The sequence below is a fragment of the Mesocricetus auratus genome, unplaced genomic scaffold (assembly GCF_017639785.1).
Source record: "Mesocricetus auratus isolate SY011 unplaced genomic scaffold, BCM_Maur_2.0 Super-Scaffold_100020, whole genome shotgun sequence".
Taxonomy (NCBI): Eukaryota; Metazoa; Chordata; class Mammalia; order Rodentia; family Cricetidae; genus Mesocricetus; species Mesocricetus auratus.
In genome coordinates this window covers 6,353,232-6,425,320 of record NW_024429201.1, presented here as the reverse complement: position 1 = coordinate 6,425,320, position 72,089 = coordinate 6,353,232, and the positions used below count along the sequence as shown (strand labels likewise).

Genomic DNA, 72,089 nt, shown 5'->3' with positions numbered 1-72,089 from the left:
TGCACATGCGTCTACAGGCACTTTTGTGCATGTGAACACTTGCGCGTGACACACCTATGCCCACAAACATACAAAGGTGGAAGTAAAAGGTATGTAACTGTATTCTAATAAGGTATAAAGGTATAAATTAAAATACATATTAAAATTTAAAATGACAAAATGAAAACTACCATTACTTTTATTATTGTTGTTATTATTTGTCACCCATATGTGCATGGGTGGGGAGCAATCCACTGGAGCATAGACGATTTACCAGTGACCACATCCCCAAAGGATGACTCTCCCTTGGTTAGGAGTGGTGCCTGGAGAGATGGCTTAGTCTTATGCAGGCAACCCCAGCTGCTGTGAATGCCTGAGAGCACTAGCCACGGAATGTCCACAGGACAGCATTTCACAACAACCCCCATCCTCCTGCTTTTAAATTCTCTCTACCCCCTCTCTTCTCTAGTGTTTTTCTAAGTGGGGGGGAAAATGAAGCTTCCTAAAATGAAACAGCTGCCCACGGAAAGGGAAGCAATAGCACTGTGGTCAAAGTCACATTCCTTTAGGTCGATTGTGCTTGGTAGATTTGATCTGAAACTTAAGCGACAAAGTCACAATAATTTTACATGTGAGTGTTTTGCATGCATCTATGTGTGTGTGCACCACGCGCATGAATGCTGCTCAAGGAGGCCTGAAGAGGGCATTGGATGTCCCGGAAATGGAGATACAGAGGGCTGTGAACCACCCTGTGTGTTCTGGAAACTGAGCTTGGATCCTCTGCAAGAGCAAGAAGTGTTCTAACTACTAAGCAATCTCTCCAGCCCCTAACTAAAAGTTCTTATGGGAATATATTTTAAAGAAAAACTTTCTACAAAACATAAACAAGCAGACCTCCTCACACGAGAAATAACCACTCCAAAGTGTTTAGTAAACACAGTTTGGGAGGTAGCATCGATATTATCATTATGAAATCATTCTGGATATACAGTATTAGAAAGCAAATGAGCACTTGTGCATCTTGTCATGCATATGAATGTAAAGGTAAAATTAAATAAATACCAAGCAGGCCTGGTTTCAAATGACAAGAACCAGCATGAACTTGCTGTGTGCTTTTTTTCAAAAACAAACAGTCTACTTGGCATATAACAATGAACACAACCCCAACTCTCACCGATTATCCACAGTAAAAGAATAGAAAAAAAGTGCAATTCAACAAGAAGGAACATCTTAAAGCAAGAGGGGTCTAGGCAAGGTCAGTAACTGTTGTCCTGTCTCAAAAATCAGGAGGTAGTCACCAGTGTCCTGATCGACAGACAATCACACTGACCGAAGCGTCCACTCCAGACGCTAAGCCCACTGTCACTCCATGGAAGGTAGAACCCAGAGAGCAGTACTCTTAATGACACTCTGGATTTGCAGTAGTAAATGTCACTTTGGATAACTATGTCAGTTAGTCAATGATTAAATCTCAAGGGAAAACAGGACAATATCTGTAGTATATAGTCAAAGGCATATATAAATCAGCTTCAAATATGGGGAACATTTGGATTTTCAACTGAGTAAATTTCTTGTTAAGAAAACAAGACAATTGGGAGAAATTGAATGTAGAATATTGTTTGATGTTAAAAAGCTGGCATTGGAGAACAGTATGGGCTGTGCCTATAATCCTAGTACTGGGGAGAAAAGGGGGGCAGGAATAGGATCATGAGTTTGAGGCTAGCCTGGGTTACAAATGAGACTCCCCCATCTGAAAACGAAAAAAAAAAACCATTAGAAAAAAAACTCCAAGACCGAACAAAACAACTGCTCATTTTTTAAAAAAAGATTCTATAAGGACAGTTTCTAAAACCTGTAATGATGGTCTTGTGGTTATACTTTCAAATGGAGTGCTCATCTGTTAGATCTATATACTGAGGTACTTACAGCTGACATAATATGAGGCTGGAATTTGCCTCTAAATTATCCAGAGCTGGGGCATTAGAAGGCATGGAGATGAGACAAGATAAATTCTGTGAGGACTCATTAGAGTGATGTCTCTGCTTTAGCGTACGGCCAGCAATGTTCATCCCAAAAGGTGAATTACAAACAGGGGCAGCCTGTTGAACACGAGGGCGGCTCTCTGATTTCACTTAGGCTTGCTCTATGTTTACAACCTGTCGTCTGTGTCCTGTCTCCGTAGATACCAATAAATATTATTACAAAAAGAAAAGTGACTTTTCTGAGATACTTTTTCCAAACGCTCCCCTAATACAAGAAACGCTGGGGCTGCCAAACCTGTGAAACTGAGATGAGGCAAGGAACCTCGTGTGGTTGCTGACTCGCTCTTTAGGGGCCCGCTTCTGCCTTTTGGTCTCTGATACTCATCTGACAGCAGACTTCTGTGGCTGTGGCTTGGAAATGATTCGGCATCTGAGAAGGAGGCAACTGCAGCATCCAGGCTGTGCCTGCTGCTCAAAATAATCTAGAGAGTATTTCGACTTTAGGATCAGAGTATTTTCTGATCCTGAACCTTATGTCTTATCTACTCCAACTCACAGATACGAAAGATGGAGAAGTGGGAGCCTGGGAAAAATGAAATGGCTTGGTCAGAAATAATTATTATCCATGCCACATGTGAAGGGGACATTGTTAGGACACCGTTTCTCAACAGAGCTCACTATTTGAATTGCCTTTGAGAACCAGACTCTAGACAAGGTCAGAAAGCTCAGGTTTGGGTGGTGAGTAATCGGACATCTCAGTGCCACCCCTTGGAGGAATTGCAAGCTGTGTCTGCATTCAGACTCATTGACAGCATTAGAAAAGCCACACCAGAGCCATTAAGTTCCTTTGGATACTTTAGGCAGAACTGGAAAACGCCAGCATTTCCAAATCCTTTAAACACGAAATGAACTAAAGAGAAAAAGAATCGTAGGAAAATTCGTAAGATGATTGACAACTTTGGGTTTTGATAGTGATGTTATGGCCATAACAAGTAACCGTGAAGGTAATCTCTTTCTGATCTGGGACACTAATCATTTTCATAATTTTTTCTCATTAGAAGGTGAATGGCGATACTGGGATGCTTAATGCTGACTGTTGACGTGTCAGGTCCTAGATTCACCTAGGAGACAAGGCTGGGCGTGTCTGTGGGGGAGTTTCTAGATTTAGTTGAGGTTCCGTTACATGGACTTGGGTTCCACACTGAATCAAATGGAAGATGTACCCAGCTCTGCTTTCTGATAGCACACGATGTGACTAGTGGCCTTCTGGTCCCCTGTCAGTCCTTCCCTGTCATGATGGACTGTGTCCCCAGGAACTGTGAGACCAGTTACTTCTCTCAGGCATTTTGTTGCAGCCACAAGACAAGTAACAATCACACTTTCCAATCTAATATGTAGAGTGGCCCATTGAAACTTTCGGTGTCCCACACATCACAGAGCTCTGAGCATTATTCAATAAGCACGGAACTTTCTAGACCACTACTTGCCTTCATCTCAACCCCTTGCCTTTATGAAGAAGTTTTCACCTTCATGAAGGTGATTTTAAACTAGGAATGATGGTGGAAGACTTTAATCCCAGTTGCTAAGGAGGTTGAGAAAGGAGGATGATAAATTTGAGGTTAGTCTGGGTGACTTAAGGACCCCCTGTCTCAAAAATTAGGAAAAAGGCTAGAGATGTAGCTCAGTAGTAGAACACTTGCCTAACATGTATAAGTTCATAGATTAAAGCATCATGGAGAAAGATGACTTTAGGCTATATTATTATAGTTGGATAGAGGCTTATTATTTTATCATTTGTTGTCATTCCATAACTTATGTATGTTCTCCTGTTCATCAATTCATCTGCTTCTCTATCCATTAAAGATATTTGTTATGTAGTCACAGTGTAATTCTGGCTAGACAGTACCAAACAGGACAGTTAGAGGCCCCACCTCTCGTGGAATCAATAGACTAGTGAGTCCTATGACATGGATTTTAGTGACATCGCAAAGTTGTACTATTTCTGTCTAAAACGTTTTTAGAAATCTGCTTTGCCTAGTTAACTCAGACAGTTAACTTCAGGTGTATTGCCTTTTAACCTTACAGATTTGAAGACAAGGTCCTTGGGATGAGAACAGAGACCTTGTGTCTAACAGCTGCCTGCATGTGAGAAACCTAAGCTCAGTATCTGTGCAGATTGCTGGGGTTTGATCTTTCTGGGGGGGGTAGAGACTTGGAAGTCCTTGTCCCCTTTGACAAGGCAGGGTGGAGACCCATCAATCGAACCCACCAGCCTCTTCTACATTAATGTTATTTAAATACTTTTAAAATGAAGATTGGGGGAGCAGAAGTTGTAGGTAAAATAAAGCTTGGGATGGGTATATTCAAGAGCCCTGATGTCTAGTTGTGGGGTTCACAAATTCTTTTGATCCCTGAGTATTCCAAGTTTCATAACAGATAGCAGTCATATGATTTGTGGGGATAAACTGAGTCATGACTCCCTGAGGGAAATGAAACATCCTCTCTGGACACTTCTGTGGTTCCCATCGTTTAGCTGTCACTCTGATGAGCCCACTGGGATGAGAGCTGAGTTCTCAAAAGGGGTGGCCTGCTCACCTTCGTGGATATGATTTGACGGCAGCAATCATGTAGTTCTCGTCTACTTTAATGTGCCTGGAAGTAGGGAGCACAAATCTAGCAATCTAGCTCTTTCTCCTTTTACCCCCTTTGGACATTGTTAAGTCAAGTTTTATCTGAATATGCTCATTAATGTGGGATTTATGCATGAATGAAGTTCCTGGCAATGTTCACATCTCCATAATAATCATTTTGTGTATGTCTCCATTGTAACAAAATGTTTCTTTCCTTTCTGTTACTGTAGCAAAATACCCTGGATAATCAGCTTAAAAGGGAAGAAAAGTTGACAGTTCTAGAAGTTTCAGTCCATGGTAAATTTAAGCAATTGTTTTGGGTTGCAGTAAGGCAGAACCTCATTGTAGGAACACATGATAGAGGGAGCTGCTCACATCCTGCAGCCAGGAACTAAGAGAGAGAGTGGAAGGGGCTGGGGTGTAGTCAGGGTTAGAACCTCTTGCTGAGGAGCACAAGACATGATAAGAAGAGAAGGGAAAGAGAAGAGAGGAGAGGAAAAGAGAGGGGAAGGAGAGGGGAGAGGAGGGAAGGAGAGGGGAGGAGAGAGGAGGGAAGGAGAGGAGAGGGGAGGGGAGGGGGAGGAGAGGGGAGGGGAGGGGAGGGAAGGGCAGGATGGGGAGGGAAGGAGAGGGGAGGGCAGGATAGGGGAGGGAAGGAGAGGGGAGAATAGGGCAGGGCAGGGAAGAGAAGAGAAGGGAAGGGAAGGGACAAGAAAGGAGGGGAGAGGAAGGAAGGGGAAGGGGAGGGGTAAGGAGGGGAGGGAAGTAAAGAGAGAGGAGAGGAGAGGAGGGGAGGGGAGAGGACAGGATGGGAGAGCTGAGAAGAGAGAAGGGGGAAGGAAGGGGAAAGGAGGGAGAGAGGAGGACTGGAGGAGAGAGGAAGGGAGAGGAGGGGAGGGGACAGGAAAGGAGATTCCCATAGTTCTTTTAGAAAACATGCCCTGGTGCCCACCACTTGAACACTTCCCCCATCTTCCAAGAGTGCACAGCCTTTGAAATGTGGGCCCTCGGGGCCATTCAAAGCTGAAAGCATAGCATCAGCATTTGTTTGTTTTCAAGCCTGTGTCTATTTTTATGCAAACACGCCTGCAAGTAGAGCAGGGATTTTCTTTTCTTCTTGACTCCTCCAGTGACCTGCACAGAAGGTGGTTTTCTGACCAGAAACAGACGTTTGTTTAATGCACGACTAAGCCAGTGAATGAACAATGGCTTCCTAAATGCTGCATAGTGAAGATCCTGGAACTGGCGTGAACTGGTCATTAAGACCCTTTGTGCTGTCTTCCTACCCCAGGAGGGACAGCTTTGACTTCTATGATGCTGCTAGTATCCAGGACGTTGCTGCATCCAAATGTCTTCCTGTGGAACTGCTATTATATTTTGAATGGAAAAACTGCTATATCATTTCAAATGATGGTGAAATAATAGAGCAGATAATAACCTCAAGTGCCAGACAGCATTATTCACAGGAACTTTACAAAAAGCAGCTCTACAAGATCCATTTGTAAAATACAGAAGAAGGGAGAAAAATACTCCCAAGTGTTATTTTTAAAAAGGATTCATTTAATCTTGTTTTAGTGTATAGGTTGTGTTGCTTACACATAGCCATTCACTGTGTGTATCCAGTGCCTGACGAGGCAGAAGAGGGCTTGGGATCACCTGAAACTGGAGTTATAGGTGGTTCTGGGTGTTGGGAATTAAACTCAGGTCCTCTGGAGGAACAGCCAGTGCTCGTAACTATTAAGCCATCTCTCTAGACCCACATATGTATTATTTTTATAAAAACAAAAATACTTGCCACACAGCAGGGCATGGCAAAGATCCAGTCAGGAGAGAACAGTTATATAAAATTAAATATCGTTTTTTTGAGTCAATTCTTATTTAACTAAGGTAAGGTAGAAATATGAAGGCTATTTGGGATTTGGGAGGGTCTGGACTTTAGGCTACACATCTATATACTTGTAGAACTTGTAGGCTTCTGAGTTTGCTTTTGGGATTGTGTGGGGTGTATACTATAGTCTCTCCCCCCCCTTATGGGGGATGGGAAGAATTCTAAAGGGACCCAGCATATGTCTGAAACTGTGGACCACACTGAACCCTATAACTTAATGCCTTCCATCTTTAAGTACTTACCATGCACTGTGGCCGTACATTTATCAGTTTGATATAGTTTGTCACTTTATACATTTATCAGTTTGTACATCAGCAAAACAGAATGAATCCTTTACCTTCTTTACAATTGCCCGGTTTGAAGATAGACTCAGTATACAGCCTTATCCCTCTTTAAGTTGAGAAGTTCACCCTTTTTTGCTTAAAGGAAACATTCTATGGCTTATCTTCGGCATATCCAAATTGTCATCACTCATGCACATTGGATCATTTTATTAGAAAAAATAAAGGTCACCAAAACACAAACACTTCAAGGCTGTGATGGTCTGATAATGGAAACGGCTGCCTCATGACTAGCAATCAGGTTAAATCCAGAGTGGAGATATACAACGGAGGGTGGATTCATGACTTGCACATGGAGTGGGTCTGTGGAAGATCTCTCCTTCCTCAGAATGTTCCGGTATCTAATTTGCAATTTATGAATTGTGTGTTTCTAGAATTTTCTGTTTTAACAGTTGCAGATCATGGCTGACAATGGTGACATGAAACTGTGGAAACAAAACCAGAACAAGGAATTACTATGGTACAGCTACAAAACAGCAGTGGGTTAAGAATTTTATTTGAAAGAACTCCTTAGGGTGGGGGTGGGGGATGGGGGTGGGGAAGGGTGGGGTGGAGTAGGGGTGGGGGTGGGGGATGTCACTGGTCACCAGGCTCCTCTCTGCTTTGATGTCACTAGCGTTTGGCTTTAAGTTTTCCTCGTGGTTCATCTTTATTGCTGGAGGTCTGACCATCAATCATCCCTGTAATTCAAAGACTTATGAAGGAGAAAGAAGAGAAGGTCTTTGCTTCCTACTGAGTCATCTCTGTCTAGAGCACCTTCCTATATGCCATTTACTTCATGGTGACTGCTACAAGCAGGGAGAGAGGCTAGACAGGCCATCTTTTGGCCATGCATATTTGTGGCTTCAAATGTAATTAGATTTTGTTGTTGTTATCAGGACAGAAGAGATTCCTGTTGAATAATAAACCTGTAATATGTTCTGCTGAGTGAGTCAGACAGACCACAGCTAAAGATCAAAGCAAAGCAAAACACCACAAGGCTTCCTGAACCGGTGTATGAACCAAGGCACTGGGCTTATTGCTCCTATCCTAGGCCAAAGATGCATGTGGGAGTACCTGCTAGAGGGCAGGCAGGCTGCTGGTCTATTGAGAGACCTCATGGGGATGCTCATCTTAGTGAACTGACCAAAGTTCAAGTCCTGACCTTTATCACAGCAGGATATGAGACTTGGTTTTCACAGCTAGCAAATCAAAAATCAATTTGTCTCTCACAATGAAACTCAAGGGCTAGTGGGATGGCTTGCTTGCTGACAAGTCTGATGACCTGAGCTTAATTCTTAAGCACCCACATGGTGGGGCCCTACTCCCCCAAACTGTCTTCTGTCTCCACATAAGCACTGCAGTGTGCTTGCCCTTCTCTGCAAACAAACGTTTAAAAAGGAAACACAAGTGACCCCCAACACAGGAATAGAGTCGCGAAGGTAGAAGAGCAAAATGTTCATTAGTTTGCAATGAGACACAACTGGCAAAGGGATAAAATGTTCACCAAAATTCACTCAGAAACGCCAGCTACATCAGATGAAACCAAAGGTACCAGTGAGTATGTAACGGAACCAGGCAAAACCAAAGAGGGATCGGGAGAGGTCCTCTCTCCTCACTCCCTTCCTGGGAGAGAGCTCTGGCCCTCAGCCTGCACTAGTTCCTCCTCCTCCTCCTCCTCCTCTTCCTCTTCCTCCTCCTCCTCCTTTTACTCCTCTTATTCTTCTTCCTCGTCCTCCTCCTCCTTCTTCTTCTTTGGGCTTCTCCATCTAAATGAGAATCAATGACCTTTGAGCACATTATAGAAGGTTCCAGAATTCCACGCCTCTTCAGAATGTCTTTGCTATCTCTAATCCAGGCTGAAGGGAGTGTAAGATTTAACTTTCAGAGAGCAATTTTATTCTCACACTTCAAGTTCTAAGGAGAAGTCACAGTGTAAACACCATACACTGACTCCGACATGCTGTTAAAACCAGAAAATGAGTGTGGTCCTTCCTCCCCAAGAGACCTTATGAATGACAAGCAGCGTCTGCACATACAGAGTTAAACGATTGTTACCAGGCAAACTGGGTCTCAGACTGTGTTCCATTTCAGACAAGAAAGGCGTCTGGCATTCCACAGCTGTTATCAAACCATAGGCAGGATGGAACCAGGTATTTGTAAAAGACCAATGTGGACCTGCTAGTCACGCCTTCCCTATAGAGGACATCATCAGTACCTCTACTCAATACCCAAAGGCCCCCTTTCCTCTTAAAAAGGACCACATCCATTAGTATTAATATCAGTAGTTGTGAGCCGTTTCTCCCAATTCTCTGGGGGCAGGAGGAATGGCAGACAACCTGAGTTCTGTTTCCCAGATCCCGTGTTGGGCATCTTATAACCATCTGTAACTCTGGCTCCAGGGAAACCTGACACTTGGCACTCCCATGTACATGCCCCGCACCTATAATTTAAATTTTTTTTAAAAATTAAAGAAAAAGCTTCAGTTTGCTCTGTACCAGACTCTATAGGGTTCTAAGGGAGAGGGGGGAAAAAAAGAATACAGCTTCGGCCAGAAATTGGCAACAAATGACTCAGCAGATAAGAAATGACTCAGCAGAAAGCCCCCAAAGAAAGCAGCAGACAAATGGGTTTTGTCAACAGGAAATCGAGGTGTTAAAGCTTAAACCCCGATGCCCTGGGTGCTCTTCACACTCTGGAAAATTTTGAACCTTGGGAGACATCCAGATGCTCTGTCCTGAGCCAGGTGGATCACAGTGCCCTTGCTCCCTCCTTGCAAGCTCTGGGCAGCTTGTACCCTTTAAAGACCTACTTCAGGTAGGATAACTATGAATGAAAGTTCCTGAAAAGAAGCTGTGTCTGGGTATGAACAAAAATCTCCCGGAAGCAGTCTGTGTCCACAGAGACTGATGGACTGGTTGACATTTCATTGCTGTGGAGAGACTGGAATTTTGTAGATCCAGAGGCTAGTTACCTTATCTTGGTTCTAGCCTTCTGAAACAGCCATGCCTTTCCCCACTCTGTATCTAAGGTAACACCTCATGATAACAAATAAAAAAGAAAAACCCTTTAGCATCTATTAACTTAGCCGAACACTAGCTTCTTCCAATCTGAGAGCTAAGAACATCTTGAGATGGAATCCTAGGCATATAAAACAGCTCCCTATCTCATCATACCCTCCCCTCTGGTGTACCCACAAATGCATTTTAAATTTGCCCTGATTTATGACTTTCTTTGTTCTGTAAAACTATAAATACTTCATGAACTGCATCCATATTGAAACATGGAATTTAGGGTAACTTACATCTATGTTCCCAGGCCATGGTCACACATAACGGCTCCAGAATGATCTCTTGTTCCCTTTCAGATGAGAGCTGTGGTTTTTATGTAGATATATCTTAAATGGTGAAATTTACTTTTCAGGTTCTGGAGTCTGGGAAATCCAGGATTAATTTGTTTTCTGGGGAAGGCCTTCTTCCTGGCTTCTATACAGCCACCTTGTCACCGTGTCTCCATATTGAGAGGGAAAATGAACTTTCTGGTGTCCTTCTAACAAGAGCTTTTGTCTCTCGTTAGGCTGCTAGCCTATGATCTTCTTTAGCCCCAGTTACCTCCTTAGAGACTCTATCTCCAAACACAGTGACAGTCAGGGCATCAGTCCATGAATGTGACTTTGGAGTGGGGAGTAATTCAGTTCATGGCAGCATTGTTTCCCAAAGTCAGAGCTGGATCAGAGGGACAGCTTTGAGGAGCAGAGGAGGTCCTGAGTGAGTGGATATAGTGAACAAAGTCCAGAGTTAATGAGCATTGTTGACATGGGCACAGTCATGTCAAGTAACAGTGTCTCAGGCCAATGGGGATTTGGCAAGGCCTTCCCTCAGGGTGAGGCTCAGAGGGATGGCAAAACCTTCCATTGGTCCAGGGACCTCTTACTGATTCCAGCCAAGCCCTCCTCCTGTTGTTGTACATTATAAACATCTGAGGGTCTCAGTTGTTGCATAGTTGGTGTGATCCTATCACAGTGTGTGCAGCCTACCCCAACCCAGCTTTCTGTGTATGTGTCTATCCTTCATTCCTTCACCTCCACAGTCAGGTTTTTAGGACCATGCTGTGAAAATCTCAGTAGAGAGCTGTAGGCAGAGATTCTTTCTTGCCAGCCTGGTACCGCAGTCACCTCAACCCCAAATAAGTACACAGAGACTTAATTATAAAACTGTTAGCCAGTGGCTTGGGCTTCTTATTGGCTAGCTCTGTCTTAATTTTAACTCATTTCTATTAATCTGTGTATTTCCATGTGGTCTTGGCTTACTGGAAAAAGCCTGTAGAGTCCTCTATTCCTAGGCTCTACATGACAACTCTGTCAGCCTACATTTCCCAGAATTCTCCTCATCTCCTAGCCCTGCCTATACTTCCTGCCTGGCCAATCAGTTAATCAGTGTTTTAATCATCAACCAACAAGAGAAACATATATACAAACATATATACAGAAGGACATCTCCCATCACAGAGCTGTTCAGATTGACCAAGAATGATCTTCCTTTTATTAGATAGTTCTTAAAGCAGTAAAGTTCTAAGCCCTGTTCTCCAAGTCATTTCAGAATGAGCTGAGATTGTGAACACAGAGTAGGAAGGATTTGGCAAGGCCTTCCCTCAGGGTGAGGCTCAGAGGGATGGCAAAACCTTCCATTGGTCTCTGCTCCCTGATCCTAGGCTGGATTCAGGGCTTATCTAAATCAGTATTGGTTTATTTCGAGAATTGAGTTTACACCGACTCAGTGTTAGTGTTGTCCACATTACTGAGGTGGGTGGACAAAAATAAGGCCATTTTTTACATCTGTGGTGAAGTCACATGCCCCAAAAAGGAGAGAGAGTGCAAGGACTCCAAATGACTATGGCAAACCACTCTCCCCTGAAGTCCTTGAGCACTTCTAAAATCGGAGTATTTGCCTCTAATTAGCTCTCAGCATCCTTTTGGGATCATAGAAAGGAATGTGTAAATGTTCAAAAACATCCCCACCAAATTAAAACACTACATATTATTTTAGACTATGTTGGGGAAAACTTTGGTGTGTTTAGCAAAATACTCCTTTCCATAAGAGATGAAGGATGCCTTTGACAGTGAGCAACCAGTGGGCACCATTGTCAGCCGCTTATCACAATACACTGTTGGTCCTTTTCAGGGTTGTCAGCTCTGCCATAGCTGGTGAAAGAAGCCTGTCTTTTCCAGTCTTGTCTTGTTTAACACCTTGTTAGCAGTTGCTAACGGCATGGAGCCTGAAATAAAACACAACTGGCAGTTGTTAGGGCTAGCATCCCAGAATTCGCATCATGTGGCTAAGGGAAAATCAGTCTTCTTGAGTATAGATTTATGATGATATGGTTTCAAGTTTTAGAGGAAATAGATACAGACTGTTATTATTTTAATGGTGATACCAGAGAATCAACAGTGTTTCCTTTTATTATACAACATAGTTTGGTGTGTAGCAATCATTTTTTTCATACTCAATGCTTTTGGTAAATATAGATGATATAAACTGGAATATCTAAAGACATTTGCTTTTGTGTTTCATTAATAAAGCAGTTCCAGAACTTTTGTTAGTTCTCTTTTTATTCTCTTGGATCTTGTGTGTGTGTGTGTGTGTGTGTGTGTGTGTGTGTGGTATGCTTGTGTACAGATATGGGCATATACACAGGAGCACAGAGGTCAGGGAAGGACTTTACTGTCTTTTATCACTCTACTTTCCCCCCCTGAGATAGGATTTCTCATTAAATCTGGAAGTCACTGTTTTTTGTTTGCTTGTTCTGGGCTAGGCTGCTGGCCAGTAATCCCCAGGAATCCTCTTGTCTCTACTCCACTGGTGCTGGGATTCCAGCCCACAAGGCTATGGCCAGCTTTTTATGTATGTACCAAGGAACTCAGGTCCTCACAAAAGCTCAGTGAGTGCTGCATACACTGAGCAATCTTCCAGCCCCTGTAATCCTCCATAGTACAGGGTGGTACTAGTAATGATTTCCAAGAACTATGACAAAAAAAAAACCACACACAGAAACAAACAAAAACATCCATTTCTAAACGTACATGAGAGAGCTTGATGGTGCTGCCTCCTAGAAGCAAACATCCCTAAAAGAGGTTAAAAGTGGCCCTTATTCTTGCAAGAAAACCAGAGTCCTTCCCACCAGAGTCCTCCATTAAAATTAGAAATGTCACAAGTCTCATCAGTGACTGTTGACAACCCAACACAGCTAAGGTCCTCCAGGGCTTGGTTGTAAATCACTAGTTTAAAATGCAAAGTTCATATTTTTTTTAATCCACAACACTTACTGTCATCATATTGTAAGATTTATGAAGGTTACATATTAACAGTTTCTTCTTGAATTTCCAGTTTATTAGAATCAGCTGATGTTTTTGCTTTTTATTTTTTAGATGCGGTCTTTCGTTGAGGTCCAGGCTGGCCTCAAACTTCTGCTCCTTTTGCTTCTGCCCTGTGCTGAGATTGTAGACATGTGTCACCATTCCTGGCTAACTGACTTGCTTTGAAATACTTCCGACTTTCAGACCCACTTTTAAGTCTATTCAACCAGAATGTGGGGCAAAAAGTCAATACGATCTATTTTAAAAAATCATAATTTAAGACACCGATATAGTTAGTAGAGGTATGGCAGAGTACACTCTTAAATTTTTTATTATCTCATTTCATATTCATTTTACTAGCATCTAAAATCACACCAGTTTATGGGTCTCATGTGACACCTCAGTAATGTATAGATTGTCACAGTGTTCTTAAAAAGATCATGGAAGAAAGTTCTCTCTAGCCTAAGTTTTGCACAAGTAACTTAATTTTGTTTCCTTGACATCATAATTTATGCCACATATTACTTGTTATTTCTGCACAGACCAAAGCACAAGGCTAGATGTAAATCTTCCTAGCAAATGTTCAGGCAGAAACTCACTGTAGAAGAGTGCTATGCAGCCCTCCCCTCCCCTCCTCTCTTTCTTCCCCTCCTCTCTCCCTCCCCTCTCCTCATCCTCTTCCTTGCTGTCATTTCCTACTTTCTCCCCTAATCTTCCCCTACCAATTTTTAATTCTGTGTTTTGTCCTATTGCAGAAATTTTACGCATTTAATTGAACTCTTTCTGAAACAGAAAGACATAAATCAATGGTTGCTACCCAAATGTTTGTGTGTGTACGACGATAGTTTTTGCACCGAGTTTGTATTTCTGTTTATTATTTTCACAATAGTACTAAAGTTCATAAAGGCTTAGAGCAGAACGGTAGCTAGTAGGGGATGAGGAGTGAGGAAAATAGGAGATAATTTTTATTGAGTATAAAATTTCAATTTCCAGGATGAATAAATTCTCGAGATCTATAGATCTATTGTATTTGAGTATCTAATATAGTACTACATCATATAATTAAACATTTGTTTAAAATAGCATCTAAAACATTAAAAACACCTTTAAAAGTCTTATAATAAATAAAAACACCTTAATAGTGTGGGATGAATTGGCAGAAACCCCAATACAAACGTAGTTGGAGTATGTACCATAATTGCCTCATGTAGATGCCTTATGAAGAGGGTGGATGGATATTATTTGATATTCACAAAGACAAAGACAAGTTTCCACATTTTATTTAGAATGAAATCAGCATGGTAAAAATAAATCATTAATACACATGAAAAAGAATGTAGTTCCTTAACCAAATGAGTTTTTAAAAATTTTTCTATCAAATTCAGCCATTTATTTATTGGCTGATGTCTACACAACACAAACAAATGAGTTTTTAAGGCACAGAAATATGTCCCAGCTGTACCACAGTCTTTTTGACAGCCAGTCACATCTACAGATGAAGTCCATCTTCGAGCACATCCCAGAAAATAAAGCAAGTGACCGGCAGATCCAAGAAAACCATTTACAAACTCAGTTTGCACTTGCTGGAGCAAGGTTGCTTTTGATCCAACTCTGGTATTTCTTAGTCAATAGGGTGTAGATTCCAGGCTTGTTGGCAATACCACATTTATGGCCTCTAGAGACTATGGCATGGAAGACACCTTTGCAGACCAAGGGGCCACCTGAATCTCCCTGGAAAAGGAAAATTGGCAGATACTTAGTGAGAAGCTGGTGAGGGCTCTGAACTTCACTGTTGTTTTCTAGCGTTCTTAACAGCCTTTGGTTTCCTCATGGCCCAGGGTACCCAACACAGCCTCTTACTCAGAATAGGCTTTCTTGTCTGTCTGTCTGTCCGTCTGTCTATCCCTGCTTCTCTCTCTGTTTGCATCTCTGTCAATAACCCTGAATTTGTCTCTCTGCCCATTTTATGTCTTGTTTTCTCTGCCCTATGTCGATGTGCACACCTCCCTTTGGTCACCAGTGGCTTCTGTGCTTTTCTAGTTAAAGAGAAGGCAGACAGAGAGTTTGAAATTATCCACTGAAATGAAATGAGCCTCAACATTGTGAATGTTGACACCAGTGGGCTTGGAACCAAACTGTTGTTGAGACTAGCAGAAAAGAAAAACAGCACGGTAAACGGCATGATGGAAGGAACTATGCCTCCCCTTATTTTTTCCAGTTTTTTTTCTGTTGTTGTTGTTTGTTTTTTATTTGTCACTTGTGCACATTTGAAGATGTCACTGTGTATGTAATCACCTGCTGACTGGGTGATTACATAGGATCTACTCTAACACAGGCAACTGAATTCTGTCATATGCAAAGCAGTCATAGAGGAGATGGTGTGGCCTTTTGGTCAAAGAATTGGCTTTCAAATATGAGGACCAGTGTCCATCTCTGCGGCTGGTCACATGGCCAAGTACGAGACCTTGTCAGGGCTGGTTAGAGATGTTGACCTGGTGAGGAGGGTGGCGGCCTCAGGAAGTCCTAGGGGTGTCATGAACCAATCCAGCAAGGCTTACTTGGGTAGGGTGTGAGTATTAAACTCTTATTTTTAAAAATTAGTAATTGACAAATGGTGACATACTCGGTTCACCTAGTCACCTGCCTCAGTGGACTTCAGTATGGTTCAGTTAGGATCACTGACGGGTGTCAGTCCCTAAGCTGGGGGTGGAACCACAGCCTTTGTCATACACGGTTCAGAGAGGTGGGTGTAGAGCCAATTGCTGAGATTGCTCAGTAGGTAAAAGTGCTTGCCACTAAGCCAATGACCTGAGTCCAGTGCCTGGGACCCACGTGGTAGAAGGAAGGAACCATCTGCTGCAAGTTATCCTTGTTATAGAATTTGTGACTCCTGGGAAAAGAACATAGACTCAATCCAATTATAATTAAAAGATTTATTGATTAAAAAATTAGTAATCTGGGACCAGCCAGATACAGCTCAGTGGGTAAGGGTGTTTGTCACCAAGTCTGATGACCTGAGTTCCACACCCAGTCCCCACATGGTGGAAGGAGGAACTTCCCGCAAATTGTCCTCTGGCCTTCACGTGTGTGCTATAGCATACATTTATGTGCCCATACACATAATAAGTAAATAATCAATATGTAAGAATGACTTAAAATTATTAAGCTATCTAGGCTACCTATTAGTCATCTAAAATGTGTACCTAGTGTTTTCTCACCATCTCTGTACACAAAAGATTCTGAAAGAGAATAACAGTTCCTTTTTGTTAACCAGTCTGTGGTCTGAGTATTTGTGCTCCCTAAACTGTGTGGAGCAATCCAGTCTCCACGGGTTAGTAGTTGAGGTAGGTATTTCCGAAGGTCATACAGCAGGGTTTCTTCTCAATGGGGTTAAAGCCCTGATTTAAAAAAAATGCCCTAGAGACTCCCCCCACCTCGGCCAGGAGGTTAGGGTAAAATCAGACAATCTATGGAGTAGAACGAGACACCAAATTTGCTACCATCTCGATGTGGACTTTCCAACTCCCAGAAGAGTGAAAAATAAATTCCTGTGGGCTTTATGCTATGCAGCTTGCAGCATTTTGTCTTAGAAGTCCGTGTTACTTAAGAAACATGCTGTACTTTTGAGTGTCTGGCATATGTGTCTTTTCAGTCCTCCAGTGATCTCTTTAAAAGATGGTTCTTTTGGGGGGTAAGTTGCCTTCCACTTGTGACCTCAGAGCTGGTAGCCTTCCTGAGGATGGTAATGGCCGCCAATGGACACCCGTAAAGATACAGTCTGGTGTCTGACAAACAAGCATGTAATGAGAGCAGCTTAAATGCTGGAGAAGTTCACAGTGGCGGATAAATAAGAGCAGAAGACACTGCAGGGGTGGACAGTGAATTTTCAGAACTATGGCCTCCTATTCTCCCTGCCTCCCCTCAGGACCAGATAATTCAGATGTGACTGCAGTTCAGTGGTCATCAAAGTCAGAGACACCACTTTGAACGAGGATGCTTGTAGTTGGTTGGTTTTTTTTTTTAACTCTTTGAGGGGCCTGTCACTCACTCAGTTCCCAAATAAATACACACGGGGTCTTATTCTTACTTACAAATGTCTGGTCTTAGCTTGGCTTATTTCTATCCAGCTTTCTTATCTTAAATTATCCCATCTATCTTTTGCCTCTGGGCTTTCATCTTTCTCTATTTCTGTACACCTCATTTCTGTGGCCTGCTGTGTAGTTGGGTGGCTGGTCCCTGGAGTCTTCCTCTCCCTCTCTTTCTTGCTCCTCAATCTCTCTTCCCAGATTTTGCCTCCTTTTCATTCTCCCTGCCTGGTAACCCTGCCTATCCTTTCTTCTGCCTAACTGCTGTCATTCTGTTCTTTATGAGACCAATCAGGTGTTTTAGACAGGCAAAGTAGCACAGCTTCACAGAGTTAAACAAATGCAACATAAATGAATGCAACAAATGTTCCACAGCAGGAACAAATGTAACATACCTCAAAATAACATTACACAACAGATGCTTACCTGGCAGGAATCCTTTTGGCCTTTGGCATCCCCTGCACATATCATGTCCCTGGTTATAACAGGGTTTCGGTTGTAATAGCTTTGGCTGTTGCAGCGTTTTCTGCTTATGATGCGAACAGTGGCTTCTTGCAGGGTGTCAGAGGGTTTTAACAGATCTGGGTTGGTGGCTCCCCAGCCAGTAACCTGACATTTGGTTCCATCTCTAATATAGTTTTTAGATCTCAGTTGAAGCAGTTGGACATGATTGTTGAGCTCTGCAGCAGTGTGAAGCTGAAAGATAGAAAAATGAGTAAATTATTTGTCCCTAGTGGTTTTCTGCAATTAGACCCCATTTGACTGTGCATTGGATGTGTGGTCCCTCTGTCTCAGGAAGGCATCTCTTTCTCTCGAATGTTCTTTGGTGATGGTCTGCAGCTGCATTTTGGCTGTTGTTTTTTTCTGAATGTGCTTTCCATTCTCCATGGAGCTCATTGATGTTTGGGGATGGGAGCATATACAGAGTAGGAGCTCCACCCAGCCTTGAGCAAACTGGCCTTTGCCCTGCACTGGATGGTTTTCTGTGGAATGACATGTATAGGTCATGACTTTGTGGGCTGGGCTGCTTCCTGCTGGACAGGACCCTTGAGTGTGGTCTAGACTACATTTGGACTGGACAAAGTATGGTCTAGAAATAAGTTTTAACTTATTTCTGACTCCCTGAAGTCACTTGGTTGGCTCCATTACATAAACAACTATTGCAGTTTTTGGTTGCTAATGTGAAAAGCATTTGGGGGAAAAGCATTTCCTGTGGATCCTTGGGGCTGCTGACACGTTGTTCTTCTACACGGTGAGCAGTGCTGTTGGTTTCCCATGCATAAACATATCTCTAATGCATTTGTGACTTTTGCTTTTCTTTCAGGGGAGTATATGGAGTAACACAGTTACCTCAAACCTGGGAAGGGTGCTGCCAAGTGCTTTCATGTAGTTAATTAACTGAGTGATCCTGTATGAGAATACTGAAGAGATGGAGGGAGGCAACTCTACCTACCTTTATTAGCATGATATCATGTGATGTGAAACCTGACGGAGACCTTGAGAATGGGATGAGTCTTTTAATCTTAATCGTCTGTTTCGTGGGTTCATTCTTTGAAAGAGAATGTGCTCCTAAAACCACCATGGGAGCGTGGCTTCTGGGAAACCTAAAAGAGCAAAGAAAATGGAGGTAGCACAAGGATGTCCAAACCCAGTCAGATCGGGAGGTGCTGGGAGTCACACGCACTGCACGAAAGACCAAGGACAGACTCCGAGGGGACCTGCTGAGGGCCAGGTGAAGAGTTGGAGGCCCAAGAGGATCTCATCACACACCACTGGCTTCTCCGTCAGTGTGCTTTGTTTCTAGAGCTGCCACATCTTCCCAACAATGACAGGTGTTTAAATGAATAAGGCGGGGACTCGGTTGTCCACTGGCTCATCTGTCTGGGGAGATTCAGCTTGGGGAAGCATGAGCCTATTACAGAGCAACCAAATGCAGGTGAGTGATTACATTCATAGCCAGCGGTGACAACAGAAATGGTTTTGTTATGGGGAGTTTTGGGCATGTTGGAGCCATTTGTGTATTACAGATGTTCCCTATTGTAGTATATTTATGAAAGTCATTTCAAATAATTTCTTAGAACAAGGATGTGCTAAAAAAATGACCCAGAGATGTAGCTCTGTGGTAGAGTGCTTGCTCATCTTCCACAACCTTCCAAACAAACAAAAAACCAAGAAAAAAGAACAAAGAAAAGAAAGAAAATATATGTCAGTGTAATTCCCGTCATGGGAGGCAGAGGCAGAATTATTACACATTGCTGTGAAACCCAACCGGGTTACATAGAAAAGTCTTGTCTTAAAAACCAAACAGAAAATTGTATTTATCAGTGCTGAAACTCCATCTTTTCTACTAGAAAAAGGGATCAAGGGATCAAGGCAGGATACAGCAGAAACGCATACACTGATACATACAGATTTGTGTTCTTAAAAATCAGAAGGGGCACAGGAATGTAAAGCAAACGAAAGGAATGGCTGTGTCAGGTTCAGAGAATGCACAGGTGACGTGACTGCAGTGGAGAGGGCATGCACACATGACTGCAGTGGGGAGAGAATGCACACATGACTGCAGTGGGGAGGGCATGCACACGTGACTACAGTGAGGAGAGAATGCACACGTGACTGCAGTGGAGAGGGCGTGCACACGTGACTGCAGTGGGGAGGGCGTGCACACGTGACTGCAGTGAGGAGAGAATGCACACATGATTGCAGTGGAGAGGGCGTGCACACGTGACTGCAGTGGGGAGGGCGTGCACACGTGACTGCAGTGAGGAGAGAATGCACATGTGACTGCAGTGGGGAGGGCGTGCACACGTGACTGCAGTGGAGAGGGTGTGCACACGTGACAGCAGTGGGGAGGGCATGCACACGTGACTGCAGTGAGGAGAGAATGCACATGTGACTGCAGTGGAGAGGGCGTGCACACGTGACTGCAGTGGAGAGGGTGTGCACACGTGACAGCAGTGGGGAGGGCATGCACACGTGACTGCAGTGAGGAGAGAATGCACATGTGACTGCAGTGGAGAGGGCGTGCACACGTGACTGCAGTGGGGAGAGAATGCATAAGTGACTGCAGTGGGGAGGGCATGCACATGTGACTTCAGTGGGGGGGTCTGCATGCGGCAGACCTATGGCTGCCTGGAATTGCCACTTCTAAGTGTCTATCAAAAGAACTTATTTTGGGAATTCCAGCTCTATTTGTTGAAAAGTTTGCCTATTGCGAAATCAGAATGGAGATGGAATTTCTGAGGACATGGATTAGATTTCCCAGGACTGATTCAAATTCAAATCAACATGCCCACTAAACCCAAAGCTCTGGAGAGCTAGGATACAGAAGTCCCCAGGATCAACACTGGACAGGAAAGTGGGTGTGTCTGCCAACAGCCTTGCAATGACAGCTGTGAGGTACAAACACCGCTGGGGAAGGTAGGTGCTGACCAAGGGAGAAGGCTGAGATTCCTAACGCTCTCCTCTGCTACCCAGTCTCTTGACTAGCTATTGACTTTGAAATGCCTGGGTTATTTTTGTCTCCACTGGGACAGGCTAATAAACCCGTACAGATCAATATGCTCAACTGCAATCTATCCCATCATGGTCAAGTTTTCTGTCCATGGAGTAAAGGAAATCACCTGGATTCTACCTCTTTAAAATCTTTTTTCTTAAACACACACACACACATACACACACACACACACACACACACACACGTGTGTACTATGGAGTGTGCATGGAGGTCAGAGGACAGCTTCCAGGAGTCAGTCTCTCCCTCCACCATGCGGGTCCCAGGGACAGAGTTCTGGTGGTCAGGCTTGGTAAGTGCCTTTACTTATTAAGTCATCTTACTGGACTGTATCTCTTCATCTGAATCCCACAGAAGAGAAGTAATAATGCCAGGCCCATGCATTTGCACATCACAGGGGTTTTCTAACAGTGGCCATAAGCTTCTGGAGGTGTTTGTATGTAGTTTCCTGAGTCCCACCCTGACTGCCCTGTCATGGAACTCCATGCAGAGTAGAGCCATGGTATTGCTTGTAATACATTTCTTCTCTTTCACAGTCTGCTGAAGATGGCTGCTAATACCGCCTTAACGGAGCCTAACCTCCTCAGTCCTCACAGTCCTCAAGGTCCACATTCCTCATCAGTCCTCTGACTGGTTCAAGGTGACCCATCTCACACATAGAGGACACGGGACCCAAGCTCAGGGGTCGTGTCCCAAGTCTAGTACTGACTCTTCTTTTGTCTTGTGTCAAGTTCCCCTAGCATCTTGCTTCTCTGGCCAGCCTGTCTTGATGCTAAGCAGAGCCCCTGCTAGACCCACTCCTGAGGTCTGGCATCAAAGGCAGGGAGGGTTCCTATTTCTTGGAGTCTTTCTTGGCTCAGACAGAGAAAAGTTGCTGGCTGTCAGAAAGCAAAATATTCCCAGTCCCATCCCATCCACACAAGTGGGCCATCATGTTTACCATGGAAGGCTGCGATGACAATATAACAGTACTTGGTAACATGCTAAAGTCTTGTGCTACGCACCATGATTTTCATTTATTTCCTTCACTGAAGCAGAAGCCCAATGAGGTGGGCATGAAGATGGTTTGGGCTGGGGATGTAGCTCAGTGGTAGAAGAGCACTTGCCTAACAGGCACAAGGCCTGAGGTTCAATCCTCAGCACCACAAAAACGAAACAAAAACCAGTTCCATTGGTTCGCCTCTGGAGCTTGGTGGAGTAGGCTGTGTGAAAGAGCTGTAGAGGGTTCCATTGAATAGCTTGCTCAGGCAGGAGAGAGGGAGAAGGGTGCAGAGAGGGAGGGGAGTAAATAAAAGGACCAAGAGTTTTGCTCTTGAGAATTTAAAACATTGAAAAGTAGACAACGCAAGAGTATATTTTTTTAAATGTATTTTCTTCACCTTTCTATCTTTCTTTCTTTCTTTGTACACAGGCTCTTCCTAGATATTCTTGGTGAACCTCAAACTAGCAATCCTCCCGCCCTGGCCTTCAGAGTGTCATCATACCCGGCATCCATGTTCTTTTATATTTTATGGGATAACTGCCAAGGCACTAAGGGAGAATAGACTAGATGGGTGGTGTGTGTGTGTGTGTGTGTGTGTGTGTGTGTGTGTGTGTGTGTGTGTGTGTGTGTGAGAGAGAGAGAGAGAGAGAGAGAGAGAGAGAGAGAGAGAGAGAGAGAGAGAGTCTTCCCCCCACATTTGGCTCTCTCTGTCACTGTGCTTAAAGGGATGGCTGGCTTAGTAAATTGTTCCCTCAGGATCCTTGTGAGCACAGTTGTGGGAAGCCACCATTGAACTGTTTCATAAATATTTTGAATTTCATAAGGCTTAATATTTTTCCAAGCACTGATCTGCCTACATTTTTACACCCAAATGTCCCCTGGAGGAAATTTGATCCACATATTTCAGAGTCGTTTATATGCCAGCCATTTAAAATGATATTTAGCAAGAATTTTTTTTAAAGCTCCAAGACATTTAGAAAAACTCCAAGACCTCTCTTCAGTTGTCTCTCCTCCTCTCTCATTCCCTCACCGCATCTCTCCTTTCCCTTCCTATTGCTATTGTTATTATTATTAACAATCTCCTCCCCCAATTTGGTATACACTTTTTTGAGTTAAATCCATTAGATGAATTTAAAAATTTAAATTAATATTATCTACCTTCCTGCTGGGACTTCATGCACCATGCACCATGTTTCAAGGTTGGCTCCTAATCCAAATCTTCTATTTTGTTTACTCTTCTCAACAGCATTTGCTGAACATTTTTACATTTAGCTCCTTGTCTGGTGAGGTGTGAGCACCATAAACATATTTGCAGAGACACAAACTTTGTCTTGAATTAAATTTGCTAGTGATGTGGGAAGCAGACAAAAGTGAGGGGGTGTATGGTGAGTAAGGATATGAAATTGGAATCCAGCAACCTGCTCGTTAGAAACCGAAGCAGTATCTTCCAGAGGGGTTCCATTGAAATGTGCCAGCCAGACAATATCCCCAAAATCAGTTCTGTTGTTCTGTTTAGATGGTGTTGATGTCAAGAAGCTTTGGAAGCTAAGATACACTCTTTTTTTTTTTTTTGAGACAGTGTCTATTTTTCCCTGGTTGGTGTGGACTAGGCTGGCCTTTAACTCACAAAGATATTACTGCCTGCTTTTGCCTCCTGAGTGTTGGGATTAAAGGTGTGCACCACTATGGCCAGCTAGCTTTCTAAACATTAGATTTACTCATTTAATTTTATGTGTGAGTGATTTGCTTATATATATGTCTGTGTACCACATACATGCTTGCTGCCTGCAGAGATCAGAAGAGGGCGTTGGCCTCCTGGAGCTAGAGGTAAGTGAGCTACCATGTGCGTGCTGGGAATCAAACCCTGGGTTTCTGCAAGAGCAGCAAGTGCTCTTAGCACCGAGCCATTTGTCCAGTCCCTAGGACATGTTCTTAAGTGAAGGGCTGCACTGTTGAAAGAAAAAGAGAAGGCGACCAGGGAGCCAGGCAAGAAGCTTAAAGAACCAAACATGCAAACAGAAGAAACAAAAGCAGAAACCTCAAGCAAACATCGTCGGCTCTCCCCTGACTATCTTCTCATTGTTGTCCATGGTCAGAAAAGCTTCCCTTTAAATATCCCCACCCCCAATAACCTGCTCTGTGTCCCTTTTTATAGAGCCTCTATAATTGTTTTCCTCCAAGAGAAGTCTTGTCTCTACCTGTTGTGACTGCCAAAGTGTGTGTCTAGGGTCAAGCATAAGTCTGACAACTGAAAAATCTGTAAACCCACTGCAATACATTTACTAACAGTGTCGTCTGCAATGTAACTGCACGTACTAGCTGTGTCAAATATTCTGTATACCTAAATAAAAACACCAATTCTCAAAACCCCCTCTTGTACACAGGCTTCCTTTCAGCAATTTCAGTTGCTTGTGGTCAACTGCTGTTGAACACTACATGGAACATTCCAGAGATAAACAATACACACATTCTAGATAACTTACTAGAGCAGGTTGTTTTAATAGTTCTCTGTTATCACTGTTGTTAATCTTACTGCACTCAATTCACTGGTTAAACTTTATCCTATGTGTGTTTCTCTTCCTAGTCATGGAGAATGACGTACATGGAAACACATGGGGGACTCACCAAGAGTAGCAGTGAGCTGCTGTTAACACCCACTGCGGATGGATCAGGACTCCTCCGCAGATGTGATTGCCATGGTACTGGATGGAAGCCATAAACGGCCTGGAATGTGGCTGTACTTCTCTCCCTCCAATAATCTCAGTACGGAAACCTGTAAAAGTGAGCGGAAAGATGTCACGTGATCCAGCAGTGGCATCTAACACTCCCGATAGCAGGCACCGTTATTACTATACTCTTCCAAGACCGATAAGACAGAAATGCTACCCAATCATTACTATACTTTCCCTGGTTAGCAGTTGTAGAAGCAGAGACAGGTGAGAGGGGAAAATACTGCTACTGTGTAACAACGTAATCACTAGAGATGTCACATCGTATTCACACATGGCAGGAGCAGGAGATACTTACACTCCGAGGACAGATAAAGCCCAGCTGTCAGGAAAAACGGAGCAAATGAAGAAAGCTTCATATTTGCAGTGCTTCAGCGCTAAGGAGCTCGGATGAACTGCTTTGCGCTGTGGCTGATGAAGAAGATTCTGGAGATGGGTGGGTTTTCTTTCTTCTTTTCTTGCAAGTTTCTCACCTCACCTGCTCCAGAGGTTAGAGTTTTCACACCCAAGTTTTCAAAGTCTGAATCAGTTTGGGGAGTTTCAGATCTGTGCTGCCAGTGTGCAGTGAAGAACTCATTTCTGGATGAGTGCTCTTGGTACAAATACCCAAGCCATAAGGCCCCAGTGAATTGTAGACAGCTTAAAGATGGTCCTTGCTCTAAAGTAGTGGTTCTCAACCTGTGGATCGCAACCCCTTTGGGATGGCACAGCAGATATATACATTATAATTCATAACAGTAGCAAAATGACAGTTATGAAGCATCAATAAAGTAATTTTATGGTTGAACTCAGCACAATATGAGGAACTGTATTAAAGGGTGGCAGCATTAGAAAGATTGAGAACCACTGATCTTAAGTAATACTTATGTTTTCCCTGGCATGAAATGGTGCCTACCATGCTGAATTCCTCTCACTTTTCACTCATGCATAGATTTATAAAGGAGAGACACATGGCCTTGCACAGATCCTAGTGGCTCTACTGTGTGGCTTAATTGCAGCCTGAGTACCACCCAGAGAAATCCATACATTTCACAGCGAGCACATTCCTTGTCTTGCCATTTTCTTTAAACGTGACCAGATTTGGTTAAATTTTAGTTACATTTTTTGGAGGTTTAATAATGTTATTCAAGGGGAATATTGGCAACACATTTTTTTTATTCAAACTCTCTTTGACTCAGTTTTAATTGAAAATGACCGCATGTTTATCCAGGGCCATAATAATGTCTTTTAAACATCAAGGACTGTATTTCGTCATTCTTCCCAGGAACAGATGGCAACACAATGCCAGGCCTTTTAGTGGACCTTCTCTTGACCAGACTCAGGGTTCTGCAGGGTTCTGTCCACACTGATTACACAAGGACATACATTATAAAGTGAATATGAATGCAATAGACTAGGCACGAGAGCCCCAATGTTTTCCAGAAATACTTACCGAAACTTGCATAATTTTTAGTTTAGTTTTTATTTTTTTAAAAAGAATTAAAACCAAAACTATCATGCATAGTAGATGGCAAGTGAGTCCTACAAAATTTTTTTGGCAAGAAAATAGGAATATAATATTATCTGCTATACAGCATAATTAAATGATATGCAAGTTGAAAGTCTTAAGTTATTTCCAAAATTCTCTTTACACGATCATTTATATCTTCGTGTCTCTATCTGTGAGGAAGGCAGGCCGCACTTATGTTTATGCTACAATTGGAGAGAGAAGCTCAGAGAGGTTCATTTGCCCAAGGGCACAGCATTGGAACTGAGCCAGCTCTCATGCCTCCCCTGCAGGAACATGGACATTAATACGCATATGTCAGAACACAGCACTGAGTAAATAGTGCCCCATTTTCGTTTTACAAGGGTGCAGCCACAGCAAAGCTGTCCAAATACTGAACAAAACAAACAACTCACACTCAGGGCAGTGACTTTCTGCTAATGAGAGGAAAAGGTGAGAGAGTGGGAGCCAGCTGGAGAAAAGCCACAGGCTTACCTAGCCCAACCTGGTAGTACCACCCAAATGCCCCATGAGCTGTCTGTCTGTTACTGCTCATGTACTCTCAACAGATCCCTTGTGTGCCATTTTACCAAATTGCCAGGTAGGCATGATCTTACCTGCTCTAAGAGGTAATGATGCTGGGAGCAGAAGGCCAGTGACACGTAACGGTGATTTGAATGTAAGGCAGAAGCAAACTGTAGAGGACAGTTGTAGTATGTTGTGGTTGAAACATCACGTCTGGCTTACTTCTCTATAGTAAGGACTCACAATTGCATAGCTTTTATTGAGGATGCCTAAACATTTTCAGTTGTATTTCCAGAGAGGTGGCTGTCCTTTGTCTTGTTCTATGGATGGAGAAACTGAAGCGGAGACTGTCTAGATCACCCAGCTAGCAGATGCTCCTAAATCCTTCAGACTTCACGTTTCCTTCAACCGGACCACACTGTCTGCCCTGCTCCCTCTGAGAAGCCTGATTTAGACACTTCAGGAGGCAGGCTGGCCATGCAGAAGGGAAAAAGGATTTAGCTTGCACACCGCAATTAGACATGGGTGAGATTTAGTTCAATTGAGAAGAGAGGCTCATAATTCTTTCTTGCAGTTGACCTGGAAAATTCTGAGAATTGCGTTGGTTTATAATAATGAGTTTTTGGGATTTGGCTTTAGACCCCTGTGCTAGTTAATAGAATCATTTGTTATTGTATTTGGGATTCTGGGTTTGAAGATAGTGGGCTGTGTAATATGATGAACTGGGTCATCTCATTGATTTCTGGGTGTTGGTCTTTGCTCTGTTGAGTCTGCTGCAGGGAGAGCTGTGTTTGCTTTGGATAGCTTTTACAACAGCTGTACTAGTCTGAGCAAGTGCACGGTGCTCAGCCTGCGACTGGCTCCTTATGTCGCATCAGCATCCGGGCCTTGTGGGTCTCTGCTGTGGCGGTTAGCTGTCCCTGTGAGCTGCACTGAGAGATGTTTTTGACACTCCTGCTTTTTAGGAGAACCTGATAGACCAACTGACCTGAAGCTCTCAAGACCACATGTCTGATTGTCCCTTTGGGGATGTCTTTCATAGCCCAGGCACCTGGGTAGATACATAAGCCACACTCTTTAGGGGCTGAGTCACTTTAAGTGTGACTGGCAAACTTGTGTCAGTCTGAGACCTGCTTATGATTCATTAGGGGATAGACAAGGACAGAAACTGAAAATGAGCATTTGGAAAATTGCAGCAACTCAACATGGCTCTTTATTAATTTTGTAATGAAACACAATTTGTTTAATGTAACAAGAAGTCAGGCAAGTCTTTTATGTGCCTTTGTTATTTGATTGATTGTTCTATTCAATTGTATTGAATAAAAGTGTTAGTCCATGATGGACTAAAAGTAAAAATAAGTTAACAAAATACACACACACACACACACACACACACACACACACACACACACACACACAGCCTTCCCCAGTGTAGGAACCACAAAGAAGCCCTGAAGACATGACTCTGGAGTCAATGAGTGTCCAACCTTTTTCACTGATTTCCTTTCTGTGTCTTTTGCAAAGGTGATTAAAAAAAGAATCATTTTAGTTTTGATTCTGTGAATTTGTATCTGTCTATGTGAGAGGCATATTCATGTGAGTGCAGGTGCTGGAGGAGTCAGAAGAGGGTTCTAGATCCCCTGGAGCACGAGTTACAGGTAGTTATGAGTCACCTGATGTGAGTGTTGGGAACTGAACTTGAGCCCCCTGGAAGTACAGAAAGCTTCCTAATTGTTGAACCATCTCTGGAGCCCCATGTAAAGCAATTACTTTACAATTATTTTCTTATTAAGATGTGGTTTGTGTGCGTGCATAGTCACCTGTGTGCCAGGGCTCATGTGTGGAGGTCAGAGGACAACTTGGACCCAGAAATTGAACCCTTGTTGGGATTGGTAGCAAGAACCTTTACCCACTGAGTTATCTGTACTCCCAACACACACACTTCAGCCTCTTTTGAAAGAATTTCTCATCACTAAGGTGTCCAAGACTTTGTAGCCCTCCCCAGTCTCAGATCCTTGGGATTAGCACATGGTAGTATTTTACTCAGTCCCTCTCTTTGAGCCCACTATCTTTGGGGACTTAGTTTCTGTCTGGTAATAGTTTAACTAATTTGATAAGTGAATCTGCTAGCAATTATGGTGAAACTATGGTTTGGTAATTGGAGTTGGGAAGAACACTGGGGTGCTATATAATACTATGACGTTCAAAGGTCCTAAGAATGTGTAAATCCTGTAGCAGGTAATGGCCATCTCACTCCCACGAGGTCCTTAAAATGAATGACCTTAAGAACAATTGCAAATAGAAACAAAAAACAAAACAGAAAACAGAGGCTCCCTTAGGATCAGAGCTGCACTTTAGCATAAATCAGTGCAGAGAAGTGGAAGACTGCATTGGAGCTTTTTCCTAAGTCATTAGATGTGCCCTCTCTGGGATAGTGATGGTGATGGAGGTGGGATCAAAATGGATTTGTCCTACCTTTCTCTACTTCAACTTTCAATCGGAACACATTTTACACTATTAATTCTCTTTATTTAATATTAAGAATTATTTTCGAATCCGCCACCACCGAGTTGAGAAACACAAGGAACAGTTTAACATCTTCCAGTTCCAGCCCTTTCCCAACTGTGAGGATGAGCACTGCCCAGAGGCCTTGGCTTAAGCGAAGGCCACAGGCAAATGCCCCAAGGACCTCAGGACACAGTGGGGTGTCTGCTGGAAAGCCCCGCCTGGTGGTCCACCATCTCCCTAGTTCTTGATCCAGCCTTGAAGCCGCTGTCTTGTGATTCCTTCTCCTGCTCTTCTTCAGGGTGGCCTTGGATTCCATTGTCTGAGTTCAAATGTTATGGGAGAGATGGGGAAAGTCCCACAGAGGGTGGTCCCTATGATGTCACTGGACCCAAGGCAGGTCACTCACACTGTCTGCAATGTTTTTCCTAAAAGATTTACACATGTGAGAACCCTGTCAGTAGGGATGACTGCCAAAGGAAGGTCAGCAGTCTTGACCTCTCATCCAAACCCTGGCTTTACTGGAACACAGGCCTTGCATAGAGGAAGGTGAGCATGATTTGAGTACAGTAGGGTGTTAGGAAGAAAATGAGGGTCAATATGTAAGAAAAATTAAAGGGAAAAGTATATGGGGGGAAGGACTTAGTGGCTAAAAACCAGAAGAATGTTTACCCTTAGATTCACACATAAGCGTAACTCTCAACCCTTGTCAATGAAGCTGCTTCCTCTTCCTCTTCTTTTCCTCTTCTCCGTCTCCCCCTCCTATTCTTTTTACACCAGATTGAAACCATTGCAGAAAGCTACACCTGGTCAAAATGCAGAGAACAACTGCCGGTCTCAAGTGACAGATCTACAACTCAACCCCTGCTCCCAAGGCTCAGGGCACATGATGGGACGGGATAGAAAGATTGTAAGAGCCGATCTTCAGGGCCGCTCCTGGCTTCCAGAAGAGCTGCCCACACAGGAAAGAGATCAGCCCCTCCAAGACCCCAACCCCAGGGAGCCCAGCTTCAGGTGAGATTGGGTCTCCAGCGGGGACCGCCCGCCCATCACCCTTCCCCCTCCATCTTCGGGCCACTCCCGGCTTCCAGAAGAGCCACCCACACAGGAAAGAGATCAGCCCCTCCAAGACCCAATCCCAGGGAGCCCAGCTTCAGGTGAGATTGGGTCTCCAGCGGGACCGCCCGCCCATCACCCATCCCCCTCCATCTTTGGGCCGCTCCAGGCTTCCAGAAGAGCCGCCCACACAGGAAAGAGATCAGCCCCTCCAAGACCCAACCCCAGGGAGTCCAGCTTCAGGAAAGAGATCAGCCCCTCCAAGACCCCAACCCTAGCGAGTCCAGCTTCAGCAACCCCAGCTTCAGCTGCAGTAAGGAAGGAGACCAGTGGAGACGGAAAGACCCCACCAGCACCCACTGGAAGAAGAGATGGGAAGAAGACAGAATAAGAGATCACTCAGCAATAGAAACACCAACATGACCCCACCAGAATCCAGGGATCCAACACCAGCAAGACCCGAAAAGCACTACATAGATGAAGAAGAGGAGACAGACCTTAAAAATTATTTCATGAAGATGATGGAGACCCTCAAAGAAGAAACAAGGAAATTCCTTAAAGAAATAGAAGAAAAAACAAACAAACAAAATCCATGAAATGGGGGAAAAAATTCAAGAAATAAACAAATCTCTCGAAGAATCTAAAGAGCACCAAGAAAAAACAACCAAGAAAATTAAGGAAACAGCTCAAACAGTTGAAGGATTGAAAGCTGAAATAGAAACGATAAAGAAAACACAGAATGAAGGGATGCTGGAAATAGAAAAGCTCGGTAAATGGTCTGGAACTACAGATGCAAGTATCACCAATAGAATACAAGAGATAGAAGAGAGAATCTCAGGTGTTGAAGACTCATTAGAGGATATAGAGTCGTCAACCAAAGAAAATCTCAAAACCAACAAATCCTTAACACAAAATATCCAGGAAATATGGGACACCGTGAAGAAGCCAAACCTGAGAATAATAGGTATAGAAGAAGGTGAAGAACTTCAACTTAAAGGTACAGAAAACATATTCAACAAAATCATAGAAGAAAACTTCCCTAACCTAAAGAAGGATATGCCTATGAAAGTACAAGAATCTTACAGAACACCAAATAGGCTTGACCAGAAAAAGAAGTCACCTCGCCATATAATAATCAAAACATCAAACCTACAGAGTAAAGAGAAAATATTAAGAGCAGCTAAAGAAAAAGGCCAAGTAACATACAAAGGCAGACCTATCCGAATTACACCTGACTTCTCAATGGAAACGATGAAAGCCAGAAGATCCTGGTCAGATGTCCTACAAACGCTAAGGGAACAAGGATGCCAGCCCAGACTACTATATCCAGCAAAGCTCTCAATTACCATAGATGGAGAAAACAAAATATTCCATGACAAAGCCAGATTTAAACAATATGTATCCATGAATCCAGCTCTACAGAAAATGCTAGAAGGAAAACCTAGATCCAAGGAAGATAACTACATTCACAAAGACACAGGCAATATATAATCATACTTTACAAAACACCAAAAGAAAAAGGGAGGAGAAACTACACAAAATAACTTCACTAACAATAAATCAAGCGCAAACAAGGATCACCAATCAATGATCATTAATATCCCTCAATGTCAACGGCCTCAACTTGTCTATAAAAAGACACAGACTAGCAGAATGGATATGAAGACAGAACCCTTCCTTCTGCTGCATACAAGAAACACATCTCAACACCAAAGACAGACGTTATCTCAGAGTAAAGGGCTGGGAAAAGATCTTCCAATCAAACGGCCCCAAGAAACAAGCGGGCGTAGCAATCCTAATATGTAACAAATTAGACTTCAAATTAAAATCAATCAAAAGAGATGAAGATGGGCACTTCATATTCATCAAAGGAAAAATACATCAAGACGAAGTCTCAATTTTAAACATCTACACCCCAAATACAAAGGCACCTACATTCGTGAAAGAAACATTACTAAAGCTCAAAATGCACATAAAATCTCACACACTAATAGTAGGAGACTTCAACACTCTGCTCTCACCGCTAGACAGGACCTCCAGACAGAAACTTAACAAAGAAACAAAAGAATTAATAGAAGTTATGACCCAACTGGGTTTAACAGACATCTATAGAACACTCCACCCAAATACAAAGGGATATACCTTCTTCTCGGCACCACATGGAACCTTCTCTAAAATTGACCACATAGTAGGAAACATAGCAAATCTCCACAGATACAAAAAAATTGGAATAACCCCCTGCATCTTATCAGACCACCATGCATTAACATTAGAATTCAACAATAACACAAATCGCAGAAACCCTACAATCTCATGGAGATTGAACAATGCACAATTGCACCATCCCTGGGTAAAGGAACAAATAAAAAAAGAAATTAAAGACTTCCTCAATTTCAATGAGAATGAAGACACAACATACACAAACTTATGGGACACTTTGAAAGCAGTGCTGAGAGGAAAGTTTATAGCACTAAGTGCCCACATGAAAAAACTGGAGAACAGTCATACTAGAGAATTAATAGCACAGCTGAATGTTCTAGAACAAAAAGAAGCAAACTCCCCCAGGAGGAGCAGACGCCAGGAAATAATCAAATTGAGGGCTGAAATCAATCAAGTAGAAACCAGGAAAACACTGAGAAGAATCAATGAAACAAAGAGTTGGTTCCTGATAATGAACTTGATGTCTATAACCATCCGGGAGCCTTCATCCTGTGACTGATGGAAGCAGAGGCAAACACACAACTAATCACTGAACTGAACCCAAGGAACCCAGTGACAGAGAGAGAGGAGTGATGAGCAAATTGGCAAAGAATGGGCTGGCAAAACCAGCAGAGACAGCTGATCTGAACAGGGGAGTGCTCTTGGACCCCAGACTGACAGTGGGGAGGCCAGCATGGGACTGATCTGGACCCCCCAAATGTGAGTGTCAGTGAGAAGGCCTGGGCAACCTATGGGGCCCTGAGCTGTGGATCAGTGTCTATCCCTGGTATACAAACTGTCTTCATGTGCCTATAGCACAAAGAGAGATGCTCTCTCAGCCTGGACTCTTAGGGGAGTGCCTTGACCCTACCAAGAGTAAAATGACAGACTCTAGATATCCCCTATGTGGAAGGATTTGGCAATAGGGTGGGAGGGAGGGGGGAAGGGGAGTGCGGGAAGAGGGGAGGGAGAGGGAACTGGGATTGACATGTAAAACAAGCTATTTAAAATTAAAATAAAAAATGATAAAAAAAAAGATTGTAAGAGCCAGGGGATCAGGACGTCTGTTGTGAGATTGTGTCTTCTATATACATGCTGAAGTCTCAACAATATGTCTGTCTAAACAAGACCTGAACAGTGACAACACCAGTTGACATGCCAGTGTAGATGGGGAAATCTCACAGGGTTCTACTCTTAGGTAAAGAGAAATTAACAATTTCTGAGAGGAGAATTAGTTTTCCCCAGGGATGACTCCCCTAATTGGATAGCCAATACAAAATGGTCATGCCTAAAACATACATATGAGCAACACCAAATGAACTCAGTAGAATATATGTATGTATGTATATGTATATGTCAATAAAAATCAAGGAAAAGTAGATCATGAATTTGAGAGAGCATAGGGAAGGTATGGAAAGGGATAGAGATAGAATAGAGAGGGGGAATAGTGTAAATATAGTGCATATATGTGAGATTTGAAAATTAATGTAATGAAAAGCAGAAGAAAGCAGAGGCAGTAAAGGGAAAGGAATAAACACATTATTAAGGGATAAAAAGAAACAATCAGTCAAAGATGGCAGAGCTTATGATGAACCAGTCCATTTATATTTGAAAAGCTCAGATCCTGTGAGATATAAAAATCCATGAAAGGCAGAATAATAGGTATTTTAAGGTGATAATCAAGTTCATCACCAAGGTAGACACAGTAATTACTAAGGTTAAGCTGGAACTCAATAAATATTACTTTTCATTAGTTCAATATTTCATGATTTTCAATGGTGATTAATTAATCTAAAAATTTCCACACAATTTTAATTATGGAAGGCAGAGTTGGGGTGTGTACTTTGGTGATAGAGCAGTTGTGTAAGTATGATGGACATGCATTTCCAAAGGCCAGCGATTAGCCAAATGACACAAACAGACTGGTGTTTTCCATGTGATACTGGTTTTACAGGCTTGGTGTTCTGGTTAGGAGTTTTGTTGTTGTTGATGATGATGATGATGATGATGATGTTAACTTGACACAAGTTAAGTCAAATCCCAACAGGAACCTCATTTGAGGTTTAAAATAAAAAAATTGTCTTCATCAGATTGTATGAAGGTAAGTCTGTGAGGGATTTTCTTGATTGCTAATGGATAGAAGAAGTCCAGCCCACTGGGGCCAGTGGCACTCTTGGGTACACGGCCCTGTGTTATAAGAAAGCTATCTGAGCAAGCCTTGAGCTTTTCCACTGCGAGACAGCCATTGTTCAGGTGGAGAAACACTTCCATCTCCCAATATTTAAGTATGAAACTAGTTTATCTTTGGAATATATCATGAAATGCTTAATTTTAAAAAATTGTTGTTTGATTTTCATAAAAACATCAGTGAATTTTGGCTTGAGATTAGGATAGAATTTCTAGATTATACCTAAGCATATTTCTGTCAGTTTATACAACACATTTATGTGAGGTGACCCTCTCAGTATTGAAAATTTAAGTCAAACTATCTACAACTCCAAAATACATTAAAGATGCTCATATCAGTTATTCAGCTACTATTGAATTCTTTATGTAGACATAGATAACTTTATCAGTCTCATTAATATGAAATTTCTCTTTAGATTTCAATGGTCTAATCATATGTATGTCAAAGAATCGTCTTAAAATAATTTTTAAAAATTCATTATCAGTGTTTGGATTTTATATACTTACTTTATAACCTAGAGCCAAATAAATTTTCTTCAGAAAAAAAGGGGTCGCATATTTACTTTTAATTTTTTCATTTGGGGGGGCACATGTGCATGTACACATGTTACATGTAAATGTTTCCACAGAGGCCAGAAGAGGATGATGGCTGTAGCCAGGCAGGAAGTATAGGCAGGGCTACCAGACTAGGAGAATGCTGGGAAGAGACTGCCTTGAAATGCCCTCATATACATGAATTAGCACTGTACTGTCTGGTTTTGTGTGCAACTTGACACAAGTTAGAGTCATCAGAGAGGAAGGAGTCTCAGCTAAGGAAATACCTCCATGAGATCCAGCTGTAAGGCATTTTCTCACTTAGTAATCAACGGGGAAAGGCCCAGCCCATGGTTGGTGGTGCATCCCTGGTCTGGTGGTCCTGGGTTCTATAAGGAAGTAGGCTGAGCAAGTCATGGGAAGCAAGCCAGTAAGTAGTCTCTCTCCATGGCCTCTGCATCAGCTCCTGCCTCCAGGTTCCTACCCTGCTTGAGGTCCTGTTCTGATTTCCTCTAATGATGGACTCTGATCTGGAAGTGTAAGCCAAATAAACCCTTTCCTCCCAACTTGCTTTTTGGTCATGGTGTTTCATCGCAGCAATGGAAACCCTATCTAAGACAACCATGCTACCTTTAAATTCAGCCTCATGCAAAGCCTCAGGACACAAATTATAGAGACGTTCTCTGCCTGAACAGAACTATGTGTCTAGTGAAGTTGGAATGCACATACTACACCCTAATACCTTATGAAATTCCTTTGAGAGAGCACTGCGTCATATCCTCTATCAAGGTGCAAGGGAGTGAAAGATAGTAAGACAATTATGCCCAATCAGGCACTTAAAGAAGGGCTTGCAAATTATACATTGCAAGAATAATATTCATAGTCGTTCATTTAGAGCTGTTCTTTCTCAGCTTTAAATATTAAAGTGCTTTATTTCCTACATATATTCTTTACCCCAGTAATATCAGGAACAGGAGACATAATAGCGTCATTTAGAGTAAACGTCTCCAAAGGGAATTCACAATGCTAAAGTCAAAATAACATAAAAAACAATTCTAAATTAAGATTTTCATTGTTTCTACCAACAAAATTTTGATGATGGGAACCTTCTTTTCTTTCCCCTTGTGTTCAAGATAGCAGCCATATTTCATTGTGAGAGATTTGATGCCAATAGTTGAATCAGTCTGTATTTTAATTTAGTATTTCCTTCAGACATTCTTTGAACATGTGTCAACAGGAAAGAACATGTTTCAAAATCCACTTCTTCTCATGCCTCACTTAATAAACCAAGTGGAGTTCAGTATATGTCTTTAACTCCCTCTATGTTTTCTGGATTTTGACAGAATGTACCGACTCCTAAGAGCCTCAAGTTTCAAAGCAGGTAAACTTGGCCTGTGAGAACCCTTCCTTTCTGAGTTTCAATGTTCCCATTTTCTTTCACTGCTCCCCTCTCCAAGGGTTTATTGTTGGGAAACACCACATATACCAGAAAACATTGTGAAGTGTTCACTTTCCACTGAGTTCTCATTTAGTGTTTCCTAGCTATTAGAAAGCCTCTGAATTGGGTGGTGTGGCTCACGCCTTTCATCGCAGCACTTGGGAGGCAGAGGCTGGGGGGGGGGATCTCTGTGAGTTCCTGAGAGCAGTCTGGTCTACAGAGCAAGTTCCAGGACAGGCTCCAAAGCTACACAGAGAAACCCTGTCTTGAAAAACCAAACAAACCACCACCAACAACGAAAATGTCTGAGGATGCAAGGTAGCATCTCTGAGATGTGAGATGCGATGTTTGCTGTGCTGATACAGCTGGGGAGAGTTTGGGAAGAGAACACATGTTGCATAGGTAAAACTAGGTGTTGGCTGATGTTCTGATTTTGCATATTGTTAGGTTGGAGATAAGCCCAAAGGCCTTGAACTGCTCCTACCTGGAGGATGCTTTAAATGACCACACTGGAGATGCAAAGACAGATAGGTTTTTGCTCCATATGTGAATGCTTCATGGGGAAGAGACTGGAAAATTGAAGTTTGGTTTTTATTCAGGAAGTATTATTGGTGAGTCAAACATCTTTCTGAAGAAGACAAAAGATCACAGCCTGAACATCCCAGGGACAGTCTAGGGCTTCCAGACACACACATGCACATGTAAACACATACAAGCAATTTTGGGGAAGGAAACTATAGGAAGCTGAATAGTAACACAGCATTACCTTAGGAAGAAAGGCTACCCCTCAGTGACATGACCTTTGTGCCTGTACTTTTTCAGAGCAAAGTCCTATGGAGTCAGAGTCAGGGAAAGGTCTCGAGGACACAATCAGGACATTCCAAGGCAGCATGCTGCCGCACCAGGTAACAGTTTATGCAAAGGAATCAAAATCTCAGAAGCTTGCAGGAGCCAAATCAGAGGGCTCAAAGTTCCAGAAGGGGTTAGCAATTCATGATTCAGGAAGGAGGAAAACTCTCCTAGAGGAATGGAGGCTTTCCATGTCCAGACATCTAGAACATTCTTCACTGTGTAATCTTAAGCCTTTGATCCCCAGGATGTTGTTTTGTGAATGTGCCAGAAGCAATCAGGAACTAGGGAGTCTATGGAGAAGGATTATGAGCCTTTCCCTTGGAGGAAAGGCTCAGAAAATTGATGGAAAAAATCTGTGGGTCAAAACCCAACACACAGTAAAATGGTATTTTGTTTAAAAATATTTTTTTCTGGGACAAGTATCTTAATTCTCAATTTTAAAAGTAGCAACAGAAACTATTGGCAACAATTGACACTGCGAGCTATATATTCAAATTACTAAATAAGGTTACTCTTCCTGTGGGAAAGCAAGAGACAAAACAAACCAGCAGCCAACATTTTGCCAAGTGGATCAGAGCAAAGAGGAGTTCTAGTAACAAAGTCTCAGTCCCTGTTAAAATGCCCTGGTTCTGAGACAGTATCAGCATAGAACTTACACAGAGGAGGTATCAGTTGTGAACAATGGAAGTAAAAACACCACAGACAGTGGACATGAGTCTACACCAGTTATTGTTACCATCACTTAATGACTGAATACAGTGTTCTCACCCACATGCAAATCCATGTTCTTTTATTGAAAGCTTATGTGTTTTTTGAGGTAACTGTTTAGTTGATTTGATAGAGCTACATTCAATGAATAGTCACAGGCCCTTTATGACTCTTAAGTTCCGGAGTTAGAGAGATAACTCAGATGATTTTGGGAAGTGGGGGGATAGCTCACCTAATTACGGAAGTCAAGAGCCCAGTGTTTACACTGTATTTCTTTCAGGATGTTTTAACATCCTGCTTGGGTGACAAGTATAGAATTTCAGGATCTTAAAGCTGAATTACGCCTACTCCAATAAATTCTCGTCAGGAAACTGATTTCACTTAGGTGTTTCAAACGGATATGGTTTCATGAAGGGCACCCTCACAGAGGCGTGAGCAGGGCAAGGGCTGCAGACACTTGGGGACATGTGATAAAAGGAGGCTATGGCTGCTCCTGGCTTTCCACCAATGGAGGGCCTGCAGAGCAGGAAGATGAAGATTAAAGCTAGGAAGGAGCCAGGCGGCACACACCTTTGATCCCAGCATCGGGAGGCAGAGGCGGAGGCAGAGGCAGGCGGATCTCTGAGTTTGAGGCTAGCAAGTTCAAGGACAGCCAGGGCTACACAGAGAAACCCTGTCTCAAAAAACAAAAACCAAACCAAAACAAAACAAAAAACAAACAAAAAGGGAGGAAAGAGATATCATGGGCTTTCTCTCTCCTTGGATCTTCTGTAATTTCTTCTCATACTAAATTGCCAGAAGCTGGAGGGCAATGGATTCTGGGTAATGTATAGTAGACCCAAGGCACAGAGCAGGGTGGGAAAGTGGAGAGATTGTGTTTCAATGGGAGACGGCAAATGGAGAAAAACCATGTGGTACATAAGAAAATTTTACTTTGCACTTGGACGGGAAACTATAAACTCTTTATCTGACTACGGACAGGGACCAGGTGGACAGATTTTCAAGGAGGGTTTGTGACCTTGTGCAGGTAAAGGTGGCTTACACTGGAGAGTGAGCCTTCCAACCTTGCCAGAATAGGGGTGGTCAGCAGTTGCGATCGTGCTGGTAGAGGGGCCAGTGTTCCCCAAGTGAAAATGCTGGTATGGAAATTCTACAGTTGGCTGTGGCATCCTAAAGCCACAATGCTCAGTTGTCACCTCCCATCACCTTGGAAAGGCCAGCACCTCCTAGGAATGAATTGATGAATTGATGGGTTGGACTGGATTTGAGGTATTGAAAGATCGTCTTGCTCTGTGTCCAGTCTCGTATCACGGAAGTTGCTGGAAGACTGTGACATTTCAAGTCTGGTTCCATTTGGCTTCTGTACACTGCTTTAGATGGTGAAACCAGTGTGTCTCCTCAGCCAAGCCTGACTTGCCAGATCTGGTCTTTGTGGGTTACCCTGCCCTTTACACTAGATTAACTGGATAGAAGCCCAGAGAAGAAGAGATGGGAACAAGCACAGATAGCCTTCTCTTCATCAACCTGCTCTCCAGAGTCCCATTGATCAGCTTGCATGTCAGTTCATGAGGCGAAGCCCGCTGAGCATTACCTTCATCACAAAATGAGGCAATGAGTGAGACCTGGTTATGGTCAGCATATTTTACACTAGCATCGTACCTACCCCATTGGACCTCCATGGGCAGACATCAACATGGGACAGAGAATTACAAACAGAAAAAACAAACAGACAGACCTGCCCACGAGATACATAGTTATGTAACTACACTTGAATAGATTAGTTACTTATTTGTGATGCTCGGTGATGTCTGTATTTATTCTGAATACTTTGGCAATTGATCAGCTGTGTCTTTCATTCCTCTCTCCTAAAGAGGGCTTCAACTTTCATTCATTTTGTTTGCCACTGAAATCCCCATTGTCTAAGATCCAAGTGGCTATAGCAACTAAGTCTCCTGTTGAACCCTCTTCTAGACTCAATCCTTGAAAAATTAGTTCGGACAGATTAGAGAAAGCTCCGTGAAATGAGTCTTTTCACTTCTGAGGGGCAGTGAGCTGGAAGGCTCATCCGTCCTTTGATCCTCTGTGACTTCTCTGAGCCCATGACTCATCTCAGTCCCTTGGAAACTGTTGGGGTGTTATAAATAAAGCCCACTCCTGGCCTTCAGGCTCTCAGTTGGATTCTTCAGTCTCCCTAAACCCCTAGAACCCTGGATCAATATTGAGGTTTCCATATATGTGTGTAGGGCTGAGTTTGTTAAAAGAAACCATTACAGTAGTTTGACTTTTTGTTGCTCTGTCTACCCTCTCCTAACCCTGGAAAATTTATTGTGATGATTTAGTGGGTGAGGACACAGCCAGAGCAAGTCACATCCCACGGACCTTCCCTATTTATTCTATTTTTTCTCAATGTTCATCCACTTTGGTGCTTTAAGGACACCAAGAATCATGGACTTATGAGGTACAGGGACATCAGAGGAGTCTCTTGGAGTCCTAGTCATCATCCACATTGCCATCAATGTATTTCGAGTGATCACTACTTGTCAGTGATCACTACTGAGCTGTGAGAACAACTTGAGGAAGATGCTCTCATGGGTCCCTTTTTTCCATCTGGGAGATCTAGGTTCAGATGCAAACAACACTGTTAACAAGTGTGCATCCAGGGTTCCAGCTTGGGTAGTCTTGACTCCAAGGTGTGTATTTTATATGGTGGATAAATCTGTTGCTTCTGCTTCCTATAATTTCAGACAGGGCAGTGAGGGTCATGAGGAGTAACAATCTCGGTACAGTGAGGAGGCAGAAAAATGATAAACAGATAGTGAGTGTGTCATCTTCCATGAATGTGCAGCAACATGATACTGCAGTTGCCTTCAGCATGTTCATTTGAAAAGGGGTAGAAGGAGAGAGCATTCCCAATGTCCCATTTCCTAAACCCCTGTGTGACTGGGAGAAGGTTGCGGTGTCAACGGCTCTCCCACTCACTGTCACCTGGAAGGCTGCAGTTTTTATGCTACCCTCTGAAAGCTGTCCTTTTTTCTGAAGGCTATGCCATGTCATGTACTTCTGGGGCATGTAAGAGCTGAACCAGGTGTTATGATGGCCACGGCATTCATCACAAAATTGGTTTTGCTTATGGGAAACAGGAGGCACCTGTCATGTAGAGGCTATGTAAGAAGAACAGACATGACATGCAAGGTTGCATGACAGATGAAATCTGACCTAGGGAAATCAAAGGGGACATCATTGAAAGATGAGGGCACTGAAAGGACAAGCCAGAAGAGGGACACATGGAAACCCAGCCATCCTGATCTTGGACTTCCAGCCTTTAGAGTGTCAGTGTTCAGCAAGACAACTCAGGGCAGAAATGGCTGGTCTCCTGCAGACCAGCTTTCCGAGCTAGACTTCATGAAAGTTGAACTTTTGATTTGCTACCTTGAGAACTACCGAATTCCTTTCATTCCTGGGAGCACTGTTTGGTGTTTTATTCAGTGAGTACTTCCTAAATATATTTACAGAGGAAGGTAGACTCAGCATGTTGTCTGGGAAATGGTGGCAGGGACTCAGGCTCCTGGTCTACTGTTACAGACATAAGCTGGGCTGTGTGTGCGTGCTTTGGAACTGAGAATGGTCTATTAAAGTTGAGTTTTACAGCACATGCATCTTAACCCCAAAATACTTCTAGTCAGATCAAGTTAGGATGATGTTTTTCAGGCAGCTTGCAAGAGTATGGTCTTAGATTTCATAATGTAATGCTCCTGAAGGAGATTAAAGATGGATAAAATAAAATGCATTCTGCTGCTAAGCAAACCAATAACTACCGTATTTCACTGAATCTAAGATGCCAACAAGGTGATGTTTATCATTAATCTGTGTGTCTGTTAAGGAAGGAAAACATCCAATTAAACTCTTTCATATTGCTGTTTTTTTAAACTTATAATTGTTTAAACACTTTGTCTTATTTGGACATAGATTTGCTTTGATTATTTACATTAAGCTTATAAATTCATTAGACAAAACATAAGGGGGCTGGAGAGTTGGCTCAGTGGTTAAGAGCACTGACTGCTCTTCCAGAGGACCTGGGTTCAATTCACAGCACCCAAATGGCAGCTAACAATTGTCTGTAACTCCAAGATCTAACACCCCATGTAGACATACATGCAGGCAAAACACCAATGTACATTTTTAAAAAATTAAAAAAAGAAGAAACATAAATTCAGTAATGGTTCAAACAATCCTAGGAAGATTAACATTCATATCTGATCCTTCTGAATTAAAGTCTTATTTGTTTGTTTGTTTATTTATTTATTTTTAAATAGATGAGTCCATAGCTACAGGGTCAAAGTATTCCTTAAATGAGAATTCCCATTGGTGCTTTTAGAATATGTTCTGAAAAATTGGCATCCATCTTGAAGGTTTTAATGTATATATAGGCAATGACAGTGTGAAGATGTGCATGTGTTAAAAAATTCATGAGCATAATATAATTAAAGATCCTAAGTGGTTTCCTTACGGATAGTTTTTTTTCCTGTTAGAAGTCCCCAGAGAAATCTCTGTGTATTGATATGTGTTAACCGTAGTAAGATAATGAGATATGACTGAAAAAAGTTATTAGTTTGGAGACTTCTCAAAGTTCCGAGTTTCTAAGAATTAACTGGTTTATTTGTTTAAAACAATCCCTAGCCCTACAGCAGACATACCAAGCTGCATCTTTGGCTGTGCTGTTTCTGACAAGCTCCGCATCCTGCTGTGATGCAGAAAGCCTGTTGACCAAGACACAGGGCACTGGGACACCCTTGGGCACCATGTTGAGTAAGCTTTCAGATTATAGTCCTGCAAACTTCACAATGGCCATGGCAGATGACAGAAAGAGATGCTCTTTTCCTTTACTCCTTTTCTTCCTCTCTCTCTCTCTCTCTCTCTCTCTCTCTCTCTCTCTCTCTCTCTCTCTTTTTTTTTATAAAATGACAACATGGCCCTTCTTTTTGAGCATTCCAGGGATAATAAAACCAAGAGGTTTCGACATCAGATTAAAGCACAAGTGTGAAGCTGCTAGTTCATCCTAAGTAAAGGGCTTAGAAGTTATTCTTGGACCTTGGTTTTGCTTGCATCATATAAAAGGCCAAGACCCTCATTACTAGACAAACTGATGAATCTGCTGAGGGTATCCTGATCAATATTTTATTATACTTTAAATGGATCAGTTCAATGTCAGGCAAGGGAAGTACCATGCTATTAGAGAGAAAAAATAGCACCACCACTTCCTATGATTCTTGTGTTAATCAGAAGTCTCAGTCTTTCCAAAATTCCTAGTGAAAATTCCAAATATCTTAGTAGTAGCCTCTACTGCGACTTATTAAGCTGTGCTTTACTGTGTCAGATGGTTCTAGTGTTTAGCTGACTTCCAGAGCCTAAACTAGGAAAATTATGGTATAAACAAACAAACAAAATCATATTCTCTTAAACTAAAACAGAAGTTGGATGGTTGTCTCATTATGACATGTTGGAATGAGTCGAGGAAGGACTCTAAGCAGTGTTGAGTCTTCCTGGGGGAGAATGCTGAACCAACTATATGGTCATCTGTGAACTATTGCATGAAAGAGTGATCTTGCAGAAAGTGAGATGGATGGAGGAATGGGTGGAACCTGGGAGTGAGTCATTAGCTCGTTTCTTTTCATGATTCCATTTGTTTCATAAGAAAAATATAACATGTTAGAGTTGAACTATGTTTTTACATCTTCCCTTTACCTCATTGTGAAAGGGGAGACATTCCTATTTCTTGTGTTTTACTGAGAAAAGGAAAGGAGACTCCATTCCTGTCAGCAAGTCTGGTTGATGTCCTACAAAGACCGATGGGAGAACTGACCCTTGAACTCGAGCATCTAAGGCAGAACTATGCTGGCATTCACACCTCTTTTTTCTGCATATTGTAGTGGCATTTGGTGTTTCTGGGTTCGTGTCCATATTTGGGGGAGAAGGGTCACTGTGTAGCAGGAATCTCTTTCAGAGAGATAAACCCAGAACCTCAATATAGTGGACCTGATCTCATCTGTCCCCCAAAAGCTCATGGTATTGAATTCTTGGTTCCCCACTATAGTAGTGTTCAGAGATGAGGTTTCTGGGAAGTGACAGGACTTGAGGACCCTGACTCACCCATAGCTAAATGGGATATTGGGAGGTTGTAGAAGCTGAAAAGGTTGAACCTACTTTGAAGGAGTAGGCTTTGTTCATGAATAGGGTATTTTGCACCTGATACCTCTAATCTTTGCTTCCTGGCTATCAAAGAGTGAACATCTCTGCCTTCCCATATGCTCCTCATCAAGACGTTCTGTTTCACCACAGACCCAGAAGCAACAGAGCCAAGTTACCATGGCTGAAACCATGAATCAGACAAGACTTTCCCCTTTAAGTTGGTTTTCTCAGGTGTTTTACCACTGAGAAAGAACCTAACACTCACAGTATGAAAGAGAACTAGTTACCGGAGAAACTTCCCCTGACTCTTTAGGTTAGAACCTGCCAGAATTGTGAACAAAGGGAGGTCTTTTGAGTAGTGACAGCTCGTTATATGCTTCCAAGTCTAGACCATGCACCTCTAAAGAATGCTGACTCTGTGAGCAAAGTTAAGTTTCTAGATTTTACTGGGGTTAGAAATAAACCCAACAACCTGATTCTATCGCTGTTTCCATAGATCCCACAGGAATTAAATATCTGGATGTGGTGGCAAAGTAGTATTCTGTAGGTATCCTGCCCTCATATTTCCTCATATTTCCATGTTCACTTATAGACTTCATGCTTATGGTTCTTGAAGGGTCTTTACTCTAAGCCACTGTGATGGTTCTCCAGCTGTCTATAGCGCTGACCTACTCATGGGGACAAATCAAAGAGCCAACATTCCTGCAGGTAGCCTAATTAAGATACCACACTTCATTTGACTCTCCTGTGCAGATGTAGTTTTTGAGATTTGTCTGAAAATTGCATTTAGTCTTGAAAAAATGCCTTTCTTAAAAATCAAAACTTGGATAACTGTAGCGATCATTTTCGGAAAACAAAAGTTTGCTCCAATACACAAGTTCACGTTTTTTAAGAATGAAGCAAATCTTGGCATGGGGATATAACTTAGCAAAGTGTTTTCCACATATGCGTGAGGACCCGAGTTTAGTCCTGGCACTCACATAAAAATCTGGGTATATGGTCATAATCCCAGCATTGAGAATTAGAGACAGAAAATCCTCGGTGGCTCACTGGTTAGCCACTCAACCCAGCCAGTGAAAGATCCCATCTCAAAACATAAGGTGGGTAGTCCTGAGGTATGGTAACTAAGGTTGTTATTTATCCTCTATATGGACTTGCATACACATGTATCTGTGTACACACAAACAGCTGTGCACAACAATTGCAGACACATACACACATACATATGCACCCAAAGACAATAAGGCAAATCTTCAGAAACTAGACTCTTGATCATATGGTCATGTCATCTTCACAGCTCTAACCCTGTTTAGTCTTCTTAGCTCATTGATGAGGAAGTCAGATGAGGTCTAAATCATCTGGCATGTGGCTTTCTTAGGATCATACAGTTTAGTAGTAGTTAAGACGTTTCTAAAACCTCTATAAACTGTTCCCATGTCTTTGACTTTGTCAACTCACCAGTGGCCGCCATGATTCTCAGCTGTTTAGCAGGTGTGCTTCACCGGGGTCCTATGGCTGCAGGGGCTCCCATACATGGCCAAGGCCGGAATGCCAAGAGGACAATGTGGTTGCATAGGAGCTGACATGATGGGATTATAGTCTAGTCTGATTAACGGCTTCTGTCTTCAAGTCTAATTCTCCTTCCTTCGGGGAACAGTTTTGTTCTGTATGTCAGCTCAGCCGGCCCAAGAACCTGACCCTCACTTTGATTCTCTAGGTAGAAAGAAAATGGAACGGAGTGAAATAGGTGGTTGTGTTTACATATTCAGTAGGTTCTACTATGTGCCAGACCTTGCACCAGGCACTTGTAGGAATGTTAGAGCTGATATCAAAGCAGGGAGATTTTAGACGCTCCCCTCTATGCACAAAAAAATTAAACTGAAAATCAATTCTAGTATACCTAAAAGATTTTTGTAAGTGTTTCCACTTTCTCCTTGGCAACATTCTCCTTTAAGTCTGACTTTGTAATTTAAATCAAATCTACATTATCTGGTAGAGATGGTTTATTCAGAAGGTACAGTTAATATTGGTGCAATTGAATTGACCAGAAACTATCTCTTGAGGGTTTGGAAAGTACATGGTACCTTTCGCACCAGATCTTTGTCTATCCAGAAATAAAGCCTTGTATTTTATTACATGCAATCATTATGTGAAAAAATAATGCACAAATTATCAGTGTATATTATGCCAATGTATTTTCTTTGTTCAGTTCAGTTTAAGGACAGAATCCCAGCGAGTCTTGAAGTGTACAGGATGTACTGGACTGACAAGCTCTCTGGTTGAATCATTTCTCTGTTGTCTTCTAGAAGACCGCTTGCTACCACCTTTGGACTGACTTGTAACTTGAACTTGCTTTTTTAGAGCTGTGAGAGTCTGTCCTTTCTCGATCTTGACAGCGGCTGCACAGGCTGAGTCCTTAAATGTGCCAGATTGCATGCACAAAGCTAGTCAGTCAGGCAGCTTTGCATTTACCTTAATTTCTCTCTGCTCCCTGAAGATTAAAGTTAGTTTCTTGATTAATGATGCTGTGATCTCCTTACGACCTTTGGGTTCATTGGCAACTTCCCTGTTTGAAAAGTTGGAGGAGTTAGAAATATAAAAATCCCATCAGGATTACTATGTCAAAGAGGTTTTGTGAACTCTTAGAAGCAAGTGATGATGATTCTCCCCAAATAATTGCTAGTTATTATGTATGCCTTGAGATAATTTCACCATTGATGAACACTGGCAATCTTGTCTTCTGCTCTCTTCTATGGACTGTGTTTGGTCCAGTGCTGTGGATTTGGTACCCTTAGTACATACTTTGTCTGTCCAATGCATTTACCAAACATGGTACCATTTGATCTTCACTTGTCTTACATGGAAAGTATTCATGGTTTGTATGGTCTTCAGGTGGAAAAAGTCTATTCTGTGACTTATACTGGCACAGCCCAGTACTTCACCCACCTGGGTTACCTTTTCGTTACCTGTATGTATTTGATTTTGGAGTTTGCATTCTAGTCTCTTGAGCCCAGTGATCTTTGGCCTGGAGTCCTAACTTAATTATTACTATGGGATGTTAGACCAGTTACTTAACCTTTCCAGGCACCTGTTTTCTTGTGTCTAGGATGGAGTTATGAATAACACCTAATTCCTCATGTTGTTTTGCAGGTTATATGTAGTAACCTGTATAAAAATGCTTAGCTTAGTGTCTGGCCCATAACGCCACAATCAGGCATTATTTACCACATTTCCAGTTAACCACTGTTTACTCAGAAAGTGCTGTTCATCAATCTGAACAGGAAATAGCTTAAATCATGAACAAGACCATTGGTATCACTGTCCACTGATGCATAATTGGGTTGTAATGAGCAACAGGGTGGCTCAGACATTAGACTAAGATGATTCTAGTGAACCTCTGAAAGAATGGAAGCCACAGGCATATTTAACCTCTTTGTTTCCTTCTGTTTCTTCATTCAAAAAGTGAGACATGATATTGTAGTAGCTTCATAGTATTTTTGCGGGGGGATTATGGGAGTTAATGAAAAAAGAAAAACATTTAAGAAATCACTTTGACAGTCTCACAAAGACAAGTTCATGTTTCTCTGATATGTGAAATGTGGAGAACAAAGAAATAAAAGTGAATGGAAGACTATTGGGAATGGAAAAGAGAGACTGGAAGGAGGAATTAGCAAGGATAATAGAACCCATAGATTCAAGCACTGCTCCAACCTCAGCAGACATTTTCTAAGTATAGTGGACACTGGTCAATGCAGAAACTCATAAATGGTCAAAGAACAAAGAAGTGTCTGTGGACTGCTCGGCCACAAATGGGAAACATATACCACACCCTGCCCTCTAAGATCCAGGGACCACTGTGGAAGAGGGGACAGAATGATTGCAAGAGTCAGGGGTCTGGGAGAATTGGTGTGAAAAAATGTGTCTGGACACTACAGGACCTCTGTACACCTCAACTCAGCAGCTATTTCAGCCAGCAGGGGACCAAGCCAGTCGATATTCCAGTATGGACAAAAGGCAGGTTCATGAGTCCCTAACTCTCCTGTAGCTGAGGAGCTACTGACAATTGCTGACTTCTGACAGAAGGAAGGTTAGTTTTCTTTAAGGGTATGGCCTCTGGTAGGTTGACCAGGATCCAAGAGATGATCCTATACCTCTAAGTGTATGGGCAGTGCAAATTAGAGTCAATGGCTTACTTTGGGTGAATTTAGGAGGATTTAGGTGGAAGAATGATTAATAAATTTATTAATAAAAGATTTAAAATTAGGGCAATCAAAGAGTTTAATTTGATCAAAGTATACCACATATATGGAAATGTCAAAATGGATTACTTTATATAAGTTGTATATACACAAAGAGCAGTACTTGGCACATGCTGTGTACTTTACAGACCTTACCTGCAGTTACAAACAATGAGTGTCCCACCTGCTAAGTGCTCCAGGAGAAATGAGCACAGAGTATTGCAAGTTAGATTTTCTTGAAAATTTTGGGAAGCTTAGGAAGTCTTGCCTTCATTTACCAATTCCCGGGTTCCTTGAATGTTTGCTTCTGCTGCCTCACTCCCCACAATGCACCCTGGCAAAGCTTAATCATCAGGTCACACCCAGAGGCTTTGACGGCTCATCTTTTAGAGGGCACACGACATTCGGAGGTCAAGTGCTCTCAACAGAGGAGGAGGGTTTCCGTGGATGCCCCAGAATCACTTTGTGACAGGCAGGGGTTACCTACTTCACTTGGTCATTTCTTGACCAAGTGACAGTGGCTTTATTTCTAGATTGACAAATGGGGTGGGAACCTTAAAACTGAACAAGTTAGTGTGAGGCCTTCCCTGTCTCCTCTGACATCTTGCAGCCTCTGGTGCATAAACCTTGCTACAGAAGGTCCTGGTCCAGCCAATACTTTGAGAGGCTATTGTTTTCCTTGGTGGGGCTATGCTCTGCCCCTCCACAACATAGAGACCCTGTTTCCTGGTGGGTAATGTTTTCCCTTCCCCATGCCTTGCCTTTCTGGAAATGTGTTCCTATGTCCCTGCTGGCTCGCTTGTTTCTTTGGGCTCACTGCCTTGTTTGGCGGTTTTAACCAAGAGCTCTGATAGATGCCAGGAGGTGAGAGGAAGGGCCTGAATGGATGCAGTCATTGGACAAACAGACTCAGTGATGGATGAGCCTTCTCCCCAGGGAGTTTGGGTCAGGAGCAGTCCAACTGATAAGTTCTTCCAGAACTGAGTAATACAGAAACAATGTCAGGACAACCTTACCTCTTTGTTTGTTTGTTTGTTTGTTTTTTGTATTGATGAAAGAAAAGCTGCAGCACATCTAGCTAAACACAGTGACAGTCACGATAGTCTTGAACATGGACAGCACGAATTGCTTTAGAAATAACACCCGAGGAGGAGCGTGTAAGGAAGGAAGAAGTCTTTCGAAGGCCTCTATTCAAATATTTTCTTTCTTCTAAGTGTTGAAAAAGCACACTATAACCATTTCTTCTTCCAAATGATCTCATAGTTATTTATTGAGGAGAAATACCAAGTTCTTACTATTATTTGATAGCCCTTCTTCTGGCTTGATATGTGTCTGAATCAGTCTCCTTGGGACTAAGGGACACTGGGGCAAAGCTACGTCCTAAGTGTTATGCTGGTGTCACAGCGATTCCTGTGCAGAAGGGGGCCATACAACCTTCTGTATTCCCCCTTCACAGACGTCCTTGAGTCCTTGAGACGGATGTGAGTGGAGTTTTTCAGCCCTCATGCAAAACAACCAACTAAACATAACAGATGACATCAGCTTGGGCTTTTCAATTCCTGGATGGCAGCGGCGTGTTAATCCAGCCTTCATCCTGGATTTCATAAACTAAAACAAGGGAGGCTGGCAGGAGCTCAGCGCTGCCGCTGGGCTGAGGAAATTGATGACGGGGAAGCATGCGGGCAACACAGTGTATAAAACTCATAAACGTGTAGGCAGAAGCTCAGCTACTACTTTGGACGGCTGCTTCCCGCCAGCAAAGACCAAGGCGGCAGGGAGCTGAGCTGGAGCCAGCTGGGAGACATGAAGAGCCTCTTGCTGCTGACCACACTCCTGGTACCTGCGCACCTGGCTATGGCCTGGAGCGCCAAGTATGCGGTGGATTGCCCAGAGCAGTGTGACAACAGTGCGTGCCGAAGCAGCCTGCGTTGCAAGAGGACAGTGCTGGACGACTGCAGCTGCTGTCAGGTGTGTGCTGCGGGACCCGGAGAAACCTGCTACCGCACAGTCTCAGGCATGGATGGCGTCAAGTGTGGTCCGGGGCTGAAGTGTCACTTTTACAGTGAAGAGGATGATTTTGGTGATGAGTTTGGTATCTGCAAAGGTAAAGAATAACTCCTTGCTTCCCACTGTGCAGGGCTCCCTGAGGGCATTTAGTCAGCTTGGGAGGTACTGTCCTCCTCTTTCCTCCTCTGAACCACCTGGGCGGATGCTCAGATGCCGGAGGTGTATTTGGTGGAGAGAGCAGAGTAGCTGCAGAAAGGTTTGGGATGCAGCGTGCCGGAATTACAGCAAGGGCTGCAACATTCCGCTCTGCATGTAGATCCGAGAAAGTTGCAGTGGTAGCTTGTGCCGTTTCCTTTTCTGGAAGCCGTTAGAAACTTGACAGGTAGTCTGTTACAGATGGTTTAGGTGTCCTTTCTTCTCAAGTGGATGATTACAGAGGTCCTCCTGAGATAACCTCTTAGAGTGGTTTCCAGCTCCAGATTTCACCAGCCTTTGATCTTGAAAGAGTTCCCAGGGAGGAGCGCCTCTCTCAAGCTCAAATATTTCTGTTGAACACTAACGTGGGCTTAAGTCAGCCAACGAAATAACACAGGTTCTTGCATAAAATAAACCTAATTTTACTTGAAAAAAAAACTTCAGCTAGCCAGAAAATAGCAGATGTTGTAAGACAAGCAGAAATAATGGAAGTCTAGAAGTTTGTTTTAAAAAAGGGGACTGCTTTATAGATTAAAAAATAAAATGATAATCAAGACAGAAACCATAACTAAATGATTCATTGATGTATCTGTGGAACTTATTTTCAAACTTAGTGAGTATTTGTTGTGAATTAAAAGAAGTGGTTATTGAAATTCTCCCATATATAGATGTCATATAATCTCATCATTACATACTATTGTGATTAAAAGGCAATGCATTCTAGAACTGCACCCAGTTTGTGTAATACAAAGAAGCTGCCCAAATCAGAAAAAGAAGTTCTGAGAATTTTCTGAATAACTCATATTCTATGTGCTCAATACAATTCCATCCTTTAGAAAAATAGTTTATAAACCAACCATCTTTTCATCTGCAAGACCAACAGAAGCCTTAGGAAGAAATTCTAGAAAAAATGTGGAAATTTTTATTCTTTGCTTCTATTAGTTTTGATTAAGACTGACAAGATGGGCTGCTGAGGAAATATTTTGTTTTGGTGAGCATACATATACACATTTCTTTCAAGTGAACAGGCTCTGTATTTTGTGGAAATTACAGTTCTTATCTGCCAAGAAAATAGCGCCTCACATAAGGAAATTAGGGAGGAGGTGCTTAACGCAGTCCTGTCTATGATATAGCTAGTGTAGGTGGGGAACTGCTTTTCCTTGGCATAAAAACACCATTGTAAATGTGGTTATGAACGGACAGTGACATGGGGTAAAGAATCCAGCTGAGGTTAGTGAACTATGCCTGCCATTAACAAACTATTTTGAGTTCCTCTTTCTGGCATCCTCTGAATTGTTGGTGAGTTCAGTTTCCAACTGTTTTTTTTTTTCCCCCTGATGCTGGGCATAATAGAGTGTGTGGGTTGTTCTCCATTTCAGCAGGTGAATTCCAGATTCTTTGTTTGCTTGTTTAGCATTTAGATGTTTGACCCCACATCTCTGCCTATCTATTGGGAAGTCAGTGTTTATTTATAGAATGTTTACTATCTGATCAGCACACAGCACATTGGGAGCCACCCTGGACCTGGAATTGGGAAGTGGGTTAAGGTTTTCATTTTCAGTATTGCTGAAGACAGTCACATTCTTACCCTGTGCTTTTTCTGTCAGAAGGGTTTTCCAGGTCTTTCTTAGGGGCTTTTCTTCCCAGGCTAAGGAGGTTGTATATAGCAGCAGAGTCCTCTGTGCTTTGAGTGACGGGGAAAGAGCAGTACTTCCTGTTTCAAGACCTACTTGATGCACATTCGTCTTCATCCAAGACACTGCTGGGTGGCTAAACACTCAGTGCCTCACAGCGTGTCTGTACTCTTGTGTGGCTGTACATTAGCAAGGACACCTCCATGCCGGAAGAACGCAGTTGTACCAGTGGTTCATTCCCAACCTTCCTAATGCCTGGATGCTTTACCGTAATTCCTCATGTTGTGGTGACCCCCAATGTAAAAGTATGTTCGTTGCTACTTCATAACTGTAGTTTTGCTACTGTTATGCATCTTAATGTGAATATTTTTGGAAATAGAGGTTTGCCAAAGGGGTCGTGACCCACAGGTTGAGAACCAGTGTTGTAAATGGACGGATGTTGCTGAGTTAACCTCTTGAGGCACTGTTATGCCACAAGCCCTGTTTTTTTTAATGTGACAGACATCTTTATTTTGTTGCAGCATTTCTCAGTCTTAGTATTAGACACTGAAGCTCTGAAAGCTTCCCGTTCTTGGTGGGTGTGCAAGCCCTCAGGCGTGTAAACCGAGCTTTCTTGCTCACTTAGCGTCTTATCTTTTCAGGGAGCTTGATTAGTGAATCCTCTTAACAGCTAGGGGAGCTGGTGAAGGCCTAGAGCTGTCCTGAGAGATAAGGGATCCTGTAAGTGTGGGAGCAGGCTGGGGACTGGTTATCTCACAGTCAGGTGCCGTGTTAGCCCCATAAAACAGAAAACTGTCAATTACTGTAGATTAAAGACACACTCACACCTATCAAACTATTTGAGGAGGAAGGAGGTAATGCTTATGTCTCCTTAATTTCCCATCTTCACTGAGTTGTGACCAAGATAACCTGTGAGAATCTGTGTTATCTACCCAGAAAGCAAACAGAATTAAGGGTGTGGTTGGCAAGAAGCCTGAGCGGGTACAGGCACCTGCTGCCAATCATGAAAACCCAAGTATGAGCCTCACGGCCCACAGTGGAAGGAGAGAACCAGCTCAACAAGTTGTGCTCTGACTTCCACACATGTGCCGCACGCACATACACACACATGCATGAATACATGTGAACACACATGAACATACATGTGTACACACAGACATGCATCTGCACACTAACACACAAACACATGAACATGAAAGCACACATACACACATGCATGTTCACATGCCTGCACACACTCTGAATAAATAAACAAGAAAGAAAGAGAGGAAGTGTTTTAAAAGTCTAGCATAATGAGATTGATTATGTGTAGCTAATTTAGGTTTCACTTCAGGAGTTTAAGCCAGAGGCAGGTGTTATCTGGTCTTACTGTGTGGTTTCACATTTATGACCTCAACTTTCAAACCCTGGAACTTTTGAGAAGTGATATTTCATTTATCAAAGTCCAGGAGATTGAATCAAATCCTAAGGCTATCATCCAGGATTGGGTGGAGGGGATCCCTATGCTTAACAAGCAATGGCCTCTCTAAATCCCCACTCTGCCCCCAGACTGTCCCTATGGCACTTTCGGGATGGAATGCAAAGAGACTTGCAACTGCCAGTCTGGCATATGCGACAGGGTGACTGGGAGATGTCTGGAATTTCCCTTCTTCCAGTATGCAGCAGCCAAGCCGCCCAGCAGGACCGCTGCCTCTCACACAGGTAAGTGGTGACCTTGGTCTCAGTTTGAATCGATGTGAAAACCAGTGGAACATTGTGTCTATCTGAATGAACTTGTTTCTTTTCCTCAGGGAGAAAGATGGGTGGGCGTTGAGTTTGGTGGCTGTTGCTATTTTCAAGACAAATCTCATTGATAACTGGGAGGTTACTATGGTTTCTCATAAAGTTTACTACATTTTAATGAATTAATGAAGACAAATCTGCCATAAAAGCAACCAACCAAGATGTGCAAAGTTCTTGGAACTCTTTAGCGATGTTTTTATAGACTTGCTAGACAAAATGATTTCTCTCCCAACTCCGCACAGAAAGAGAGCGGTGAAGTAGTTGTTGGATCAGCTTTAAGAGCTACAAGAAAAAAATTTAGACTACTTCTCCTTCTTACCCTTCTCTCTCTACCTTCCCTCCTCCTTCATCAAATGGAAGCAATAAAATGGAATAATTGTGTTTTCACGGATTTTGGAGCTGGTAAGAATTAGTCCCTGTGGTGATATCCAGAGAATAATAGAACTGGAGCAAAGCTTACATACATGCTGCTGACGGATCCGAGCTGTGCAGCTGTGAGCTGTGCACAACTGTAAGATGGTTCCGTGCATGCATTGGCTTCTCTTGTTGATAAACGGCCAAGCATGTAGAACTCTGTTAAGGTAAAAGTAGTTCATTTAACATGACTGTACCAAATGAAATCGTTATGTAAAATAGTATGTGTCATTAGAGTTTATTCTTCCAGTGAAAGGAATGGTAATGATAATGTGTTAGATTTAAAATATGAACATTCTAAGTATGTGAGGTGATAGATATGTTAATTCTATTAATTTAATCACTTCACAATCAAATTATATCCATGCTCAAAAGTTAATTAAAACCTCTGCACTCTTGGGGATGGAAAGATGGCTCAGTGGTGAGCAAACTGTGTTGCTCTTCCAGAGGTCCTAAGTTGGGTCCCCAGCACTCATATCAGGCAGCTCACAACCACCTGTCACTTCAGCTCCAGAGCAATCTCTTGTTTCTGAAGGCAAAATACTCGAACAACCTTCCATCCATAGCTAAATAAAATGAAAAAGCAAGGTTCATGCCTATACAGAGTTGTGAGAGGTCATTTGGAGAAAAAGAAAAAAAAAACTTCACTCTTAAGCCCTCAAGATTTAGTTAATCACTACAGCTGCTCATTAATATCAATGAACAATACCTCCTCCAGATAGAAAATAGTCACTGAAATCAATTTGGTTTAGGTTGTATTTCTGGCCCTTTGCCCTTGAAATTAACTAAAGTGTGAAATTCAGCAAGTGTGCTTATTTCTTCTGTTACCATCTTCAGATATTGTGCTTTTAAGTCAATTGGTAATTTTAAGTATGACTCTGGTCTTAATTTTAAATCTTAACTTACTAGATGAATATCTTTGTGGACAATTAATCTGGAGGCTGAGGTAACAGATTAAATCATGTGATTTATCTTTGTAATCTTTGACAAAACAAAAAGTTTGGGCTTAAGACTTGAATAGTTGTTCATGTGATTGTCATATAACACTTGAAAACAAATCCAGAACCTTTTGATTAGCCCAGTACTTACTGGTTTCCCTCTTTCTCATGTTCTCCCTGTACCTGGAAACGATCAATGGAGACCACTAAGCCATCTCTCGGATCTGGAAATTCTTCGAAGGAGCTGTTTACAGAACAGATTTGAGATCTAGTGTTTCAGTTTACCTAGCTACCTCAAACATTTTTAGCTTCTTTTATCTTTTCTTTTTCTTTTTAAAAATTAAGTCAGATACTGAATTCTTGGCTACTATATAGAAGTTTTGTAAGGATACCCTATTACTGGATGGTCATTATATGTTAAGTTACACACAAAAAATATTTCTAATCAAAACTAGGTATGGAGATTCCAACTAGAAATGTAAAAGAAAATCAGTTAGTTTTCTTTCTTTTTGGCTTGGTGATATTAAGAAAGACTTTTACCCATGTAATCTTTGTCAACCTCAGGTTCAAGAGGGGATGAAGAATGTCTGAAAAGTACAGTTAGGCTGCCCTGTTTGGGTGTACCTTGTTTACGTGGGATTTGCCATTCTCTGTGCTAGAGTCCTTATGGAAAAACATGGCTCCTCAGTTTCTCCATAGGCTTCACATCACAAATCCATTGGAGGCCGCCCTTTGAGAACAGACGGATTGTCTTGAGTCCACCATAGGTTTTCCAATTACATGGGGCCTTCTTCAACTTGCTACCTGATGAGGGCAGGTGGGCCTCCTGATCCTATCTGCCCGAGTTTTACATTTTTATTCCTTTTTGGCAGTCAGTGTCCAAGAGCAGAAATTAATGCGTCCCAGTTTTTAATGAGCTGGATGAGGCATAAGAATGTTGTATACCCATTTGTCCGCAGAGCCACACTAATCTTTCACCATTCTATTCCAGGACGTGCGCTGTGGATACAATCATGTCTCACTCCTCTTAGAAGCAGAATATTTCCCTTTGGAAAACTCTAAATATTATAAACATTTCTTGTATGAAGAGCAGGAAGGATAACTGCCTTCTGGAGTTATACAAAAAAACTGAATTCATTTTTATGTCAGTGAACATAAAAATCTTTTTTCTTATATATTCTTTAAAAAATTTAATTTATTTTTACATTCAAATCCCAGTTCTCCCTCCCTCCTCTCCCACTCCCCCCTCCCACCTCCATCTGCTCCATAGAGAGGGAAAGGCCTCCCCTAGGAAGTCTACTAAGTCTGTCCCATAATCTCTTTGAGGCAGGACCAAGGCACCTCTCCACTCCCACATCCTGTGTCTAGGCTGGGCAAGGTATTCACATAGAATGGGTTCCACTAAGTCAGTTTGTGCATTAGTGTTAGATCTTGGACCCACTCCTAGTGGCCTCACATATTGTCTCAGTCACATAAAAATCTTTTAAAGAGATTAATTTGTGCAGTATTTGGTCATTCACTGGATACGTATTAAACATCTATCATATTCCAAGCATTGCTGTCCATGCTGGAGATACAGGCAAGCAAGGGAAAGAAACAGCAAATGAAAGAAAGTCCTGCTTTTATTAAGCTGGAATTCTAGGAATAGAGTGAGATAATGTCAGTAAGAGGAGAGCTATATGTATGCCATTTCTCTCATATATAGAGAGAGAAATGTTGCAAGGGGTGTTGTCGTCACTGAAAGAGCAGTTCAGAGTTGCTTAGTAGAGTCAGCAGAGAGTTTTGAACATTAAAACACAAAACCAAAATAAAACAAACCCGTGCTTGGCCTTGGACTTACAGATGTTTGGGCATGATGCATGTGTCTTCTATTTTCAGAGCGTGATGCGGCATCTGGAGATGGCAATGCTGTGAGAGAGGAGATTGCTGAAGGGAACGTCGCTCGTCCCTCTGTAATGAAATGGTTAAACCCACGCTGATCCTGGCTGAGCCAAGAGAAGGCTCCACTTTAGTGACCAACACTCAGCCAACACCTTCAGAGTTGTCTAGAGCAGAGACTATGGATATGTGCTTTATGGAGACCAAGAGTGATTCAGAGAGGATCCAGAAAAAAATGTAGGCGATATACAACCCCAAAAACAATATGACTGAACACTTTTAGATATATGTTAAATATTTAAATGCATATAGATCTGTTAAATGTGTGTGTGAGTGTGTGGGAGACATCACCAGGGAGCTAAGCATTCAATTGAGATGGTCTTATGGTTAATGAATAATCTGATCAAAGCTGGAGAAACCGTGGGCCCTTAGAGTTGGGTGTACTTTCTTTTTGGGATACAGGTTGAAGAAAGGGGAGCGAGAGAGGATGGGGTGGTGGCGAAAGTAGGGGGTTATATCACTTGGCTCTTCCTTGTGGTAGCTTAAAATGTATTATTTTGTTTTAATTTGGAGAAACAAGACCAGAAAAGCCTTGAAGGAAGCTGGTGGGAGTATGAGCAGCTGTCATGAATGGAAATGCTATTATTACAGCTACCTGCACCTGATGGGGGTGGGGGGTGAGGGTGGGGGGGGGTTGGACAGAGGATAAATATATACTCCTACTACTGGGTTAAGCACTGTGGGTCCTGAGAGATCTAGGAAGCAGTTTGCCCCCTGGGGCATAGAACAGGGTGAAGGTGAATATTTATGTATTTTTATAAACAAATCTGTCAGTTTAAATATTTCTCCGATACCCATATTTCTCCTGTACATTAGAGAAATTACCCTAATGTTGTTTGTTTAAAATGATTAGGGGGAAAAAGCATATAACATATATGGCTCTCAAACACCCATATATGGAAAAACTTGTTACTAATGATTTAATTAATATTAATAAACATGTAGTTAATATAGGCTTATAAAATGTTAAAAAATGAAAACTAATGCTACATCTTGGGTGAAATTTAAATCAGAAAATAACCTTTTTAGATGGTTTTGGAAAGGAGAGTTAGTTTTCATAAGGGAACATGTTAACTTTAAGATATTATTTTCATTTTTTATTCTTTCAAACTTAGTAGATGAATGAAACTGGGATTACACATGGGGGGGTCTTAGCACAAAAAGGACTGTTGTACTAGTCGATGCTGGGAAATATTTCAAAAGTATTTTATTTGCAGTGAAGATCTTATTTAAGACTTATTTCATTATTTACTTATATTTTATTCTCGAAGTTTGCCAACAGAGTTGTGAATGTATTGAAGATCCTTGAATGTAAGCAGAATCAGCTGTTAGGGTTTTTTGTTTGTTGAAGAACAACTTGTTATTGTTAAATAAACATGGCACAGCTGTTCAATATCAACTGGTTTCCTTTGAAATTGTATTCAGCCAATATGGGAGCTAATTCACATTAGAGGACAAGCCCTTCAATTGAATTTTATGCTACAGGTTCCTTTCTCCTGCCAACTTGGGGCGTAGAACATTTCTGTCTCCTGAAATGCGGGTCCATATACATGCATCCGTTTTGCCGAGTTTTATTTACTTCTTCTTTTCCTCCTCCTTCTTTCTTCTTTCTGTTTCTATCTTTGTCTCTGTTTCTGTCTCTCTTTCTAAACCACATTTTGGCATGTTAAGTGTAGAGTTAAGGCTTGGGACAGTAGTAGCTGGGTTGCTGAGTGGTGGCTCTCTCGCTGTCACTCAGACCGAACTCAGAATGTGTCCTGTTTTACTTTTTGTTCCTTCTTTGAAGTTAGAAAATTTTTCACGAAACAGCCACTATTCCCGATTCCAGGTTCTGAGAGGAAATGCCTAATACCTGTCTCACTTGGTTGCTAACTGCCTGGAGGTTATAGACCTTTGAATACCAACTTCTCTCAATTCATTCATCTTCTTGCATTCTTACTCATAATCAAAGTTAGCATTTTACTTTTATCTATTTCCTAACATTTTTGAAAGTAGACATACCTTTTAAAATGAGGAAAACGGCAGATCTTTCGTACCCCTGGAAGAAGAGAGAAACCCCCACTTTGAAGTGTGCATGAACCACACCCCAGAATGACAGCTGTAACTCAGCCTTGTGGACAAGTTACAGAAGTTCTTGAAGTGAACGGATACAATAGTAGGGAAATAACATCTGTATATATTTTTTAAAAATCCAGTTTATTTGAGTTTGTTTTAAGTAGTAGAAACTAGGTGTGAGTTAGATACAAAGTTATATTTTAAAAGGGTATTTATATTCTTACTAAGTTTAAATTAAAAAAAACACTGAAAATCTATACTATCACCTATGTCAAAAAAGATTCATGGTATCCTCCGAGGGAGTAAAGTGGCTCAGGTTGCTTTTGGCCTGACGTCCAAGGCTCCAGTTCAGTTCTCTTGGAGGTGTGGACAGTGGGTTAGTCAAACTGTGCAGAACTGGCCTTTGTTTCTGCGTTTGCAGTAGCCTTCGGGGTGACCATAGAAAATAAAATCAAATAAGAGTGGACTTGTCAGCTGGCTGTGATGGCTCATGCCTTTAATCCCTGCACTTAGGAGGCAGAGGAAGGTGGATCTCTGTGAGTTTGAGGCCAGCCTGGTCTACAAAGTGAGTTCCAGGAGAGACAGGACTGTTAGAGAAAAACCATGTCTTAGGAAAAACAAGAAAAAACAAAAAACCAAACAACAACATCAAAAAGAGTGGACTTGTCAACTCTAACTTCAGCATGCTTTCTAAGGTCCCAGAGCCATGGCCCTTACCCCATATTCTAGAATCACCTATCCTAAGTGGCTCTGCAGTCTTTTGTCTAATTCTGGATGTTGGAGGTCTCTGAAATCATTGGATTCTCCAGGGCTCTGATTGCATATGCTTTTGTTGCAAGTTTTAAGCATACAGCTTTATAACTATATACACACACCATAATGTTACTATATTACATTTATTCATAATAAAATATGCGCTCAGAGTAGAATTTTTTTAGAAGAATGAGATTAGAAATTAAATAGTGTTTCTGAGATTTTTCTGACTACATTCCAATAGGCCATTCTTAGATGCACTAGGGAAAAAAGAAAACGACATAGGTCAGTGGTGTCTGGTAAGAGAAAAATTAATCTGTTAAAAATATGTATCTCTGCAATGGATAGATGAACAAACAGATGAATAAATGATAGGTGTGGAGAGATATGGACGGATAGATGGACAAATGGAAGCCTGGAAGGATGGGTTAGGTGGAGGGGTGACTTCATGGGTAGATGGATGGATTCGAGAATCAAATAAGGGTTTTCTGTTTCTACCAGGGCAGTTCTTAAGACCCCATCCGTTAGTGCCAGGCCTCCTGAAACTCTCCAATCTGCCTATCGGTGTACAATGTGATTGCAAAAACTGGAAAACTAGAAGCCTAAAAAACAGAAATGTTGATGAATCGGACATGTATGGTTTCTGTGATAACACAGATGAAAACACACACACACACAGAGATTGAGAGAGAGAGAGAGAGAGAGAGAGAGAGAGAGAGAGAGAGAGAGAGAGAGAGAGAGAGAGAGAGAGAGAGAGAGAACATCACTAGGCAAGCAATAGTTTCAGGACAGCTCTGATGGTAGCCCAGCCTGACTGTCATCTCTGTTAAGAGGCGCTTTGGAAGGACTCTTCTGCTTCTGCCCTGCTTTATTCGTCCTTTTCGAGGGTCTACAGAGGCAGAGGGTCCACAGAGGCAGAGGGTCCACAGAGGCAGAGGGTCCACAGAGGCAATGTGGCAGCATACGGCTTCTTCCTTTTCAGTTATGCTACTTACCTAACACCTCACTTTAAAAGTAATGGCTCTCAAATGCTAGTGTCTCTACAACTTTCTGGAACCTTCAGTAGACCACATGTTGCTGACTCACTAGGTTTTGAGGTGGGGCCCAAGAATGTTCCATTTGAATCAGTCCCGTGTAAAATTCAAGATTCTAGAAACCATACTTCGAGAATGACCGACACAGGAGCATTTAGATATCTAGAAATAAAATAAGCTATAACTCAAGCCAGCCATGGTTAGTCTCACAAAAAACTGGTGGCTGCATTTTCTAAGCAGTTTGTATACTTCCGTTTTGTTTTGTTTCATTTTCAAGGCAGGGTCTCACTACGTAGCTCTGGCCATCCTGGACCCAGACTCACAGAGATCCTCCGGCCCTCTGTCTCCCAAGTGCTTGGACTAAAGCTGTGAGCCACTATACCTGGCAAGGTATACCTAATATTAAAACATGTTTTGTTTGTTTTGCACCAAATCTGAGGCAGGAAGATGTCAAGTTTGAGGCACTGTCTCAAAAGTAAACAAGCAATTAAAAAAATCCCCGGGGACTTTGTAAGGACAGGTAGGAGAACATAAAAGGAGAATGGAGGCGGAAGACAGGGATACTCAGGAAGGTATAAGATGATGTATTCTTACAGAATGGACGACATTGAAGAACGGCCAGTCATGTTACGTGTCACCCAGAGACACAGCTGAGCTGAAATGTCTCGGGTGTTCATGGAGGGGAGGGCACGGAAGCCTGTCTGAATGGTGTGAAACCCATGTGACAGGTGAGCACTTTTTCCAGAGGGCTCTCTGGGAAGGGCAGAAGGCAATAGGCCTACAACAGGATGGAAATCTTACTTGCCAATGTTTGTTTCTTTCTGTCACACCCACTCAGCAACAGAGAGCTGACAGTGTATGTGTGGGATTAGTGATGAGAAATGATGATAAAGATAGATGCTGGCTTCTGTGCGAGCTCTGCACCCAGGAGACCCGAGCGTGGTGATTTCAGTGAGATGAGTCCGTGGAATCCGCCGAAGAGCACTGCTGTTGAGCCGAGTGTGGTGGTGCGCAGCCGTGATCGTGGCACACGGAAGGCTAAGTCAGGAGGGTTGTCACGAGTCTGAGGCCAGTGTGGGCTGCATAGTAAGACTTTATCTCAAACAAGCAAGTGTGCAGGCAAGCAAATAAACACAAAACAAGAAGCCAAGAGTACTGTTATTACGTATTTGTTACCATGCCATATTTAATGTTTTTGCAAAAATGTATACATGGATCAATCAAGAGATCAACAATGTTTATTTTATTCTTTGTATCTTTATGTATTTTCTAAGATAAATTCTAGAGGTAGTTTTTTTTTAAGTTGGGAAAAAGAATAAGGCAATCTCTGCTTTTGATTATTAAGAATATGATCCTTCAAGATTTGAGATGTATTTTATCACCTGGGCACTCAGTTGTAAAAACAGAGCTTCAATCCGAGTGGATGGAGAAGTTCGCAGGCACTGTAGCTCTCTGCGGAGCAGATGCTGTCTTACCACAAGCAAGCTTGGCAACCCACTGAAAACACAAATTAAGGTCTTTGGAGCAAAGTGCATTTTTAAAATGACAGTTCACATTCTTCTCCTATGCTATCTGCTTCAAGCAGGTGGCTCAGGTCACCAGGGTTTTAAAAACCATTTCCTGACACCTGTGGGGTTGGTAACTATTTCCTGTTTTTGTTGTGTCTAGAGAAAACAGGAACTAACAACTTGGAAGTGCTCATCAAACTCTCATTGTGGACGACCCCTCCATGGGCAGTTGTCAGTGTGGGACACTCAATTTCTTAAAATCTCCCCTAATGATGTCTCTTAAGAGAAGCTATTGACAGAATAATCTGACCGCCGAACTGAAAGGAGAAAGAGAAATTCTATAAGAGGGTGGTGGCACCTAGCAATGTGGAATCTAGCTAGAAACCCAACTGCAAAGCCCCCTGAGTGAGAGTGACTGAGGGGGTACACTAGCTGTAAGCATCCTGCCTAAGGCTCTGAGCTAATTGCATAGCTAATAGCACTTTTAAAAAAGGTAATTACCGCCTCAGAGTTCTGCATCAGAGTGAGTCAGGGTGAATCCACTGTGTACTTGGTAGCTACTGGCCTCAGGTGAGCTGTTCAACTTTCATTCTCCTCCATGTCCTCCGTGTGTAGTGTGGGCAGTGACTTATGTCAGTGTTGCAATAACCCCTATATATACTCTGTACAGCCCATTGTCACCCTCCGCTGCGTCTGCCCTATATCAAACGTTCCAACAGTTGATGGGCATTCGTGTTACTATCAAAGCCAATCTCTTTTAAGTTCAATTTATTCATTATCTCGAGACTGAAACATTTAAAGTATCTCACATGCTCCTTGTAAGATGAATAGAAAACCGACTTCAGGACAAAGTTAAAGATATCCATTAAAGATTAATAGCGCTGAGTTGAAATTCAGTTAACATCATTAGAAACTCTCACAGTCCTACAAGGGAGTGACTATTTTTAAAGACAAATAATAGTGTTTTATTCAGGGCGACAAACAATTATTAGCATATGACTCTGAAAACAAAACAGAGGTACAATGCTTCAGAGGAATGCCAGGGAGCCCTGCAGATGTGGCACAGGTCCCTGTGGGCTATTTTTAGTTTTCTATTCCTGCCTTTTATTTCAGGACTTGGCTTCCTTTGTAGCTTCCCCTTAGCTTATTCAGAGGCTTCTTCCTTATAGAAAGCATTTTGAGCCCCCGTAGAAAAGTCCCAGCTCCTAAAGGAAACCCAGGAATGCCGACCGGTTCAGGAACTCCTGCCACTCTTGGCAACAGTGAGGTTCTTGGTTTGAAAATAACACAGGAACTCCCTCACCTTGGTTTACTTTCTAGTTATTTAATACACCAGAACTACTGTGGGGATCCGAGATTATAGATAACTAGACACCGAAAGTCATTTTCTGGCTTCTTTTTTGTGGCTGACAGGAGGGATTTGAAACCGAGCCCTGTTTTCAGTCGGTTTATAGAAACACCGAGGAGATTTTTAAAATGAGAGTTCAGGGAATCTGAAGCTATTTAATCCTCGATCTGTGAGTCAGGTGACCTCAGCGGAGGAGCGTTCACCATGCACACAACAGGTGCAGAGAGATGGTCCAATCAGTGTTGGTCCCTGTCCCTACAGAGATCCTGAGGAGGTGGGACAATCCAAATGGAAACTCAAGAGAACGAAAGTTGTTTCTATGATTCTTTGGTTGCAAGTAAAAAAAGAAGGAGGAGGAAATAAATAAATAGAGAAGGAAAGGAAAGAAGAAAGGAGGAAAAGAAGGAAAGGAAAACCCTGACTTCTAGCAACTTCAATAAAAATGTATTTCATTGGTAGGGTGTGGGGTGCCTCACAAAATGGAAAGGTCCACCTGTTGAAAGAAGCTGGCATGGAAGATGAGGGGCAGAGGGTGCCCCTTGGGCTGGTCGCCATTGTTCCATACTACTCTGTGTCCCCAGCCCTTCTGATAACCCCTAGGAAGGTAGCCTCAGGTGGCCTGGCTTAGTGACAAGTTTAACTGTGACAAAGATTCTTCCTTGGAGGTAAATTTCAATTTGAGATGTGTCCAAAGCTACTGAGACTCCTGTCTGCCAATTAAAATAGAAGGGTGTGGAGGAAGGCTGAGTTAGGACAGGTTAACTTAATGTCTTCCCTAAGGAGAATGTAGTGAGGGACCTAGGGTGCGTTATTCAGCAGTGGTGACTCTGAAATTCAAAATTCAGGACAAGTATGAATTTTTAGTCTTGCCTGCATGATAGTTTCCGACTTGGTCTTGAAAACAGTTGGGGAAAGTGAGGCCAGAAAGTGTTCCTTAGTTCCTGTGTGTCAGTGTGTGTGTGTGTGTGTGTGTGTGTGTATGAGTGTGTGTAAATGTGTGTGTGTGTGTATGAGTGTGTGTGAATGTGTGTGTGTGTGTGTGTGTACTCAGCTGACTCTGTGCTCTCTGGCTCTGTGTGTTTTTAAGTGAGGAGAGAAAATGTGCAGGCAGAAACCCATTTCCAGGGTAAGAACCCTGGTTAGGGCATTAGGCAAATCTTCCCTGACCATGTTGTTTACTGGCCAAGGTTCTGGAATGCTGAAACTATGGGACTCTCTTCTTGCGGAAAGGTTTATTTGTGGCTTTGGAATGACACACCTTTGGTGTGATGAAGGGAACTCCACTCATTATGCTGTGGGAAAAATTTTTCCCTTGATGACTCGAAAACATGGGCTTGTTATTCTGAAAAAGCAGAGCACATCCTCATTCCACACAAACAATGTGACACAGACCTGGAGTCACGCCAAGGCTTTCTATGAATAGAACACAGTGGAGAGCCTTAGACTCTCTTCCCATTTGCAAAGCAATCCTGGAAGCCATAGCCCAGGAAAGGAAATGGCTTACCTGCCCTTAGGAGGTGAGGATGGAGATCCTTTGCTGTCCTCCAACACACTACTGGACCAGACTCCTCACTTAGCATAGCAAGGGAGCCACGTGTCATCAGAGATGCATCCCTTCTTCACAGGAGACACATTCTGTAACCTCAAAGGATTCCTGAGATCATGAATAGTATTGGCTCCTATATATGATAGTGCTCTTTCCTATATATACACATATGATGGTGTTTAATTTATAAATTAAGCATGCTAAAAGAGTAGCAATAACTAATAATTAGTAAAATAGAATGATTGTAGCAGAATAATGCAACAAAGTATTCCAGTGTCAAACTCCTGCACTTTGGGGCCATTACTAAGTAAAATTAGGGTTGTTTTTATAAAGAGTGGTGACACTATGGCAGTTCAGCTACTGAGTGATTAACAGGCAAGTAGCACACAGCATGTATATGCTAGATCGAGGGGTGATTTACATCCTGAACAGGATGGATTGGGGTGATTTTAAGTTTGGTCACAGGGCTTAGAATAACACATCCTTTAATACATACAAATTATTTATTTCTAGAATTTTCCATTTAATATTTTCAGGACGTGGATGTCTGTAAGTTACTGAAAGAATGGACAACGAAAGTGTAGATAAGGAAGGATAACTATACATACACAGGAACAAGATGGTCTTCTAATCTGGGCTGCATTGTGTTTTGTGGACATAAGTTTGAACTTATTGATTGCAAAGAAGAGAGATCCACCTAACAGTACAGCAGTTATGGAGCCTAAGAAGGAGTTGTGAAGATACAGAAATCTGGGAAGTGGGATTGGCTCTGTGGGAACTAAGGAGGCAACCACTCTTCTCTCCCTCTTCGCAGCCCAGGGACTTGGTTTCCTTCTTCATAGCCGGCTCCCAGTCCTGCCTATGCATTAGGTCTGCATAACAAATCACAGCCATAATAACAGGGCTTGGGATGTAGCTCAGTGGCAGGTTGTTTGCCTAGAATACATAAGGCCTTGGGTTCTCAACCCCCAGCACCACACAAATTAAAATAACAGTAATAAATAATTACATACTACTAATTACATGTTAATTAATAATCACATATTACTAAGTACATACTACTCATAACACAGGTAATGATTATTGTGCATTTGATCTGCACATGCTATAAGTGATTTCCATGTATTCATTTGTTCATTATCATAACTCCTCAAGGCAGGTGCTATCTTTATACCCATTTTTTCAGATAGGTATGCTGATGCATGTAGGTAGTAGCATAGCCTGCGTATGACTGTGCTGTGTGTGGCAGAGACAAGTCTCGAACCTTGACAATTTGCCTAGCTTTTGGAGACTTCTTCTCTTTGGCTTACCCAGGTATTGCCTCATTCCAAAAGCCATTCCCTTCTGAGCATGTGTGACTTTTTAAAAATTTCAGACTTCCGGCAGGAGTCCATTGGCTGTTTAAAGAATGAATGGCTTCTGGGTGCATGAGTATAACATGTTGAGAGAAAAACCTCTGCTTGGTCACAGGAACAAATTTGTCTTTTGAAAAGGAACTCAATTGACATAGTCTTTTCTGTGTATTAGACTGTTCTGACTTATAATTTTTCAGATTATGATGCTATAAAAGCAGCATGCATTCCATAGAAACTGCCCTTTGAGTTTCAGTGTTGGATTTTTTTTCAGTCTGGCAAAAAATGATAATCCCCTGTGATGTGGGTGGGAGTCAGCTGCACTTTCTGGTCAGCCATGGAGAGAAACGACTGACACTTTATGCTGCACTGTGCTGTGAGGCTCTGACATTTGGCAAGTGAGATATAGTAAATTCATTCTCAGTTTAATGATATTCTCAACTTAGGATGGATTTCCTTGAGATGCAATGTCACTCAAAGGAGAGGAACATCTGGATTGGCTCACATAACAGAGGTGGGTCCTGCTGGCCTCAGGTTTGACTGAGTCTAGATGCTACAACACCTGGTTAGGGGCCTTCCCCTCCCTAAGACTAGGTGAGTCAGTGGCGATATCTAATAACCACAGAACTCCTCCAATTGCTGCAGAAGAAATGTCCTGGGATGTGCTATGATTGAGGAGTCTCAATGCTTAATTCTAATGCCCCCAGCCTGTCCAAGTTCCAGTGTCCCTGGTCTGGGGGAGTACACAGTGCATACAGCACTGATGAGTTTAGGATGTTACAGCAGTAGCCAGGAGGAAAGTCTCCAAAGAGAGAGTCTGAGTGTACAACTGTGCAGAGACACACCTGCCATCTCATGGTCACAGACAAATTCTAGGAGAGCACCTGACCTTGACAGGAAGACTATACTTAGGTACCAAGAGACATGGCCCTACTCTGCAGGATTAGCTAGGGATATGAACTGGGCAACGTAGTCCATCTCCTTGGGTCTTGTTTCCTCTTCTGTAACTGAGTGAGATGGCTAACTGGCTTTTACAGCTCAGTCTAATATCATTTTATCTTGTAGGTCCTAAATTATTTTTATTTCTCTGAATTATAGGGATTGTATCATGAATGTGATTGGCAGTGGGAGTCCTCAGTCCAGGGAGGATGCTGAGGTCATGGGGTAAATTCATGGCTTCCTGTAAAATACAATGACACGCAGGCAATACAGCAGGCAAGAGGAATGCCATTTGATCTTGCTGACACCAAAGCTGAAACTCTAGCATGCTTATGTTTTCAAAGTTCCCAGCCATCTCCCATTAAGCTTGTTCACCTCTCTAACCTGCCCACTGGTTCATGGCATGTTGCTCTCTAGACAGTGATGCCGTCAACTCTTACTGGTTGCCAAAGTAACTCTTGCTCTTTAGATTTTAATTCAGTCATTCGTTTGGTAAGAAGACATCTACTCTTCTTTCTGGTTTGGTGACATTTCTTTCTGATATATTTTCTGAGCCTTGTATAGCCCCTCTGCAGGCATCTAAGAAGAGTCACAATTATTTACCAATTGCTTAGACACTGGGAGTGATTTTGTGCTATCCAGTATTCAGTAAGGAGATGGGAGTTGGGGACAGAGAGACAGAGACAAATAAAGACACAGAGAGATATCTTGCTAATAGGAGCCTTGATGGATAGGGTAGAACATTCTCATCCACCTATCCTTGGGTCAAGTATAGCCTCAGCCTTTTGATTTTTATGGGTCCTTGAAATCTGGGACAGAGATGCCATCTGAAAAGCTGACACCAAAGCAGAATATGATTGTGACTTGCATACCCTCTGAGACAGGGGCATGTGCAGACCAGGCCTGTTGGAGCAGAAAGTGTGTGTGTGTGTGTGTGTGTGTGTGTATAGCATATGTGTGTATGAAGATATGTGTGTGTATGGCATGTATAAGTGTGTGTGCACGAGTGTATGTGTTTGTAGTATATGTGTGCATGAGTATATGTACTGTGTGTGTAAATGTATGTATAAGTGTATGTAAGTGTGTTTGTGTTTGTGTGTGTGTGTAGCATATGTGTGTATGAGGATATGTGACTGTGTGTGTATGGCATGTATAAGTGTGTGTGCACGTGTGTATGTGTTTGTAGTATATGTGTGCATGAGTATATGTGACTGTGTGTGTGTATAAATGTATGTATAAGTATACGTAAGTGTGTGTGTGTGTGTGTGTGTGTGTGTGTGTATGTTGGAATGAACATAGACACATGGGTGGGAAGGTTGAGACCTAAGGAGGTTGTCACTGAAGGCTCTCAGAGGCAGTCATTCATAAACCTTGTGGTCCCCAGTGGGCTAGGGGATAGCTGCCCTCAAAGAGTTCTACTGTAGAAAGAGGAGCTCATGGACACGAACACACTGCCAGCAGAGCAGCTGCAGAAGCAGGAGGGAATACAAGGACTACGTCCCCAACCGGAGAGGTAGGTGCTGGACAGGGGCAGGTGGGCAGAGACTGGTCAGGGCACTGAGCTACTGTCCTGTGTCAGGTATGGGGTCTGAACTCAGAGGTACTGAACTCTCAGTGCCTAGGAAGGATTTTTGTTTCCCTTTTAGTCAGGAACCTCTGTCCAAACCCAGCATTCATGCCTTCTGTGCTTCCTTCACCTGTGTTCCTGTTTAATTTTTATTGGAGCTGGTACCATTTTTGGACCCAATTTAACCCTCCATCACTCTAAACTCAGCAGATGAGTGGAACCCTTCCTATCCACCCAAACACTCTAGTTACACGTGGGCTCTGTGATACTTACTATTGCCAAGTTGACTAGATTTAGACCACACCTTTGGGAATGTCTCTGAGAGATTTTGAGGGTTATGTTAATGAAGTGGGGATATTTGCCCAAACCATGGATATCATCTTTCCATAGCTGGGGCCCCAGACTCAATAAAAAGGAGCAAATGAGCCGAGCGCCAATATTTAACCCTTTGCTCCCTGACTGTGGATGCCATGTGACCAGCAGCCTGAAGAGCTTGCTGTCATGACTCTGTTACTGTGATGAACTGTACTCTTAACCTGTCAGCTGAAATAAATTCCTTTTTCTTGAAGTTACGCATTATATCACAACAATAAGAAAAGCAACCAACACCAGTTTTGTATCACAACAGTAAGAAAAGCATCCAACATAGGCTCTCCCTACTATCTGACCAGAAAACCAAGAAATCCTGTCTCCCCTAGACTCTTTCCTGCCCAATGGACTTGGGATTTGGCTTTCAATTCTCGTTGGTTTCCAAGACTTACAATCTGATCTATTTATTTTGAGTTTGCAAGTCAAGTTCCTTCACACTCGCTTGTGGCTTTGCCGAGGGCTGCCTCTGTTGTGGGCCCTGGTACTTGCTCAACATTGAGCAAGTTTGTACTGAAGCTGTTCTGTGCTTGGCAGGGTGTTGACACATCTCAGCCACAGTCATGGGAGGTGAGAAGCATGCTGCTGTGATAAATATTGACAGGCCTCCTGGAGAACCACCAGAAGCTGAAAACTGTGGCTGTAGTCACACGGCACTGCCCTGAAAGTTCCCACATTCTGTGAAGAGGGCTCGCACTTTCGTCGGATGGACTGCTGCTGAGACTGTGTCTACTGAAGGCAACCTTTCTGCAGGCGTGCCTGCATGAAAACACAAAAGTCTAAAGACCCAGTCCCTTGCCTCAATTTGGAAAGCTCTAGATGGTTCTCCCAGCTTTAGAACTTCCAGCAGGTTCCCCTGAGTCATTATGGAGAAGAGAGTCATGGGTCAGCTTCTCCATCGTTCTTCTCCATCCATTCCAAATGTGGTACAATGAGAGGGCTACCTAGTAGTAAATCACTTGCATGTCAGTTTCCATCTCAAAGTAGGCGTGTTAGGCAGCTTTCTAGTACTATGATAAAATGTCTGAGATAATGAACTTAAAGAGAGGAAAATCAACTGAAAGATAATTGACTTAAAGGTGTGTTTTGTTTGTCCGGTGTGTGTGCAGGCCAGTAAGAGTGTGTTTTCTCAATGATTTCAGTCCCTAGTGTCTTAGTCCCCGTTTTGGGTCTGTGGTGGTCTTGTAGACCAGGTCAGGAGCACATAATGGAAGAAGCCTGTGTGTCTCAAGAGAGAGGGTACTGAGGTCGTAGTGGCCCCTCCAAAGGCATACTCCTAGTGACCCAACTTCCTTCTACTAAGCCCCATCTCTTAGAGATTTCACAACAATCTGGAAACCAAATTTTTGGTTTGGGACCAAACCAAAGATGGGCTTTTGTGTGTTATTCAAGATCCAAACCAGAGTAGTCCACATCTCTGGGAATGAAGGTTGTGACAATTACCCAACCTGGAGGGCTAATGGGGGTTCAGGGTTCTTTGTGGAGAACCCTGCTCTTTCATGATCCTTTGCCTGGAATGGGTTCCTTCTTTTTGCAGCTTACTCTTCTCCCTACAGGGGGCGCCTTTGTGCTATTCATCAACTGGGGCAAACCACCATGGTATTTTATTTGTCTAGTGGTTGGGTTGTTCTTGTGCAATAATCATTAAGCCTCCAGAAAGCGTCCTTTGCCAACCCAAGCCCCAGATCTCCGGGGAGCAGGTCTCTTACTTAAGTTTGGAATAACTATAAAAGAGATAAAAATATTTCTGGGAAAAATATTGAGGCGGAAGTGAAACTGAGTGTCTTGAATTTGAGGGGAAAAAATAAACTAAAAGGAAATTCCATAAGTAGTCATGAGAGCTCAAGGCCTTGTTTTTGTTTTGTTTTTTTTGTTTTTAATCAATCTGAGGAGAAAAAGAGGTCAAACGGAAATTGCTTTTCACACTTAAAGGTAGTACCTTAGATGGGGACGACTGAGAAATCCATCACTGTTTGCTATTTAGGCACACAAATATGTTTTTCAGGGTCATACCTTCCCTACCTATGGCAATAGCTCACCACTATACCCGTGGGCTTTGGATAAACAATAGACAGGAACCAGACAAAAGACACCACAACTCCATCAAGACTGAAGAAACCCTACACGGAATCTCCAAGGGAGCCAAGTAGCAAAAATGAAAGCATGCTTTGTAAAGGGGATTTCAAGACGGTGGAGCCGGTTTCAGGACTACCTTGAAATGCTACTTCTATGTTCCCATACTAAGCAGAATGCAAGCATAAAGACAGGGAGGTCATTGTGTGTATCCCGGATGAATTTGGTATGTGGGTCACTCATGTTAGAAGAGACATCACTGCGT

At 42.5% G+C, this 72,089-nt stretch overlaps 2 protein-coding genes across 2 annotated transcripts; one reads left to right on the top strand and one right to left on the bottom strand.

The window, feature by feature from the left end:
• Window positions 1–14,415: 14,415 nt before the first annotated feature.
• Window positions 14,416–24,902, bottom strand: Gzmk (granzyme K). Its single transcript, XM_005065528.3, has 5 exons — window positions 24,760–24,902; window positions 24,358–24,505; window positions 18,690–18,840; window positions 17,663–17,932; window positions 14,416–14,882 (listed from the first exon to the last, which is right to left on the bottom strand). The coding sequence occupies exons 1-5, from the start codon at window positions 24,818–24,820 to the stop codon at window positions 14,721–14,723; spliced, it is 792 nt and encodes a 263-aa protein (XP_005065585.1). The 5' UTR covers window positions 24,821–24,902; the 3' UTR covers window positions 14,416–14,720.
• Window positions 24,903–49,950: 25,048 nt separating this feature from the next.
• Esm1 (endothelial cell specific molecule 1) lies at window positions 49,951–57,893 on the top strand. The gene is made up of 3 exons (XM_005065526.4): window positions 49,951–50,479; window positions 53,760–53,912; window positions 57,224–57,893. Exons 1-3 carry the CDS (start codon window positions 50,179–50,181, stop codon window positions 57,322–57,324), a joined length of 555 nt encoding a protein of 184 aa, XP_005065583.1. The 5' UTR covers window positions 49,951–50,178; the 3' UTR covers window positions 57,325–57,893.
• The last annotated feature ends 14,196 nt before the right edge of the window (window positions 57,894–72,089 follow it).

Coding starts and splice junctions, on each gene's coding strand:
- Esm1 (XM_005065526.4), top strand. CDS start 50,179: ATGAAGAGCCTCTTGCTGCTGACCACACTCCTGGTACCTGCGCACCTG. Junction 50,480..53,759: donor TGAGTTTGGTATCTGCAAAG/GTAAAGAATAAC, acceptor CTCTGCCCCCAG/ACTGTCCCTATGGCACTTTC. Junction 53,913..57,223: donor GACCGCTGCCTCTCACACAG/GTAAGTGGTGAC, acceptor TTCTATTTTCAG/AGCGTGATGCGGCATCTGGA.
- Gzmk (XM_005065528.3), bottom strand. CDS start 24,820: ATGAAGCTTTCTTCATTTGCTCCGTTTTTCCTGACAGCTGGGCTTTAT. Junction 24,506..24,759: donor GCTTTATCTGTCCTCGGAGT/GTAAGTATCTCC, acceptor TCACTTTTACAG/GTTTCCGTACTGAGATTATT. Junction 17,933..18,689: donor ATGATATCATGCTAATAAAG/GTAGGTAGAGTT, acceptor TCTATCTTTCAG/CTTCACACTGCTGCAGAGCT.